The 72,089-nt window shown below is 37.4% G+C and overlaps 1 protein-coding gene across 1 annotated transcript; it reads right to left on the bottom strand.

The window, feature by feature from the left end:
• Positions 1-15,086: 15,086 nt before the first annotated feature.
• On the bottom strand, positions 15,087-66,060 carry TNIP3 (TNFAIP3 interacting protein 3). The gene is made up of 14 exons (XM_062574950.1): positions 65,971-66,060; positions 63,599-63,684; positions 54,287-54,422; positions 44,021-44,107; positions 42,450-42,539; positions 41,245-41,310; positions 40,253-40,384; positions 36,219-36,347; positions 31,088-31,204; positions 27,938-28,063; positions 26,453-26,506; positions 25,037-25,197; positions 21,575-21,638; positions 15,087-15,215 (listed from the first exon to the last, which is right to left on the bottom strand). Exons 1-14 carry the CDS (start codon positions 66,058-66,060, stop codon positions 15,174-15,176), a joined length of 1,380 nt encoding a protein of 459 aa, XP_062430934.1. The 3' UTR covers positions 15,087-15,173.
• Positions 66,061-72,089: the final 6,029 nt, after the last annotated feature.

Raw genomic sequence — 72,089 nt, 5'->3', positions numbered from 1 at the left:
TAAATCCTGAAATCTCATGCTCAAAGGCGGTAGGTCTACTTTATGTTGCCTGATACTAGCAGGCATTCAGTTTGAATGTATTTTTTAGGTTGATTGGTGGAGTTTAAAATAAATCTAACAGCAAATGAGTCAAATTCTGCTTTACATTACCCTGGAACATGCTTAGTCCTGTCAGGATGGTTACATGGTGTTACGGAGAATAGCATTTGGCCATAACAACTTGGCTGTCTCATTAGAAGGTAGAATTGCTCACATCCATTCATTTCGCTTTCCCTGAAGAATGTAGCTTATTACTACATTACACTACAGGGAGCAGGGGCCAAATCTCGTTGTTGCTCGTACCACCCATGTTGAAGATAAGCATAACGTCTTCGTAGGCGGAGTGTTTACGTTGGTCTGTGATATATTAGTGTAGTTGTTTGATTACATGAATAACAAATGTACTTCTAAAAATGTGTTTTTAAAAGGCTTTGAGACACAACTCTGAGAGGTGAAGTGCATACCGAAATATCACATTCACAGTGGCAATGATGTGTAGCCGGACTTCTGAATTCATGGATAATTTCTTTCAAAAAACTTCACAGACCTAGACACACTTAATTCTGTTTTCTTTGCCACACTTGGAAGTTTTAGTAGCTTTCTTTTGAGTAAGTGTAAGTTTAAAGTTGAATACTTTTCCTCCACACACCCCAATTGCACATTTTTTCCTCTAAAACATTAAACAAGTTTTCCAATGCCATGATTTTATATGGGTTTAATAACTAAGGGTTTGTAATTATTATAATTAAATATGGGAAGCATACTAAGGGATGGAAAGACTTGAGAAAGTGAATGCTACAACAGTTCTGCAAAACAAGCCAGTAAGAAGTAAATTAAAACATCAATGAAAGCTTCAAACACTTTGAGCTGCAAAAATACATTTCATTTTTCACATCTTTAATGCTGAACGTTGCCTGTTAAAAGCAAGTTTTTGGGAAGCCAGACTTGCTCAACTCAACTCCGTTATGTGAAAAATCTAATAAAAGCCAGGTCTATGTCCTATTTGCTCAGCTTTTCCAGTAGCCTTTTCCAAGAACTTTATCCCTCAAAACAACAGCTCCATCTAGTGGACTTTCACAAAACGTCAGAGCAGCCATCCAGCTATCTTGGGGGCCAAATTCAGGTTCGCCAATAATGGTAATTTCTGTCGTACTTCAGGGGACCGATTTTGGCTCTAGAAGTCAAATAAAACCCCAATGCCCTCCAAAGAGGACCGCGTTCCCATTTACACACTAGGCTGCAGGACTGCTCCTTCTTTGTTCCACCCTGACTGCACATTCGAAAGATTACTAAAAGCTCACCCTTTCCGGCTGTTTTCTGCTCTTGCAGAAGGAAGCCATGAACAGAGGTATGTCAGAGATATTCTCCCACTTTCTGCACTGTGAAAAATAACATATGTAGTTACCTTAAATGCATTTTCCAATGTCAAGCCTTACAATATCCCCGTATAGTTGGCATCATGTTCGTTACTGCTGGAGAAAACAAGGCACAGGGGACGGAAGGCTAGGTTCAGTCTCCTGAGGACGGGCACCTGCCCCCTCTGAGAGGCCTCCGGGAGGTCTGTCAAGCCAGAGCTGCTGGTTCAGAAGAGCACAAGTCTCTCCGCACCCTGTATGGGTAGATGCTTTGGATATCCAGGGGCATCTCAGATGGCATTAGATATCGTCTTGGACAACTGAATCAAGTTGGGTGTGAATAGTTTCAGGTCACACAGTAAACCCATGACAAGAGTAGAAGGCACAAGTCCCAAACCCTAATCGTCTCCTCCAGCCACTGCATGCGGTCACATCGATGGGAGACAGCATAGCTCACAAATTCCAAACTTTCCAAGTTTGCACCTAGGGATTATAGTTTTGAATCCTATGTTATTGAACACTAGGTCACTATCCCATTAAAGATAATTTTGCTGAGTCTAAGTAGGATATCTGTTTCAAAGATATGTACCTGCTTCCTGTCTCAGGTGAACAAATGATAAAAACCAATGAAGAAGCTGAAAAGTTAACTGTAACAAATTGCATTGGCCAGGAAATCAACAACTTTAACTGAAATGATACAATTATAAAAGTGTTTTAAAATGGTTATTAAATGTATAATTATGCAAAACTTATGCAACAGCAGAAATTTGCCTATGATTAAAGAATACAGCATGTGGGAATTCACATAACTTGTTTGCCTTCAGAAGCACTCACTGTGTTCTTTCTCTTAGAAGCCTCCACAAATTGGGCAGGGTAGCAGGATTCATATGGCTCTGAATGGCTTGCATGCAGTCTGGGATGTGCGTGTATAGTCAGCAAGCTTGCCTAGTTTGTCTGGTTTTTCATGGTATTCATATGTTGTGAAGAGCAAAAGGCACAACAAAGATGCATTCTATTTACTATTTCCTTCTAGCTAAGCACATCAGAGCTATTCAAAAGCAGTTATTTGCAACTCTTGATAAGCCCAAGGATTGCTTGTTAGAAGACGGGCAATTACCAGAAAAATGCAAAAAGAAGACTGAATGCTTGTGTGTGGTCCTAAGGAAAGCCCATGGGAGAGTTTGCCTCAAGACATAAAGAAATCTGTGCAGACGAGCTTACTACCAAAGCCATAAGGGCCAAGGAGGAATTGACTGGATAAATTTATTTAATCTTTCCTCTCCTTTTTACAACACCAGCTGGAGAATCACAGCGAGTCAAATAAACCAGAGATTCAGAATGGAAAGAGCACCCCTGAACTAAGTGACTGGAAATACATTTGGGGTATTACTATTCCAAATGGAACTGTTTGCTTAAAGATAGATTATTGTGCTCAGCATCAGCCTTAAGAGTTTTGTACAACCCAATGAAACACTTTCCAACCCGTTTCTTCTCCCACTCCTCCATAAAGAATCAGTATTTATTGTCTGTAAACACCACTACCTGTTGTGCCAAAGGATTCTGAGGAATGTTACTAAGATTACTTCTTAGAAAACTCCTACTCTAAATACAAGAAACATGCAGGCAAAAATTTCACAAGCCTCCAGCTTCTAACTGGAATCTATAGTCCTCTGGCATTCATGTATAACTGTTTGTTTGTTTGTTTGTTTTTTGCTAAGGTTTCTGGGGATAACTATAATCCAACTTAGAAAAGGAAGTCCTTTTTGGCAAACGTGTACCCTCTAGGAGAGGCAAGCGTTGCACCACACTACATAGAATATTTGCACAGCGTTAACCCCCTGCCAGAGGCAGAGAGAGGGCAGAGTTATAGCTGCCCCCACGGCAGCACTGACTCAGATGACTATGCTGTGGAGCACATCCATAAGAAACGCTCCTCAAACCTGGGATACATGAAACTACATACACGACTTGAAGCACCATTGCTTGAGGGCTACATACCATGCTGAAGCCTGAAGAGTTCCACTGGGAGTGAAACAGTGGCTCTCCTGGTTAACATGCAATGTCTTAGTGGATATCCAGTAATTGATGCGATCAGTTGATAGCTGTCAGTCCTGCAAAAAAACCATCAAACACATAAGCTGCAGCCATTCCCAAGGACAGGTACATGTAAAATAAGGACACCCCTTTTGGCACTATCCTCAGCATTGCTGAGAGAATCCATCTTTCAGGGGCTTAGTGCTGCTTCCTAAGATTTGTGAAAGTTGGTTTACCAAGGAGAAAGGGAAAGATAAAAGCATTTTAAAATAAATCAAAACCCAAATACATAAAGAAAGGGAATGTATGGCTTAGAAGCCACTCATGTTCCCCATCACCATTATAATCCTTGAAAGCAGGAAGAGATGTGACTTTTTTTTTGTTTTTTTGTTTTGTTTTGTTTTCAAATGAGGTGGTATTCCTACTAAGAAAAAGATAGGATGATGGATGACCAGGCAGGGAGACAGCTTTAACATCAGCCGCAGTCTAGCTACAACCACTTATTATCCCTCAGTAAATGTCTAGCACTACACAAATAAGGCAGCAAAGGCAGCATCCTTGGATGCTGCTTATAATGTTCCACTTTTTCAGAGAGGGTATGGTGGTTTCTCTGTGAAGCTATCATGAAGATGATGACCGTGTCATGGAAACAACTTTACAAAAGTCCCCTTGTTAAATCAAAGGAAGACAATTCTCAAAGTACTTCTGTCCTCACCTATGCTAACTTCATTTTTTTCATTTTCAAAGCAAGAATTCTCATTACGTCTGGCATCAATAATCTAGATTTACCTGCCAGAACATCAATGATATCAACTCATTTATAATATTCTTCTGCTTTATTGACAACATTACAGATTTCCTCTGAATTAACCTGAATCTGGATTAGGAATGTCCTATATTTTACATGCACATTCCCTCTGAAGTCCATAAGCTACTTCCCACAAGAAAGTTACATATGTGATTAAATGTCTGAAGAGTTTGACAATGTTTGCAGTAGAGAATAATCTGTAAAGCAGTGATCCTGTTTGGATACTCTCATGGGGGCTAGGTTTAGCTCAGTTAGTTGGAGTGTGGCGCTCATAATGCCAAGGTTGCCGGTTCGATCCCTGTACAGGCCACTCATTTGAGGGTTGGATTAGATGATCTCCAGAGCTCCCTTCCAGCCTTACTGATTCTAAGATTCAGGCAAAGTTTCCACTGATTGAGAGATTAGACTCCATTATTTGAACCTACAATGCATATGGCTATTACATTCTCTGTTCTTATTTTTTATGTATACATACATGAATGCACACATATTATTGACATTTTACATTTCTCGTTTTACTGCTCTGTCAGGATACAATTTCAGAGATGAAATGACTATCAAAAATATAAAATATGAAGTGCTAAACCCTCTAAATATGCATGGACTGGGGTTAATTTTACACATGAGATTATATTGTTTTGGTATAAATTTCCTTTATGATATATATTCAAGGTGCTGAATAAAGATGGAGCTTTCTTTCTTTGAAACACAAGCCAATTGTAAATACTAGAAAACGAAACTCTCATATTACTTGCATGTAACCTTATGTAACACTGTCTTGTGTTATATGACCATAACGGAAAAAAAAATTGGTTATTCTCATCCACATTTCTGTGTTTTATGGCATTATGAGAGAGCCTTCTGCAAGACAACAACTGCTCCTACACAAAGGAGAAAATAAGAAACGTAATATTCTAATGGAAACAATACATTTATCAGAAAAACATCTATACGGTCTGCAGTAGAACGACTCAGGCAGAAGTTGGCCATATGACTAACTTTGCAAGATTTAGATCACACAGACTGTAACATCAAAAAAAACTACATTAACTTCAAAATTATTGGAATGCCCACAATACACAGGATTTATGGCATTTGACAACATAGATGACCTGCATTTACTCCTTACGGCCTGCTGCCCTCCCTCAGAATAATTCCAGCAGTCCTACTAGCTTAGCAACCAGGGACAGAGCTCAAACAAGGCACTACGTGAGCAGCAGGAATGCTGAAGCTTGGTTTCCTACACACTGGTCTCGCCTAAGTGCTTTCATGGATTCTCTAATGTCTAATAAGCATTAAGTTCATACTGAGATTTTCTTGAGCTAATAGGCTCCTCTATCTTTTACCTGTATACCTTTAGGCAACCCTTGAGAACTCCTGGCTTCTAATTTGAGTCACACTGGTAAACACTAAAATTTCATAAATGTTATAAAGTTATTGGGGAAGGCCTGCTAGATGCTCTCGTACATGCACATAGCCAGCTGGGCCCTTTACTGCCCGTGAAAAGGCAAGGCAGGGTTGTGCCTGTTTGGGGGAACTCCTAATAACAATTCACTCCATGGAATGAAGAGCTTGTGCCTCGCACAATGGAAATAAAGTCTGTGAGATGAGGTAATGGCCTAGGAAGCACTTAGAAGAGTAAGTTTTTATACTGTACATTGTTAAGAAAAGGTTGTTTAAATTACCAGGAGTGTTTTTTCAGACTTGTTTGAAATTATGTAATGCTGGTGGTCCAGCCTTCCTCCTCATTGTAAGCACTGCCGTATTATGCCAGCTCTGCTAAAGAGGCATTAACCTTCTCTGGTCTGGTGAAACACCTCACGTTAGCAGGCTGAAAGAGTCTAAGGAAGCAAAGACTTCGATGGCCATGAGCAGTACTCAGAAAGGTACACAACAAGCCTTTCTGCAGGCTTCAAGCAAAGAGGAGACTGTTGTTTAGCTTTGGAGGCCCCTAATCCCAAGAGGAAAAACAGAAATGGAAAAACAGTACACTTCTGTAAGCAGAACAGACTGCTTTGGAGCCCAGTTAAACTGTTTCAGTAAACTCAAAGTAGTCTTACAAAAGAGTAAATAAAATAAATGGCAATGCACTTTTCCCTGACTAGTGTACGAACAGAAAAATAGCACTAAGAAAGCAAGTACGGTGGTAGTTTTCTGAAAAGCTAGGGGGAGGGAATCAGCCCAGAGTATAAAGCATTCTTAACACAGGTAAATCTTCTCAGGCTGTAAAGACTTTAAAAGTAGAGCCTAATGAAGTTTGAAGATCAGGTTAAAAAGAAATCTCCCTTTTCTGTTACTGCAGCACTAGCCCCTGGTACACAGGATACTCACTTCTGTTACATGACTGGGTTAAAAGATTTAGTAATCCTGCTCTGTTCTCGGTTTGGGACTGATAGATAAAGATCAGCCTCTTACTAGTGCTCATGTGTCCTATGCCGTTGGGGCTAGTTGTACTGCAAATATAAGAGGAGGAAAAACATGCTCTTAGAGGAAAGAGCACGCATATTTTGCTGTTCTAATCCAGTCACCATAAGTGAACATTTGTTCTATATGTATATGATATAAATATGCAAGTGTGCATGCAAGCTAGAACTGGGATGTGTTCACACGTGTATCAAGTTCAAAACTTACATGTATAGTCTATAGACTACCTGGAAGAACCTGGAGTAACTACATGCATTTTTTTCAACAGATCAAGGAAAACCTGTGCAATTTAACAAAACTGGAATTGCCACAGCTTTACAGACCTCCACTGGATTTCTATGGATTTTAGAATTAAAAACTCCATAGAATTTCAGAGAATGATCTATAGAGACTTCAAGTAGCCAGAGGAATTTAATGGAGATATATACTTGCAAATGAAATGTAGTATTCTTGAAAAAGGTGACAAAAATGAACAGCATCTATTTAATAGTCATGATACACTGTGTCAGTGATATGCACTATCCAGCACACACAAATCAAGGTAAGGTGCAATATATTTGTATCATTCTTTTTTCAGATGAAGACAGTAGTTTTCATAAAATTAAGCAGTTTGAAAACATAATTAAATGCTGCTCACAAACAATGTTTATATTGGTTTTGTTACCAAAATGATATTTACATTTAAAACTAACCAAAATTGGGCAAACCAGACTGAATGAATCAGAACAAATACGATGGTTTTAAAGGTACGTTTCCTTCTTATTAGTATCCTCCACGTCCCTTTTACTGATCAAAGGTGGTTTCTTTGCCTTTCATCTGTGTTTTCAGATATAGATAACCTAACATGCTATAGCTTGAATGCTGACATTCATCAAGGAAAAAACTCTTATTAATCAGAATTCAATTATTTGGAAAAGTTTCCCGTTGGTACAGCACTAGCTTTACAAGTTCTCTTAAAAGGGATTTTTTCTTTCTACAAGCCTCGCTTGACTCATAAAATGCAAATAGATGATTTGCCGTGACTCAAAAGTAAAGGATTTCAGAGGAATGAGCATGAAAAGTGGAGCCTGTCATAAGCATCTGTGGAACAGCAGGAAGTTATGGTAAGCTTGTGAATAGTAGCACTGTCTAAGGCTCTCCATAGGAACACTATTAAATTAACAGTACATTCAGATTAACTGTTATTGGTTTTTTTCTGGAAATATTTTTTTAATTGCCCAACAGGTATCTTGTAATGCGGAACTGCAGTTCACAGAAGTCACCCTATAATGCACTAGGTTTGATTTTTGTGGTGAGGTTTTCTGTTTTTGTAGCTTTTTCTTAACTGTGTATCACAGACTTGAATTAATAATCTATCAGACTGAAGCACAAAAACAGCTTTAGTGCTCTGATCCAGTCTCACCCTAATCCTCAGAGAAGCCAGATATCTCTTCAGAAATTATGAATAGTGAGATACTAATATCATACCATTTGAATTTTAATTGTTTTTATTAAGGATTAGAAACAATCTCTGTGAGCAACTTCCTCTGCTGGCACGATTGGGCCAGACTCAAGTCTGGTTTAAACTAACTGTAATGCAATATTCATGCCTCAGACTTGAACTTAGCTAGTTCTCTTCCTTTCTACAGTGAGGACATCACTGGATTCTCCAAGTTGCCTTTCTGGTACCTCCTGTCTTCACTAACCCAGCAATCCCGCACTTGCTACTGAAAATAAAATAGAATAGCATCACAGAAGTTCATAAACGACAGGTTTTTTTTTTCTACAGTCATAACATTCATATTTAAACGGAAGTTGAAAATATGGGAAATTAATTGGTCCTCCAAAGGTGTTCTGGTGTCTGAACAGGTCTTTTATGCAGAAAGATCTTATTATGAAATATTCTGCTTTTTGATTGTTGGTGACCATGTTTTTCTGGCAACATTGCTAGGCCTTCAGATCAGCACAACAAGTATTGTTTCTTGTGGTATTTTATTCTTACAGATTCCACGTTGGACCATGACTAGAAAGAATGGACAGTAAACGTGATGCTGTAGAGAAAGAGGAGAAAAAAATAGGAATTCCAACATGACCAGTTCATATTTCAGTCTTTAGAAACATATAGTTCTTGCCCAATTCTTATCACAGGAAATAATCTGGCTGATACTATATACCTAACCTTAAGTAACAGTCCTCAGCTATATTTAGTCAAAGAGCTGGTCTTCTGAATAACTTGCAGAGAACCTGAATTTGTGCCAATTCTACACAGCATAATGTCATTCCCTCAAATAGATTAACTTGGCATTTACATTACAAAGAGCTGAGATTCAGGATGCCTGAATACAAGGAGGCACAAAATGGAAACTTCTTCCAAGACTTTTGATACTTCTTCCTCTCTCTTCCCAACAAAACCAAATTATTGAATGAAATGAACCAAACTGATGAAGAAAATGTCAATAAAGAACCTTTACTCTTCCACCAAAGCTGTAATTTATGCTATATAAGCACTGGTGGCACACGTCCTGCTTTCTAATCCATGAGTTTTCCCTTCTTAAAATCCTTTCCATCAGCTATAGGAAGATTCCTGAAGCTTACTGCTCTGATACCTTTCTTTAGACCAACAAAGTTACAATCTACATTCTTGGCCTTACAAGAATAGCCTTACATCTTAACTCACATATGGATCAACAAACTGCACCAGTAAACACGTTTCATCACAGACCTTATCTGTCTGCCCTCCTTACTCTCACAGCCTTGCTCTCCCCAAGCGCACAACTGTCACCACTAGTGTATTTCACAGGCTGTGGCTAGAGCGAGCCCTTTGCTCTTGCACAAGCAGCCTTTGACAGGAAGCACCTGGGTGTTCCCCATTTATAGGGCAGGTGGAAGAGAAGCTGTTGCTGTTGTAAGCGAAAACACAGAATTAGCCAGCATCCTGGCTCCTGGTGGGAAAGCGTTTTATTAATCAAAAAAATACTTTACACCCTGTGGTGTCTTATAGACCTTTAAACTTACATCTGCAAAAATCAGAGGGAAATTCTGTCATTCTCATAACAAAGTTAAAACACAGAAACTGTTTTTAAATGTTGAGGTTTTTCTTAAAAAAAAAAAAAAAAAAAAAAAAAAAACATGAGAGAGAACTTCAATTTGAGTAGAAATACTCTCTAAGCTCAGTTGCAGGGAGATACAGGCAAGGCAATGCTAGCAGAATTTCCAGCTCACTAGGGTAAGGCTCTGCTCCCTGTCTATTCGGGCAGGGGGGAATACAAGGAGCTGAAGCAACTGAGCTTTGCTTAACCGAAAGTTAGAGTCACACTTCACAAAATGGTTGAGGTTGGAAGGGACCTCTGCAGATCACCTTGTCCAACCCCACTGCTCAAGCAGGGTCACCTAGAGCATGTTGGACAAGATCATGTCCAGGCAGATTTTGAATATCTCCAGAGAAGGAGTCAAAGTCATGCGATAACAGTTCTTTCTAAGTCTATTCTAGAATACCAAAAGGGAAAGGAAGATGAAGAATGGAAATTTTGGGCATCTTGTAATCCTAATTCCCCCAAAACACGGTGTAATGCAAAGTTAGATGCTGACAGAGTAATTACTGGCTACGAAGTTGAAAGTATGACAAGGACCTAATGAATTGCAAGTGTTTGGGTGTGGGGAGCCAAAGGAGAGTGCATTTTTTCATGTGCAGTATTCATGATGCATTTCTAGTTTTACTATTTATATAATTCATTTCATCTCAGAAAAAAAAAGTACTTTTGTTGATGAGGTGTTCTTGCTATAATTCATGAGATTACACAGCACGACATAACACCTTGCATTGCAGGGGTAACACAATAATTTCTCTTATAGGATTTTAGAGTGACATTCCTTGCAAGGAGATCTAGAAGACAAAGTCTTGAATTTCTCCAAGAGATATCAATTTAACAAAGCAAATAAGAATGGTACATCAGGTTATGAAAGGCCACTGCAAACAAAGAAGTGTTTAGAAACCAATCATACAGAGAAAAAGTTTGGAAGTAGGAACAGATTTGAAGGAAGAGGAAAGTATGTCTGACAGATAGAACCTGAAGACCGTGCAATAACAACAACATTTGCAAGATGCAAAAGCCATGCTCAGGAAAGAAAAGGGAAGGATAAGAAACTGGGAGAGACTGAGAGAATTAAATTCTAATTGGGAGATGAAATGAGATATGTAGATTGGTTATTTGGACAAGAACTCTAATACTGATGCAGGAGAAGATCAAAAACTAGTGAATAGATTAAAGGAAGAAGGTAACATGAGCCAAGATTTGACTTGTAATCTTTCAATTCATCTCAAATTGTGTTATCTAGCTTTCCTATTGTAGGATAGGAAAATGCGTGTATTTGAGACACCCCCATGTGCTTTGCCTGCAGTCTTACCATGATTCCACATCTGCTTGTATCCAGAATAGAGACAATTAAAACAGCTCCCAACTTTTACTTACAATTTCAAAGTAGTAATTCTTTCATAAAATGGATGACAGTCTGAGACTATGGAGGGATACTATTTAGTGATTTATAATCACAGACAGCTTAGTGAAACTTTAACATCATACTGCACAGTAAATATGTACAGAAGTAGAATGAAATATGTATAGAAACAGAAGGTAATAAACTATGGCAGTATTGTCACTAATAGCACTTCAGGCCTTCAGAAGATAAACAGTTTTAAAACAACATTTTTTGGGGGGGGGGGAGAAGCACAGAGTTTGAAATATCTAGGAATTTAAACCATGGTGAATCAAAACAAACAAATTCATGTCAGTAAAATACTGGAGTTGCACTGGCTTAGCTCCATAAAAATATTAAAAGACGGGACGAAGATTCCCAGCAGGCCTCAAGCTTTCAACTACTGCATTCGTTTTAATGACTCCGTGAGTTCAAACATATGTTCATATTTTGGATAGATTACTGTTATGGTAATCAAAACACTGTTTAGTGAACCCAGCATATGATATTGAAAATAACATGTAGATAATATCAGAAACAGATAATTTAACCTAGCATATGAATACTTGCTTTTATTTACAGAAATGAATAATTCTCCACAAGATATTTAGTATATAATGCTGCATCCACATGGAAAAAGTTCAATTTAGAAAAACAGTCAACAGAAACCTATGCCAAAATAAGAATTAAATGTTCTCTGAGATTTGTTATATAGTAAAATTTCATGCATCTATTAGGTATCATAACTTGTCACTCAGAATCCATATGAACTTGTATCAATACGTATGCTTTCACTAGAAGTAATAAAGCTTTCCAAGGACAAAAAAACATTGGGGACTCCCTGTCAGTTTAACACTCTGAGTAATCAGTTTTATTATGGGACAGTTCTTCATTATTTATTTAAAAGTGTAACACCTTTCAAGCATTTTTGAAAAGGCAATTGAGTTCTTACAAGAAAGTAGCATTTGGGTATTATTTAAGTTCCTGTTGCATCACACCTGGTAAGAAGATTGGCCAGCACTGACACAGGGTATGTGTACATGTGTGTCACATTAGGAGTTGTGCTAGACAAGGGGAAAACAGTAGCTGATAGGGTAATATGCATTTATCAATTGCTTTGTGGAATAAGGCAGGCCATAAGTCAGAGCTCTATAGAGAAACAGGAAGTTTTAGGGCTAGTATATATCCCTTTAAACTACTGCAAGGTTTTGACACGAGACCACTCTATGCTTGTCCCGTTTCTTCAGTTCCTGCACTAAACACTCAGCACTGGCCACAGTGACAGCCAAGGGCAGCCAGGGGGTACTTGCACACCTCTGGTGTGCACCTCTGGTGTGAGCCATTACTGCCTCATGTATTCAAGTTCCTGGCCCAGTTAAATCGAAGTTTTACCAAGTTTTGCTTCACGAGAAGTCTCTGCGAATTGCTCCACTAGCAATTTGCCCAGTAATCCTAATATTCCCAAACCCTGAATAGTTCCTACAAAAAATAGAAGGGGGGAAAAAAAGCTTTCACAAACATACTCTGTGAGCCCTTACTGTAAAATTCATTCTCTCTGGTGTATCACCACTGATACATCAAAATACTGGAAAAAGCTAAATTGAAAGGCTCATGTGGCCAATTTGGCAGGTGTCTGGAAAATAAAATATAAAACAAAGATTGGGAAATGCCCAGAAGATTCCTTAAAAGGTTACAGGAAGAACTGAGAGTGCTGATGCTCAGTTTCAGCAACGCTAGGGAATGGCAAAATTCTTATTGTGTGTTCTACAGTTGCTTTTAACTAACATAACTCACCCCCTCAGACTTGCCTGGGTCACTGAAGAAACCAAATCCTTTGGCATATTCAACTCTGATAACGCTAATTCAAATAGATGACAGCCCCTGCATTTAGGAAACATACATCATTATAAGAAAATTAAGAGGGAAGTGCTATAAAGACATTTTATATGAATTTAAAACAGAATTTTTCTATCATACTGTACAAGCAATACCTCACAATTAGCACTATTAGTATTCGTGTGAATCCAGGTTTACAGCATTGGGCCCAAGCCAGCTAAACATTAAAAGCCTGTGACTAAATCAAGAAAACAAGGTAGCCCTACAAACTCTGTTTTCTTACTGTGAATGGCTCGTGTTGAATCATCTGCTTGGCTAGATAATGCTTGCACAAATTATAAGACAACGAATTAATCTTCACAAATGGAAGGCAAAATCTTCACTATTAGTTGGGAAGAACAGTTGAAGCGAATGAAATCGGGGTTTGTTGCCTCTCACATCAGCTACACAGAAGCTCATCTGTTTTGAGAATTCACTACGTCTTTGAGTGTGGGGTGCTCTACCAACAACACTGGTCACCTGCTGAGAGCTTGCATTGAATTAGGTTACATTATAATTGGATTTTCCAAAGGCCCTGCATTAGCATTTTCCATGATCTCACCCTTATTAACCAAATCACTAATCAGGAGTAGCACAGTTATATTGTTTGCTAGTTAAACTGTCTGCTGCGATAGTGTCTGCCAGCCAATTCCATATTCATGCAGAGATAAAACTAGTATCTCTAATGGAGACTTGAGAGTTTATTCTGTTTTTAATATTGCTGTCAAATTCCAAAAATTAATTTCTTCCTGGAGACTGGTTCACTTAGTCCTTTGTTCATGTTTTTCTTGATTTCATGTTACAAGTCAGGAGTGCTCTGTTTCTTTGATCAGTGTAGACAAAAGTAGCATTGCTGTGAAGTTTAACAGCACAAAATTCTTTCCCATAGACTGTTCCCCATTGCGTCCAAAATAAAATGTTGAAGACATTTAAACCTTTGAGGTTATTATTTAAAGCAGAGGCCTCTGTATGTTTATGGGAATGGAAATACCTGTTCTAAAGGCAGAAATCACACACAGAGACAATCTCTGATCACTCTGTACAGCTCAGGTGCTTTTATGCAACTTCAAACTCTGATTAACTACTTCTGAGTTATCAGGAAACTTTAGAGGATATTTGATATGGCTTTCTCCTTCTGGTGCAAAAATCTCAGTTCCTTCTTTCAAGTGGGATTCCAGTTGGTTCTGGTACCTACCTTCCAATAACTGTCCTGTTAAAAGCCTGAAGGGAAGAGACAATTCTGCAAGCAGATTATCAGACAACATTTACTGAGCATCCATCACCATGACCTTCTGAAAAGTTTCATAGTCTAAATACAGTTCATTTAGACACCTAGGTTTTATTCTCAGATTTTTTCCTCGGGTTCTCAGATTTTCTCAGGTTTTATTCTCAGATTAAAGGTCACACAACCATGTTCAGATTCACTACAACTGATTTCTTTACTAGAGTCATCTGGAAATATAAAGCCTTTTTCACTGAGAATTTAAACCCATGAGGTATTTCTATTAACATTCTGTTGATACAAATAAGTACAAGAAAAAAATCTGATTATGTTTTTCATATAATTTTGGAGCCAAACCCAAAGCAGAGCCAGCCTTGACTCAAAATGGGAGTAGGCACCTTTTATTTGGCATGGCATTTGCAGTACCCTGATGACAATTATACAAGTATGTTAAGACAGTAAAGAAGATTTCCTTTTTTATCAAACAACCAGGAAAAAAAAATACACTTTCAAATTCAAATGGTATATCAACATTCAACATTTCAATTCAAAATGGTACATCAACAAATCATTCCCAGGAATCAAATAAAAAAGGCTGTAATTATCAAACAAAAATTATCACTACACTATTGGGCTTAAAGCTCTTGAATTCAAAACAGATGGGACAGTCTCTGAACCCCCAGCAATAGCTGCATCTTTTATCATAAGGCATTTTAATAGATTCTCATAGCCAGCACAATCAGCATCTTCAGAACAAAGGGCAGTGACGCTTCCCAGCAGAGTTTAACTGGATCCTGAGGCTCACTAGCCTGAATGATCAGCTTTTCTATTGTCCTGGCAAGGACTTCACCAAGCATAAACAATATGCACTGCAGAGATAAAAAACTAAGGGCAAAAAACAAAACACAGCAGAATAATGAAGTTGCAAAACTAGTTTGCAGCCTTTGGCCTACACTCCTCCAGGTCAGAGGTTGTCAGGGATGGGCTCCTTTCTCCGAGGACGTACCTGCAAGTAAATCAATACAAATTATTTTGGCATGGAGAAGTACTACTCTCTTATGATTAACTTTCCCTTATTTTCTGCTTTCCCCCTCCCCTCCTTTTGCAGTCAGTATTATACATCATTGCAAGCCTGTCATCAGCGCAACACAAATTATAGTAAGTATGAAGAAGGAAAAGAGAATAGGAATATCACACAACGAACCAGCAGTCTCCATCTGTCTCTTTAATGTGATCTATTCCTGAGGATACTTGATACGGAGCAAACAGTGGGGTCTAATAACAAAAAGTTCCCATATAATCCTTCCAGACCTCTACAAAGAATGGCTGACATTCAGGAGTGTTTGTTAAGTATAGATTAACATTAGCTGCACTCAAAAGAGCAGATAAAGAATGACAGAGAGAAGAATTAAGTAGCACTACCTACTGTTAAGTAGGTGTCTGTGGTTCAAACATGTATTTGATAGTAACTCACTAGAGATAGGAAAACAACATATAATTGAAGAAAGGAAAGGTACTATTGCGAATGTAAAGCAGCCTGCCTTCCTTCTTGAAGTTTCAAAGGAAATTCTTGATATGCTGTAACATGTCACTACTAACACACACACCCCACAAATGCAACACAGTACTTTTCTCACAAGATAAACGGTAAGAGTGAAATATTCCCAGCAGTATTCTGAATTTGCCTAAGAGAATTGCTCTGCAGTTACTATACAGTAACCCCATCGTTCACTTCTGAATGCACCGTGATGATGATATCCAAATGTATGATATATGAAAGAAAATTTGATCTAAAATGTCCACATTTGTAGCAAGTCGCAGTACTCCATGGATTACATATTTTGGTGACATCTTTTTCTTTGCAGGTAGTGTCTAGAGTTATAATTCATTATATTTGTCCATGAAAGCCAGGAAGAGCACCAATTAACAGACTTCTTTGTGCATGAGTGAGATAGATAGACAAAGTGATAGAAAGATACAGGTATTTACATACGTGTATATGTATGTATATATATACACACACACACACACACACACATATATCTATATATACACACATACATAAAAAGAAAGATATTCCACAGTTCACATATCCATTGGACTACTATATTCTTACACCATGGCACACATCTCAATCTTGATTTCCACGGAATTATTTAAAAAATAAAGCTTTTCCAAAGCAACCAATGATTTGACGGAAGTATGAATAGGTACACTTAGACCCTGTAACTCCAGTTTTGCATTTACAGAGTTCCAGATAACTCTGATCATTTATTTATGAAAACTTCTGTTTATTCTCAGCTTCCAAGTTACAAAGCCCTATGGTATCACAATGGACAACCATAGAAATGAATATGCAACAAAAATGAACAATGGCTTTCAGGAAGTAAGTATACGCCATTCTAGTCCTGAGTTTCCAGCATCTTCTCTCTTTTCACTTCTTCTGTCTCCATTAAAAGAAAACCTCAGTCCTTCCCCTGCCAGAATGCGGTCAGTAGCATCCCAGTGTAGAAATTTGAATCAACATAACAAATGCAGAGCCAGGCTAATTTCATTTCAAACTAATAGCCCCCTCTAACAGAAGAGAGGGTGAAACAAAACTTAGCTAGCAACGAATCTGCCTCACCTAAACAAACACTAACCATTAAGACAACCTTCTGGATATTTTGCACCAGGAGATGGTTTCAGAACCTGGCACAGAATACTTCTATACTTAAAATATGTAAAATAGGCAAAGGAATTTGAACTGTTTTGTCCAGGATAAGCACAACTCAGCAACTATTTTAACGAACAAATGGGATGAAATTGATTTTTACATTTCTTCCTTAGTTAATCAATGAGGAACTAAAGATATTTCCAGATAGCAGATGCATGCTTCATCAAGCCAGCAGGAATGAGAATGAGCTAATCAAAACAACCACCATGTAACCTATCACTAGAATGTCACAATTAATGTTGCCTTCATAGCAGAGAACTCTAAGTTCCCTTAAACGCCTTGATTCTTCCTTACATTTCATTCTCAAGGGGTGAGTGGGGTCGGGGGGAAGGAAAAAAAAAACTGCCAGTGTGTTTGAAGCAACAACATATAGGTAAATCCTGATACATTGTTTCACAGAAATAAAGTCATACTGTTCTTTAAATTACATATCCTGTTCCTATTTGCCTGGTACTCTGGAAAATTACAAATTTTTCTGTGATCTTTAGCTCAATTTGATTTTTGACTTTCATAATAAAGGCAAGTTCTCATGCTTCTGAAGTTAGAAACTGTGTATGCTGAGTAGCACTTCTGTTGCATTGCAGTGGCAGAAATCAAGTTGGATCAGTAAGAATCCTAAACATTTTCATTCCCATTGGGACAACAAGCTGATAATTAAGTATCTGTCTTAACCAGTATGGATGATTTCCAATGTAATGTATGCAGTGAGGGTAAGCTAATACCACCAATGTTTAGGGTTCATCCCCCATCTCCCCCCTGGAAAATTAAGATGTCAGTTTAAGTTTTTTCTGTCTGGTTTTCATTGAAGACCTCCCAAAACCTTTTTTCTGCAGCTTTGCATTCCTCCTTCTCCTCCTCCCTCCCTGCCCTGACTATCATTATTTTCAGTGGAAAACAACTCTCTTCCCCTTCTTTTTCCTCCAATTAGCTGTAATTATAACAATATTAGCAGTAAAAAAGGTACCTTGAGGGTAAAAATCTGGAAAGCAGCAGAGCGTGGAAGAGAACAAGAGACAATATTATAATGGAAGTAACATTGTGCTTCTTAAAGTGCTCGTGTCAGCATCCCTAGGGCTTTACAGGTTGATTGCTGCTCTTCTTAGCTGTGCCAAGATGAGCTGGCCACCATCTGCCCTCATCGCTCTCTCAGCTCTTCACCAGAGCTACCCCTTGAGCTGAGAGTGAGTTGAAGGGCTAAGTTTTGGCTTCTCCCTGCACCTGGCATAACTGCATTCAAAGTCAAAATGTATAGTTTAGGTCGAAGAAATTTAGTAGTTATATCAAACATTCTGAAGGATAATTGTAGTTCTTGAATACATACATTAAGATCAGTAACTGCTTCTGCCAAGAAAACAAAGACAGTAAGATTAATTTTGGAAGTGAAAGAGGCAATACATGCCAGCACTTATGGCATGCAAAAAAGTTCTTGTTTTCTGTAAGCTTTGAGCAATAAACCTCTTTTCCAGATAATTTTTGATTAAAAGAATGAGTTCAGGGAAAATCTCCAAAACTCAATCTTTTTTAACTGTCTTTTCAATTTCACACAGTTGAATAAGGAAGGAAGTCAACACTGCGTGCCAAATAAAGTGACATTAAGTACACTTGCTGGAATTCTTTATGCTTTACGCCAAAGAAAGAAAGAAAGAGGAAAGAAAAAAAGAAAAACAGGAGAAAGTAATTCCAGTTATGCTGAGTTTTAAGAACACAGAGAACTGAGGAGCTGATTTCCCTCCAAAATATTATACCAGCATAGCTGGTAGAACTTGGTTAAGCTGTAAGAATTTGAGTACATCTTTGGAGTAGGTTTTCTGCACAAAGTATATGGTGAGGGACCAGGCCTACAGGCAGGAAGGAAGAATTATCCTGTTGGAAATACTATGCTAGCACAGTGAGACAGCATCTCGTTTCTTCTTTAAACTGTCTTCTATCTTTTACCTTTATACACTGCCATACTCTCTTTCTTTCTTCTGATATTTTCCACAGTCTTTTGGCATGAAAGGATCTTTCTGATATCAAGGGGGTATTCACACTACATAACTTTAGGCATCTCTAAGAGTCTAAAGATCACTTTGAACACACAGGTCCCTAACCACACATGGACAGATCTGTCCTCCTCAGAGGAGGAAGTCCAACCTTCTGCATGCCACTAAGTAAAATATGTTTGGGTTACAAAGCTGTGGCTTAAGTTTGAACGCCAACTCAAATGCTCTGAATTGCCTCTGGACACTTCCTTCATGCTGGTTATAGGAGAACCTGAAGATCCTAAGTTTGATGCCTAAAGAATTTGGTACAAATACATTCCTCCCATGCAAAGGTGTGGGGAAACCAGGGGAGGTCACCACAAACAAAGCTGCACAAAAAAAAAGCTATGAATCCCTCCTTGGTAACATTGCCTTTGCAGTCGCAATGGCATTTATAGCAAACAAGATACTGAGTCCTTGGCCCACAGCTAACTAGAGTCAGTGTGGAGGCTCTCATAAGATTTCAGTGATCTTTAAAATACGTTTTAAAATTCACTTGTGTTCAATTCTAATGTTACAGTCTGAGACTCATGTTTTGTAATCATCCTTACATAAAATACTCATTGTCAAAGGGAAATTTGTTCAGGTAAGGAAAACTAAAGTGTATATCCTAAAAACAATCTATGGAAATAGCAATTCTAGAAGAGGCTGCCTCATGTCTAGAAGTTACTCCATTTGTGTTTAGTTTGTCATTAACGAAGCCCTAGTTCAGAACAGAGAAGATTTAATGGTCAGTTTATCATCTAATGAGAAAACGAAAGCTGAGAAATGAGACTCAGGAATGCTGCTAAGCACACTAGCTGATTTAAACGCACCATTGTAATTAACACTTGTTCAAAATAGAACAAAGAAATGGAAAGAATATTAAGAATACTTTCATCATGTATTCATGGAGTTTCTATTTTTGAAATCTTGCTCAAAATAAATGTCATAAATATAGATTGAACATAGGTTACTATATATAATACATAACTGAATCCAGTCAAGTACATTTGAATTTGTAGAAGAACTTTTCTGTGATCAATGGCTAACAAAATTGTTGTTTTATTAACAAAGAAACAAAGAATATGAGCCCTGAAGATACTAATGCAGACACAGCACACACCACAGTATTATGGACTACTTGAAAATTCCTCCTAATGGGGACTGAATAAAAAAGTGAAGGGAAAAATCCATGATTTTCCAACACACTGTTAGATTGAGAAGGAAGTATTCACATGTTCTGGATAAGGAATAATAAGATAAAGAGAACATACGGATTTTAAAGATTTTTTTTTTTTAAGGGAGTCAGAAGTAAAGCCATATAATGAAGCAGGGTTAAAAAAATTCTCTTCAGATCCTGTAAGTATACTGCCCTGCATCACATCTGCAATTGGCTGCTGGACTTGTTTCATGCACTGTTATAAACATCCTCTCAGTATTTTCTGGTGCAATAAATCACCCTGCATTTAAGTTGGAGGAACTACAAACTAATCTGTTCACTTCTCCAGTCACAGCATTACTTTCCCTACAACCACATCAGAACCTTCCAAACAGTTCCCATATCATTTTAGGAAGGTTCTGCTCCAAAAAGCTGCATTCCTCCTATGTCCTCTTTTCTGTGTGAATGTGGTGGACAGCAAAGAGCTGCAGAGTTTCTCTGTAGCCCCCACCCCCCCCCCTTTTTTTTTGTGGATGCTACAAGTCTCTCTGTCATGCCCTGTGCTACCTACTCACACTATGAAATGGCATACATATGGAGTGCACACAGTCACTCATGTAGTGCACCTGGTCACAGACTTTGCTGGTCCTCTTGCACAGCACAGGAGAGTGTATTATTCATTTGGGATGGTATTTCTATTAAAAAAAAAAGGTTATGAAACAGAAAAATACAGCAAAATGTGAATCTTTAGAATCCATCGTTCTCAATTCCTTTTGAGAGAAAAGGAGGGGTTTCGGGGAGTTTCTGAAGGAGAAGATCGGGAGGGAAGGATTCCCACCCAGAACAACATCACTTCTCTCTTGTCCTCTCTAGCGTATGTCTTTCAAATGGCCCGAATCAATTACTTCGAAACACCTAAGAAATTTTAAGATTTCAAATCCAGGTGCAAGTATTAAATACTCCTGGTTTTCAACAGATAGTTTGCATTTGTCTATTTAAATGGTTTTGTTTTCAGATCTGGCACCTTGAACTATCAGGGCAGATCAAGGATAGCAATGGACATTTTTTCTTTAAAGTGAAACAACATCTTAAAGTCTGTATTTTGTTACCAAGGTCCTCTCCTAAAATTTGACCCACCTTGGCTCCCAAGTTCAGCACATCATTAAATATAGTCCTAGTTAGTTCCTGTTGCTTAGGAGCAACAGATGCTCTAACATCAACTCTGAGAATATCCTTTCTTTCAGACTCTTACTAGGTGCTTAATGAGGCATTGATTTGATTCTACAATATATAATAGAGATATTTCAAGAACTGTTTTGAAGTTTAAAGCCATAACATAGATGGCATCACATTAGAACCATCACTTATGTTGCATATATTCCAAACTCAGCTCAACTGAGGAGTAGGAAAGTTTAGCATATCTTCCTCAAAGGCACCCATTTAAAAAAAGTACATTTTAAATATGTTCTGTACAATTGTTCTCTTACCATTTGCCTTGTGCTGCACATCTGGCGGAAACTGGTCAGGAACATACCACTGACAGCCTGGCTGCACAGAACAATAAAATATTACAGCAATATGGACTTCATAGACACTTCAAACAAAAGAATAGTGACATGTTAAAATATAATTGTACTGTGAAATTTTTGTTTTAGTTATACAAAAATACTTTACAAAAATCTTACATTTAGCTTAAAATTTCCACTAAGAGAGATTTTCAGCTTTGGGGGTTTTTTTTGTTTTGGGTTTTTTTTTTTGTTGTTGTTGGTATTTTTTTGACATGTGGCTTAGATGCTGCACTCAAATACTGGTGTAAACCTTTCTAGATCCCACAAATCAAAACAAACATTAACAGAAACAAATCAGATTTTAAAAGAGCTTTATAGTGTACTGTGGCTAAGCATGAGGAGTGAATGAGGAGATAAAGAGAAATCAAATGCAGAGATACTATCAGATGTCACATTTTTAACTGGTTCCATCCCACTTAAGAAACCCAGAGAAACCCAGAATGCATTGATCCGATAGGTGAAGCTGTTCCACTATGAATACATGTGTAATACAGTTTTTCTGTATCATAGAAATAGTCCTTTGAACAAAGGTCTCTCTATTCCTCCCTTCCCCACAGATGAGCATTAAAATTACTTTAGCTGATATCAAGCAACTTCTTGAAAACACTGTGAGATGGGAACATTCTCCATCTTCTTTAGAAGAGGAAGTACTGGGAAGGTTATGTCCACATAAATGTAGTTTTGTCCAGCAAAATCCTTCAAGATTAGCAACAGCAAGGAAGAAAATATTGCACTATAACTCATACCAAACATGATGATAAATGAGCAGAAAATTACACTAGAGAAAACAGTTTTAAGATCAATTCAGTTGAAGCTGCATTAAGCTGTCTGTCTGATTTGAAAGGTACATGCAAGCTTACAAAATTTTAAGTAATTATTGCTTTAAATTAGTTAAACTGTGGAGAGAATTCCTGCTTTACAGAAATTACTCTGGCAAAATTGTGAGTAATCCCAAGGAGACTCTTACAGATTTCAACTCATAGGGAAGAAATTTCATTGACTTCTAAAGAAGTTTAGCCTAAATTAAGATGACAGAGTATGACTGTAGAAAGAGAAAATAAATTTAAGCTTCATGCATGCTGTCCTCGGTGGTTACATAACAATAATCAACACTGTACACTTTCAAGAAAAAAGGAACTGTCCCCTTTTCACTGAAATCATACCATTCACAGGAATTAACTGCTTCCGTGCTTGCAAGCAAAACAAAACAGACTTAAGACTGTGCTTTGCTTTAAGCACAAGTAGTTTTTGCACTGATGGTTCAAATATACTTATTTGCATTGTTTTTTTTAACTTTCTATTGAATCTTCTGTTCTCTTCTTCCCTTTCATATATATTTATAAAATGTAAACTTGAAAGAAATTCAAAGAAAGAAGAGATGTATTTCATGTCAGACTAAACAAAACGCTTGTATGGCAACATTAAACCTAAAAGGTGCAAGATATAAAAAGAATGGAAAAACAAAAACACAGACTAAACACATGCAATTACGTATGTTAACTCAGGACAAACATTAAATCCTAACACCTTTCTTCATTGCTGACAAATTGCTCGGGGAATTATCAAAAACTCAGAGCAGCAGTGCTACACTTGCAGAGACAAAGAATTTCAAAGGAAACTGAATAAAACTGGGAGTCACAAAGCAACCAGTCAAACTGACCCCACTGCTCCAGCAAGAATGGCAAAGTTGTAAACCCAGTGATCTCTTGCAGAATTGGAAACCCAGATGATGAAAATTCAGGGAGAAGAGCCAAAATAATCTGGGACACTGTCCAAACTGGAGTGAAAAACATTCTGCAATACTTCTAACTCTGATAAATAGATAGATAAGCAAACTTCTGAAGTACAGAAATGACTTTTGACCACAACTTCTCCACTGAATACCTGCAGTCTGAAAGCCTAATACATTTTGCAAAAGCTAAACTATTTACAAATAATGAACATCTTTTGATATGTGACGGCTTTATAAATATAAACAGATAACACGTATTTAAAAATGAGATTCACCATGCTTAAATTTGTTCCACCTATATTTTAACAAATGCAGCCGTTCTCTTCAGTACTTTGAATATAACATAATCCACAGCATTTCAAAAATATTATTTCTTGGAACAGTTTGAAATAGACAACCCTCACCCTCACATAACATGCCCAAGGGCAAAGGATTTTGCTGCATGCTGAGGGAGAAGTAGAAAGGCAGGACCCTGTTGTGTGCCAGAAAAAAAGGGCAAATTTCCCATTTTGTGAGTCACATTCAGATGTATCTTGTACTTCTGCTGATTTTTATTTTTGGTTTTTGCTATATATTGGCCTACCTGGGAAAATTATTGTGCTAAAGCACGTACAACCAGAGTGCACCACCCTCATTCAGTAGAACCTTATTCCTCAAGTTACCCCTTTTCAAATCATAGTAGTAGAAGGAAGATACTGCGACAGTGGTATTGCTTGAGAACAGACAGTTATATTATTATCCATGAATACAGAAACTGTAAGCAAATCAGGACAGTCATTCCCAAAGATAGGGCCAGAGAAAGAAATATTCAGTGTAAGACATGGAAATAGGACATATTAGTCGACAAATTTTCCTAGACCAAATAGAAGAAAGAGAACAGAATAATTTTGACTGCAACTAGATCCTCATTTTTGTGACTGTTGTTTATTTTGAACACCGAGAAATGGGCTTCACGGACCAGATCCACAACTATGAATTTGAGCTGACGATACAGCTAGAAAGCTGGAAATGTGTGACATGGATGTAAATTAATCTAAAAAACCAGCAAGAGTCAAATCAAAAATCCTTATTTTTTTTTAAATTAAAGAATGATCACCAATATCATTGAAAAGCAATATACAGTAATTCGTTTTTTCTTCTTAGTAGTATTATAGATAAATTTATTTTGGCAATTACTGCTTACAACATACAAGAATATATACTTTAAGGATAATTTATCAACCATATGTTTAAATTATTGTTATTTTTCCTCTCTATGTCTAGAAGAATAGGTTGTAGAAGCATTACAAGAGGAAATGTTAATGTTAATATTCACTTCATTATGCTTCGATTGAGACATGGCAGCATTCTGCGCAACTTAGTACCAAAGTCATTGGAACAGCAGAGAAGAAAAGAACATGCTTATTGAAAGAAATTTGGCATCTTTGGCCAAACAGACAGGGAAGAAAGTCTAGAGAGATCAAGAAGGCTATTCTAGATCTAGAGTAATTCTGAAACCAGCACACAGTTTTGATCTGGAACCCCCAAAAAACTGGGAGACTGTAGTTATTGGTGAGGATAGCAGTGTGATAGCACCACACTAGTCTTCCGGAGTTACCATGTTGTGAGAAAATCAGTGGCCTTGTGAACTGGGAATCAGTGGGAATCTTACTGAGTGCTGTTGGTGTTCATGTGTCCCATGAGACACTGGATGTACTCGAGGATCCTGATAATGAAGAAGCAATCCACAGTTTCCATAATTAACACGTGGTGAGAGAAAAAGTGGAGGTGGGAATCTGGACTGCTCATTCTTTACTGGGAGGTCTTTTGTCTGTCAAAATAGAATAAAAACAAGAAGAAATGCATTAATAACAGGATATATTGACCAACAGAACAGCCACATAAAAATTCACCAGTAAAAAAAAGGAGAAGAAGCATCTCTCCCTCAGCATAGGCCTCCATGCTTCTAATTTGGCTCCTTCAGAGTACTTATGATTAAAAAAATTATTTAAGAAATCTGACTTTTACCATACCAGAATCTTGACACTGTTTATGTGATATTTATACATATATATATACACACATACACACACAAACACACATATAAAATGTTTTCTATAATTAATAGACATTATCATTACACACAGTAGAATTCAACAGTTTCAAACAGAACTACATGGATAGGCACCTGCATAACAAGAAGAATAAATAATATTGGTAAAGAAACAAATTCTATGGTCTCAAGCTTTGATTATGTCTTTTCTTAGGCCTTCTGAGTCCCAGTACAGTCACTTGAAATTTGCCAAATACATAGTAAGGAGGAATAAAAGTTGAGTCAGAATTAAATAATTTGACTTAAGAAAATAAACTAATAAATACACTATATGTCTTTTCTCATGTTCAAGTCCTTCACAAGCTCTATTTAATCAAACCACAAGGTAGGAATAGACAAACAAGATGAGCTATTTAAGTGTACATTTCCAGTGCCCCAACTACTCAGCACTGGTTGTCTGCAGGTATGTGTGTACCTCAAAATTTCCTGTGGTAAAGGCAAGGCACTGCCCAGCATAAGAGAAAAAAATGCACAGAGGAGCTGACTCTGCAAAATTGCACCTGATGCACTGAAAAATCATACCCTATCTAGTCTCTCTCATCTGCCACAGACGTGACAGATACTTTATGGAGTAAATTCGGGTCAGCAATTGCAGTTGAACAGATACACAGCTTAAAACCTTGTACTGAGCCTCTTTACATGGATGAACCTCAGTCACAAGCTCCTACATCCTTGATCTCCATTAGAATACACTGGTGAGTCACAGTATGTGTCCTGCAGCTTACTTCCAGTCATATAAAGACTTGCTCTTCTGGTGGTAGAGAAGAGAGGTAGAAGAAAGGAGGGAGCTACTTCTTAAAACATAAAGAGCTTGAATCCTTTAGCACCATGTCTAATGCCATGTCTAATCCCTCTGATGGCTGAGGTACAGAAGAAGAGAATGAGAATTTAAAAAATGTAGATTTTACTTTACTTCAATGTATCTGTGGGCCAGTACTTCAATACAATAAGGCACAGGAAAATAAAAATATACCTGCTGCTGTAACTGCGTCTCTAGTTGTTCCTTTTCTTTGAGACAGGTCTTAATCTGTGAAGAAATGAAATATTCATCCTGAAAAATGAACAGCTTGAAAGCAACATCCAAAGCTGTTGACAAATTGCAGGGACAGTCAAGTTCAACACACACATCATGCAGCACTTGTACTGATTGCAGATGACATTTCTCCTGGTCCAGAGGAGAAGAGGGAAGGAGTGGGAAAGGCTTCTTCCTCATTTGTACCCCTGCTATTTATCATCACTGCTGTGAGAGGTTCTCACAGCTTACATAGGCAGCTGGTGCTGGGCAAGAAATTATTTAGTCCTTCATGGTTGCTGGGCAAAGCAAAAATATAAAGGAAGAGAGGCGCCTGTGTGCTCTGCTTCCTGCAAAAAATAATTTCTTTAACATACTAAAACATCCAGGACATGGCTGGGGAGTAGGGGAAAAATGCCTAAAAGTTATTGCATGTAATACTAATAGATTTCTCTTAGATACTTCTATGCACCTAGGATGCCCTGAATGGTAAATCTTATTCCCTCCAGCACTGCTATTTTTACATTGGCATGCAATACTTCTATAAAAACATTGACTGATCTGGGGCCTTACTGCAGCAGTGCCCAGCGCTGGTCACCATGTCCAACCTTCTCTCCACTCCAGCTGATGGATTGAGAGGCACTTGACAGCATTTGCAGGGCTCTCCTGCAGCTTGCTCCTGATCCTATTGCAAGACCTTATTCATACTGATGCGTTGGTTTGTTAAGAGCAACCCAATACTACAGTCTGTTTCACAACAGAAAGTTGAGGAGTACAATAAATCATCATAGAACATTTTGGTAATCTGCCATTTCTTTAAAACATTGCACAATTTTGTCAAGACAGGAAACTGAAATTTCCTCATTTTTAAAGAGGGTTGAGAAAGCTCAGATTTTTGCATGCCATGATTTTGCTTTGGCTTCCTGAATGTCTGTGAACACAATACTGACACTACTCTGAAGAGATAAAAAGGATATTGCAACAAAAAGTTATCACAGAGGCTGCTCAACTTGCTTGGATAGAGACTTTTTTTTTCCTGTCAGTGATATTAATATTAATCTGTAATTCCACTGCAAAGGTCAGGATTCATTACAGAAACTTTTTATGTCAAGCACTGGTTTGATGTCACAATTCTTTTATCAAGCGCCAGTGAAAAAAACTACAGTCCTCTGGATTTGTTTTTTTGTTTTTTCCTCCCATTTTAAGATATATTTGAAGAGTCTTTGCAATAAGCACTCCCTTCATCTACTTCATTTGGAAGAAGTCTCTAATCATTTCTGATCTTTTGCCTGCATTACTTCAGAATGATTTCATTCCAGGTGGTGACCTCACATAAAGTCCAATGTCAGTTAATGGAAGTCAGAAAGCCTTAGGTTGTGTGAAAAGTGAGAAAATAAAAATAAAATACACATGTGCTCGCAATAGTAGTTTTCTTTTGACTCATACCTGAGAATTCAGTTTGCTCAGTTGAGACTGTAAGCCCTTGTTAATTTTCTGCAGTGCTTCTTTCTCTTCATTAAGTCTTTCTCTGTCAGATCTCTCCTTCCTGAAGTCTTCTTCATATATTTGTACCTGCAATCGTTATCATGGAGTAGTTAAATTTTGGTAAAGCCAGAACAGCAATTGTCATCTACTTTTTTTGTTTGGTTGCTTCTTAACCATTTGCTGAGCAATGTAATGCATTTTAAAAGGATCCCCTTTTAAAATTCTGCACCCAAAGGGTTTCTTTTGTCTCTATTTTATAAAGATTACAAAGTGACAAGCAATGGCTATTTTCTAACAGTACACATCAATCAAAAGAGTCCACAGCTTCAGTATTTACAAGCCCTTTAAAAGAGTGACTAAGGAATATCCATTTTCAAAGATTAAAAAGTGTATAGCAAATACTAAAGACATGGATCTTTCTAAGGGATGAACAGTGGTAGACAAAACTTTTGCCAGTAATTTTTCCAGCTTTCCCTTCAATTATGAGCACTTTTAACTCCCACTCTGCATCTCAGAAGCGAGCAGTTAGTACCCTGTAGCAGATGGGAGGTACTGGCAAAGCATGGAAAATTGACTTCTGTCAGGCAGTCTGACAGAATATTATCACTTCATCCAAACTATTGATGAGCCAATATGATAAAATACCATTCTGCTCTTTTCGCAACCCACTGAATGCCATGTGACAAGCTTGGCCTTGATGTTACTTTGCCTTATGCCTTTTTGCAGTTGTACCTTTTCCACAGCTTTAGCTGTCCAGTGAAGGTGTGGCCCAAAGGATTAAGCTGTGCAGAATAAGTGATACTATTCAGAGTTATTACTAGGGATTTCTTTCTGATCACTGGTATGGCCTCAGAAGTACAGACAGGATGGTCAGAAGACTTGGACTGGTCAAGACAGTCATGCAACTTAGACATCTATTGGAGCATAGTAGAAAAAAAGAAAAATCTGCAGGAGGCTATCTTGCCCCAGATATTAGAAACTGTGTGTGGAAAAAGTAACTGCCCCATGTATCTTTTGTCTGCAGTTTGGGAGTTTTGATTCACTCTCTCAAACTGCAACACAAAGAATCTACTGCCTCAGTTTGGAGGGAAGATACTTACACAGTGCAAAACAAAAGCAGGGAGGTTTGATCCTGTCACTAGATGATAAGCTGCCTTTTTTCACTGAAGGATGCAATGGTTTGTCTCTTGGTATGTCACCTAGTGCTGCAGTCATAGCACTGCATTCCATTTTAAAAAATTTGACCACCTGACACACAGACAGTACAGAGTTTCAGAAGCAAATTACAAACCTAGAAGTTAACTGGTGGTTGGCTAAAGAACTAAGCCAGGCAGCTTATGGGTAGGCATCTACCTGATAAGAAGTTCAAAATTGGTGGCACTTCTACTGACAGATATAGCAAAACCCACAATGCGGTGGAGGCTACCATCAGAACTGCTCCTTTCAGTTGGTCACTAAAGCCTATTGATGGGCTATTTTAAAGACTTTGCTTGCTGCTGCTCATGTGTTGCCCATAGTATAGATCTAGTTTTCCTTTTGCAGGCATCAGTACTTCACAGAAAGCCTAAAGAAATGTTAATACCTCAGGAAAAGAGAATAGCAAATGCAGTATTATTTCATCACTTGCCTGTTGCAGCTAATTTTTGCAAGGTATTTTGGACTCAGCTAGATATAATTCCCTTCCTGAATAACACTGCATAAGAACAAAACAAAGGCTTTCTGCGCGGCTGCTTGGAGACTCAGCTCCATAGCCTGTGCCTGAAGGATGCATAAGTTGTGCTGACCCTCAGAAGCAGAGGTATAGATGTCACCTTGCAGAAATCTAGGTCTCTTGTATTCCCGTTCTTCTATACCCTTCTCTCCTATGTATTTCTTCATTTCTTTTCCTCTGATTCACTCTCTGCTGTCTTACCTCCCTCCTCCTCCCCAGCTGCATGATCTCTTGAGACTGCAAGGGAACAAACTATCACATTTGAGCAGTATATTTTCTTGCCCTAAGAAAGAGGAGACACTTCCCAAGGAGTGAATGCCTTCATCTCTTGCTTAGTGGCCAGGGACGGGCTGATGACAGCCAAGCTATGATGGGATTCTGTCACGTTCATGTTTTTCCCAAGGGTTCCTCTTCCATACAGTTATAGCCTTCTGCTCCATTTCATGCAGAGAGAAGTCTGGACTAACTGCATTGATGTATACAACCAGAAAAATATATTCATAAAATGGTTTCCCCATGAGAATTATGAAAAAAAATTGGTTTACTCTATTTTATTGTGTAGAATGAAATAACTCATTACTGTAGAATCAAGTGCAGGATTTTATTCTCAAGCATGTGGCAAGCATTACATTAGAGAGCAAAATCTGGCTTTGCTGGCAAACGTGACAGAAACAAGTATTTTATTCCCACTGAACAAAATTCCCATTCTGATCACATCCATTTGTGTATCACTAGCATTAACTCTAACACTGTCCAGAATGACAGATCTAAAACCTAAAATTAACTGAAAAGTATCATGTTTTTAAACAGATTCTTTCATATGGAGAGAGAGAGAAAGAAAGCATGCACAAAGAACTTACATTGCACAAAACGAAAGAAAAAAGAAAAGCTTCACTATACTGACCAGTATGCAGGTAACAGATGCAAATGTTTTGCCTCACACTTTGAACTGCAATATCAAGAAACAGTTTGGTTTTCCAAGAGTAGGATTCTTACATAATTCACTAAACTTTCAACTTCTAAGAAATAAAGAGCAGAAGACACAAGTAATGGATTCATCAGTAACTCATGAAGTTTAGCATTCTCCCTGGATGAAACTTAGTCCCTAACAGAGAGCTAGCTACCAGTACATACTTGAGAGTCATAAGACTTCTGCATTTTGGTGTTTCAAGCTGGACATAAGGCTTTGTTCCAGTTTTTTGCAAGGACTAAATTTCACTTTATGATGTGATGACTGCTTTTTTTAAAAAGAAAAAAAAAAACATTTGAATGAACTACAGTTAAGTTGTTTCTTCTTTTCAAAAGCAGTATATAGCAATTGTACCAGACACAGTTTTTAGGAAAAAGGGCAAAATTACACTGCCTTAAATTCAAACAAGCTTATTTCTAGTTGTTCTCACCTGCTGTTTGAGAACTTCAAGTTGGGTTTCCAGGTCCTCAAGGCTGTTTCTGTCCAACTTCACTGAAGGAGCCTCAAGAACAGAGGAATGTTGCTTTTTCAATATATCCAGAAGGGCCTGCAACATAACCGGCAAATTGATTATATTGGGATTCACCACATCAAACAAATTCCTTTTAAATCATAAAAATGTTTGCTCTCACAGATTAAAGTGAGCCAAGGACTTTTCTTCCTTCACTTGCAATTGTTTCAATTATAAAAATTGGATATAAACACTGTGAAATACAAACATACATGTCTATGTCCAAATTTTTAAAGTGCTTGCACTGCATCCATGAGCTTGAGACCGTGTAGTTTAGGAGACTGTGTTTTTATTTACAGATGTTTACATATGAAAATCAGAGTGGTAAGTCTCATTCAGAAATATCATTTCCCTCTGCACATCAAAATTTGGGGGAAAACAGGCATCTAAACTCAGAAGAGGCCAAAATAACAAAACAAAAAAACCCAAACAAACAAACAAAAAAAAAACTAAAGCAATATTCAGCCATGGTTGAAAAATGTGACTAGAATAAAGCTTGAATCAAGAACTTTTTGTACTGAGAATATAAATTTCCACAACAGGAAGCAAAGTCAAAACCCTGGCTGAAAGGAAGTTATGTAGTCTTTGTAACTTGTCACTAGAGGGAGTCATATATACACACTACATTAATATACTACAGCTACTCTTCTTTAGTCAAATACTGCCATAGTTCTTCACAGACTTTATTTATTTTTAATTATATCTCACAGCTCTCCCTTGGAATGATTTTTAAACAATTCTTACTTCTCTCTGCCTATAAACACACATTACACTCACACATTTCTCACATTAGCACAAACACCCACCATTTGGTTTTGATACCTTTTAATGTCTCTCAAGGAAGATATAGACTCAGTTCACTTTGTCCACTTAAACTTATCCATTTTAAAAGGTCGATTCCTGCTAACTCTCCCCAGTGCCTCCTGGCTGGCCATGCTCTCTTCATCTCATAAAAGAATGGGGGAAAATAACTTTCTCAGGCTGGGGGGACTGGCAGAGCAGGAATCTGCCAGCTTTTGAGAGAACCAGTACCTACAGTAACCAAAGCATTAGTATTACGTATTTAATCTTCCATGAAGTGTTAAAAGAAAAACAAACTAAAAAAAAAACAGCAAAAACACCTACGTGGGGATCACAGAAGAGAAAAGGGAGGCATTTTATCTGATGAGCTGCTGCCTGTGAAAACGGTGCAGAAGATAGATTGGTAAAATACTGGAAGAGATATGTACCGTGTCAACACTTGAAGAAAGCTGAACATAAAAATGACAGGATGAAACTTTGTTCGGATAGCTTGCTGAGTAAGCCTGCTTTTGCCCCTTTGAGCCAGCTAATCACTTTTAAGAAACGACATTTCAGTGCTCTGCACAAATAGCAAAATAAATAGCAAAAACAAGTTACAAGGTGTTGTTTAGAATTGGAATGGATTGCCAACAGTGGCAAGAGTTGGTAAAGTTTAGCAGGACCACAGCACATCTGAAAGTAAAATGTTCCCTGGTTGATTCCAACTGAAATGCTTTCCACAGCGTGTAGCCTGTAAGTGTACTGCTTGGCACAAACAGGAGTGTATTCTGATTTTATTCTTCTCCCTGTCTACGTGGGATACATCTTAATCTTGCTGACAGTCACAGGATCACAAGAGTAATGTAGGTTATAGGGGAATTCTGGAAGCCATTTAGTCTAAATGCTCAAAGCAGGGCCAGTTGTATCAGGCTGCTCAGGGCCCATCAAGTGGAGTTTTCAGCATCTCCAAGGAGGGGAAATTCACAGCATCTGCTGAAAGGTAACAATGTTGTGGTTCGTTTGCAACACACAATTTTTGCAGTCTTCTGCCCCATCCAATTTTTTATATACCTCTCTCTCTATTTAAGCTTCGCAAATAGGACATGTATATTTTACTGATCATAGCAACCCTGATGTTACTAATTGGAATTCACATTTAAAAATGAAAGTATGTATGTGTACTTTATGAGTGCTGTCAATTCAAACAAAGTTTTCTTTATTAGATCAATAGTGACTTATTGGGAATTATGTCATTAAATGAGATTTGTAGTCCCAAATATAAAATGGAAAGTAAGCACTATTAAAGCTAATGCTTTAAGAGGTAACTGGAATATTTTTTCTTAAAATTCCATTCATCTCTGAAATAACAAAAAGTGAGACTATTTTAGTCATTTATGTAAGAAATGAAGATATTGCAGATCTACTGCTTATAAAAACAACTGTGAACAAAGTAAGCATAGGATCCTAAAGGAAAAGTAAGCTATTTTAAATCTGTAACTAAGATGCTTAATTTCAAATAAGCAATTTTTAAAAAATGACAAAAATTCTAGACATCACATAATCACATAATCAGTTCCAGATGAAATTTTCACGGATCATTTAGCTATTCCAACTTTATTAAAGGCCAAAATGCAAAAAAAAAATCAGAAAAATTGTATCTCAGCAAAACTCAAAAAAATACATAAAAAAGGCTTCAGAGACAGATGAATAATCTCAAGAAGAAATAAAATGCCTTTAGGGGCTACACAAAGGATTTGATCCCCAGAAAAAGCCACCCTTTGGAAATAAAAGTGTAGGCTAAGATAGACAGTTAACTGAGCTGTACATCTTAAAAAAGGTTAAACTATAAAAAGTTCTTTCATTATAAAAATAAAAACAAGTACAAGGAAGGCACTATGCAGTGAGAGGCTGTAGACAAGATTAAAGATGGTAGTTTCCAATAAGGATGATGTTGTAGAGCACTGTGGCAGTGGCAGAGTATACATACATACAAATACATACATACAATACATACAAATACAATACATACAAATGAGAAAGAACTCGCAGCTTATTGAGTTAAACTCAGCTTAACCTAACATAGTGTTAAAAAATACTCATTCAGAAATATTGAAAATTGGAACCTGAAATTACAAGACTGGCAGCATAAGAGTTTTCTGAGATTTTCGACACCAAAATGTAAGTGTTTGACTGAAAAATAATTAATGTGGTTCCCAAAGCTAAAAATGAGAAAATTGGTCCATGCAACTACACATCTCTTAATCTAACATCTAGAGCATGCAAAAGCTTGAGAAGGAATTTTGAAGAGAAGAGCTTTAGACATGAGAAGAGGAATGAAATGAAGCACCAGGCCTATTTGTTTTACCTGGTATCCTTCATAAAAGAACCATAAAAGAAGAGGGGAAATACACTAGAGCTAATCAGCCTATGTTTTAACAACACATTAGAGATGGTGCCAAAGGAAAGTTATCAGTTACACCAGAGTGTAATATGGCTAGAACTTGAACTATATAGTGAACAAGGAAACAGCTACAGGGAAGTCAACAAACTCGGCTCATGGCACTGTAAAATGTTCTGGCACTGCAATACCACTTCAATGTTGCAAACACCTAAGCAGGATCAGATCAAACACGATACTTTGGGTTCTCTGGATGCATGTTGAATGAAGATGAAAGTAAAAAGTGTAATGTCCTTAAAACCATCCATAAACCAGGAGCTAATCAGTTTAAAAAGACAGATGAAAATCCATGCATATTATCAGGCATATCTGTATTTTAGAAGATCGAAAGAGCTCAGCTGAAGTATACCCTAGGGAAAATAGGACTGCTCTGTACACCTATAGGAAAAGAGCAAGGGTAATGCAAGAAACAGAACAGATCTGTGTGAGAACAAATGAATATAACCCAGCCAGACAAACCAAAACCAAAACAAATCCAGAGAGACCAAAACTGATGAAAGCGTCTTTTCCAAGAAAGGTTTACACTTCTAGAATAGCATTCCAGTAGAAGAAACTTAACTATTTTTAAGGTAAAAGTTTTTGATTTATGAAAATTTACAAGAACTTCAAGTCACTGAACCTGCAATAGCAGGGGACTAAACTTAAAAGGGCAAAGAGGGTCCCTTCTGGTCTTACATGTACTCATGACACTAGATTTGAAGACTGCAAATACATCAAAAATAGTAATGCATTACGCCATTATGTGGGGAACTGTGCTACATAAAATCAATATTTCCTTTACAAGTGTGGTTTATTTGCCCATCTATCCTAATCTCAACTGCATTATAAGATTATAATGATGCAAAATAAAACATTGAAGTAATGTGTTTTACAAACAAGACCTTGAACGAAAGTCACATTAAGTTTTTGAGCAAGTCCTACTAATGCATTTTAAAAAGAGCTATAGACCACAAATTCAGTCAGATTTTTGTATATGGCAACATTATGGCTTTTTGTCTCAGCTTTCATGTCACGGTCCTCTAGCTTGTTCACTTAAAGTTATACAGCAATGGTTACTGCAGTGCATTTCCTCAGGAAGCGTTTGTGGTTCACCATGAAATACAAAATTGTTAGAAAACACCTACTGCTTTATGTGATCTTCTGATTAAACCAAGTTATGCTTATTACTTTCCCTCTGCTCAAAAAAAGAAAAAAGTCTCCTTAAGCTATTTTACAGCAATTCTCTTAATTTATATATATATATATATATATGTGTGTGTGTGTGTGTGTATATATATATATATATATATATACACATATATATATACACACACACACACATATATATAAGAGACTGGAGTAGATTTCCTATGTAGAGGAGCTATTATTCTCAAACACAGAATATATGTAGAAGAGTTTTAAAACTGTCTGAAATTTTTTTAATCACAGAGTTTCACTGGATGCATATGAAAGCATCTTTGTGCCATTTCTCATTTTAAGGAGAGGGAACCTAAAGAGAGCTTAGATATGACAAACAGACAAGTTTTACAGGAGAAGCCAAAACTTTTCTCCACTTTCCTCTTCCCAGTGCAAACTCCATTACCTGTAAAGAGCAGCATGCAAACATATCAGCTAAATTAAGCTCTTGCTTTTTTCCCCCAAGCTCTCTGAATCTGTGACCTGTGGATTAACGATGACTGCAAGTTTGCTACCACGAGCAGGATGTTCATCCAGCTTTAAAAAAGGAAAGCATTGCGCACTGTCAGTGCCTGACAACAGAGACTCTATAGTAAAAGGGAGAGTTCCTAGTCAGCAGCTTACCCTTGTACATACCTTATTGAGACGACTTATTTCACATTCATAGTGTTCTTTCCTTCTTATCATCGAGGCATTTTTTTCCTTCAGGACCTTATTCTCTTCCTTCATGTCATGGAGGGCTCCAGTGAGGATTTTAATTTCTTTCTGGAATGCAAAAACATACAGAGAAGTTGTTGGAATGCAGATGGAAGCATTTTTCAAGGACAATTTTCAGAGTATCTGCTGTCTGGCAGATGTGCTGCATTTTTGTTGTCCCAAAAACCGTTGGTAAGGGAGACAACAGGAAGGCAGATGGTTAATCAAAGCCTGATACAATAAAATTTGTTGAGCTTGTTCTGACTGCTCACTATATGACAAGATAGAGAAAACATACTAGACTAAATCCTCACTCTCTGCAGTTGCAGAAAGGCATGATAAAGCTAGCAGGCCAAGGAGATTAGTAGCATACAGATGATCATCCCAACTCTGTATTATTCTCATGTACTCATAGCATAAAAAGAGTCAGAAGCCAGGGCAAGAGCCCAGAAAAGACCTAGCCACTCCCAGTGTCATACAACATTGAAAACAACACCAGATGTCAGCATCGTGTAGTCTGAGGGCTTTCTCTACTATGTGAACACCTGAGGCAGGTGTCAAGTAATGTTCAAGTATTAGAAAGCTACAAATGCAGGCTTAAAAATCCCCTTTCCTTGACTCCATCACAGTCAGTTATTGCTGACTTGAGCTTGACATTACCTAGCGTGTGTGTCTACCCTGTTTTCACCTCAGCAACCTACCAGAAAGTTGTCCTTGCTTGCAACAGTATTTACACTAGTCTTTTAAGATGGTATTTTAGGAATCAGTAGGACAGATTTGCCAAAGTTTAAATTTGATTCTCTTCTCCTATTGCTTTCAGCGCAGCTATTTTCAATTTACTATGCAGGGAGCTAAGATCTGAACTAGATCCTGAAGTAACTGTCATTGTGCAAGATGCTCCTCCTTTCTCTTGCACAGTAATGCATTATTCACTAGTCTGCTTTTGTCAGACTGTCTTAGACCAAAGCTGTTCAGATATACGTAACAGAACAGCCTGTTAAAAGAAGAGAAGAGAAGAGAAGAGAAGAGAAGAGAAGAGAAGAGAAGAGAAGAGAAAAAGTATTTCAAATATTGCTCTGCAGCTGTGATAAAGAAATAAGATCCAACAATTACATGCACAGGAGAACATATGAATGCTTCTTCTGTGCAACAGGCTTACCTCTGTGCAGCAAGATACATAGGATTTACTGTCCATGCTCATGCAAAGTGAATTGCAGTGTGCACACCGAACCACTGAAAAAACACACACCCTGGAGAAACTGTCACTTCCACATAGGGTAGCTTTATTTTCTTTTGCTCTAGGTTACTTGTTGCATTTCCTCAAAAAAATAGGCAAGACTAGCAGGGCATCTCTGCATTACTTAAGTACCGGATCTCACCTAGGAGCCAACAAGCTGATACGTATGTGTGTGTTTTCAGATACTATAAAACACACACAACCATTCTCTCTCCCTGCGCCACAAACCTAAAAACCTGATAGATGTTCAACCGTGTTCTTCCCTAATCATTTGCTAACCTCTTTTCCTAGCTTCTAGCACATGTTCTCCTTCTCAGATGGTGTCACCTTGGGGAACCTGGTCATTTTGAACTAAAGAATTCCAGTTTGTCCAGGTTTTTGAACCATCTGAATTGTTATGCCTTATAGCCTCCTATCTGACATTCAGTCTTAGCTGTTATGACATAGACATTCCAGCGAGTAATTAGGTCTTTCCTTACAGGCTAAGGGTACGTGCTTATACCTAGAGAGAACAAGAAATGTTCGAGTCTCCAAAACAGCCAGCTTTCCACTGTGGGATACAGAATACATGGGAATAGATAGTCAAATTTACATCATGACTCTGGGAGAGCGATACCTCCAGGCTCACCGAAAAGGAAAAAAAAACAGTCCTGTAAGCAGCAGCATGTAATCTATCTCAGGGTTGTTCATTGCTGTTGGTTTACCCAAGTGGCTCAGCTAATCATCTGTGGAAAAGCTGGTCTGACTAAACACAGTCAAAAGGTTCTGTCAGGCTGCTGGTCTAGATGAGCAATTAGGGAAGAAATTTATTATTACTCTATTCTGAAAATAGCCCTGTGCAACCTATCCCAGCTCTGTGGCTACAGGGAGGCAAGTGAAATATTTAAAGGAAAAAGGATTTTTATCATCCAGGAAAGAAAAATAAACAAAGAAAAAAACATAAATGCAGATATGAAGGATGTTAGTTGCTGCAGAAGTCCTAAAAATTTAACCTGGGTAGATCTGTCAGTCTGAGCCCCTTCAGCACCTACTGAACCTTAAAGCAATAAGCCTGCTCATATGTTTTCAAGCTGAACACATTTTTAAGCGTCTTGATGAATAAGCACCGGGAACTGCTTTTTTTTTCAGCTAACTCCATGGATGGCATAGCCTAACATGAGTTTGCACAACTGCTGACATGGTTGTTGCATCCATGTTGCTCATTCAAAAATTCCCACTTTCAGCAACTACAGCTGCAAAGGAATAGGTCTCCTTCATCCCTGAGGGATACTCACAAATCAAAGAAATTCAGAGTAAATAGAAACACTTGCTGTCTGAGTATATAATGTGTGAATTCCTGATCCAAGGCTGAAGTTGCAAGCAGATTATCCCATCCTCCTAAGAGATTTTGGATTATACTGTTATTTTATTCATCATTCAGAAACATAATAAAAAAATTGAAAAGAGTACTGCTCATCCTGATCTTTCAAAAAGCAGCTGCTGGTATTTTTCACAGTTCTCATATATTAAAGGGTTGGTAGTAAAAATCTTAGTAGTAGAAAGAAAGATTTTTTTGCACTGGACTCCACACTCAGAAAGGGCAAGCACAGGCAATTATTCAAAAAGCTCAAAATGATATGGTTTGCTTTAAAGCATGTAAGCAGTTCTATTGGTTTGAAATTCAGCATACGCTTAACTAAGACCACACTATAATAGATAAGCAAATAAGATGAATGTTCAGTGTTTCGCTTATGAAGATAAAAGTTTAGGGCTTTGCACTTTTTCTCCTGCAGCAGCTAACACACATCTTATCTGAGCATGGAAGTGATACATTTGCCACATTGTTTCAGGTTTGTTTCCTGCCATCAAGTTTCCTATGAGAATAGAGAAGCCTGACTTCAGCCCTTAAAACTCAATCCAGAAAATCTCAAGAGGGGTTATAAAGTGCGAGGTACCATGAGATCATATTAAATTAGAAAGCACTAAACTCTGTAGTGCTTGTAAGATATGGCAAACAAACTTCTGTGTATACATTCAACATATATTTGCTGATTGTTTAGGTTGATCGGTTACTTGGATGGGAACTTAGCTTCAAGGATCTACCTTTAGACGCAAATGTCTATACAACGGCTGGTGCCTAAAGTCTTGAGACAGATGCCTAAGCAACCTCAGGATGAGTTGAACAGCTCTCTAGAATAGAAAACTACAGCTGATCTGCTGAATTGCTTTCCACACTAATGACTGTCCTGACTGCATCTCTAATCTCTAAGGGGAGCTTGGAGAGCAGCTCAAATGTAAAATGTTACACTGTCAATACCAAAATTCAGGTGTTTGGAGCTGAAATTCATTCCTTGGGTATGTATCTTCACACATTTTGTATAACACCTACAACATCCCTATCTCATTTGAAATCACTAAAGTGTTTTCTTTCATTCAGTACAAAGAAGTTCACCCACAAACTGAACAGCTAGGAAGGAAACCTCTACAGAATTCATGTCAGTCTGCTCTTTACTCCCCCACACATACTATGTTCTTGGCCTATTTCTATGTAAATGACTGTCTCTCTATACATAGCCCTCTGATCAAAACCAAGATCATCCACTGCTTTGGATATAATATTGAAGAGCACTCAACACTACAAGCTCATCTAATTGCCATGCTACACCCTATGCTATGCCGCTCGCTAGAAAAGAAAGAGAAGAGACAAGACAGCATTCAACACTGAGCACAAACAGGGTAATGGAGTGCACCCTCCTACCGTTTCCTGCAACGGCCCTTCTCTGCCCAGGACTCGCAACCTCTCAATTTCTGGATGATTTCGATGCCTCTCTTCCTCCAGCTCACTGACTCTCCTCTGTGACATGTCCAGTTTTGCTTTCACTTCTGTCAGCTGAAAAGCAAATAACATACCTGGTGGGCTGACTGGGAATCCTGAATGGCACAGCATCACTAAGGTGCTTCCAACTCCTCCCAGCTATCAGCAGATTAGGGTAAAGAAATGGATCTAGTTGGACATAAAGTTTCCAAGGGCTTATTTCTGTCTCCCCGTCTCCAAGCCCTGCTACTCTGTGTGAAGTGAAGGTTCTTAATGATTCTGGGCGATTTCTCTGATAGTATTAACCCAGCTGGCTCCAGTACAGATTTTACTGCCAAAGGTCATCTATCATGGGTCTAAATAAAAAGTACCAACTTACAATTAAGATTTTTATATAGGGTGGTTTCTAAAGGATAAAAACCCTCTGTATATACAGAGGGTGGCATTCATTGAGGAGTTCCCTGAGAGCTCCCCCATCACAGAGGGCCTCAGTGAGCTTCCAGGCTTCACAGGCCACAGTGAAAGGTAACAGGAATTGGAAGAGACAGGGTGAAAACTAACAGATGTGTGACAATGAAGAGCAGCGCCTGGGCACACTAGCCACTGCAGGCTAATTTTTAGGGAACTGTCCTTTCTAGTGCGAGGAATTTCAATTACCTTGTGAAGGGCAGGAAGATTTCTGCTGTTATGTCCACCACCCTAGTCCCTAATATTTTAGAGATGATTTGCTTTCCTGGTCATTTTGACCTACTGAAGAGTGTATACACATTAGCCTTACTTTTATTAGGAAGCTTTTCTCGTTATGTGAGCTAAAGACAAAATAAATGTGATACTGTTTTTGCAGATACTGACTAGAGCTTTGACTTGTTGGTATTTACACATAGACTAAGAGCAGGTGGCATTCATACTCAAATAGAAGGAGTCAACATTTTTACCTTTTTTTCGTAGTGCTGTTTCATGCTTCTAAATTGATGATCCCATTGCTTGTTCACCTCCAGAAGCTGTAATTGCCATCAGGAATTCACAGTAAACAATGCTTGTTTCAGCATTCTCAATAAATTAAGACTAGACTGGCTTTCTAATCCTCTAGCTATGAATGTTCACAATCTCCTCATCATCTGGCCAGTTCATACCAGAAAAAAACAAGTCTATAGTTCGGCAAGCTTTATGGCTCATCTGCCAGTTCTTTGCTATTTCGCTTAAGGCGCATGAATGTTCAGGAAGTAACATTCAGGAAACATGCAACTACACAATCAACTACAGCTGAATCATTTGTAACACTGTACAATACCCAGCTGTAATTCCTGTATGGCCAAGGACTTTCTTGTCAGTTTGCTTTAAGTTACATGTATATATTTATAATCGAAAGGTCATTAACTTCAAACAAGTGAATGAAGACTCTGATTAAACGGAATTTTTACTTTGTGCAAACCCTGCTTGCCTTTTTCAATACTACTAAGCAATCGAGCAAGCCTCAGTTGGGGAAGATTGGCCAGTACCATGCAGGTAAATGGCTGGAGCAGAGTTAGTGTGCGTGTGCACTTTTATAGTTTGCATTTCGAGAAAGCCAAACAGCTCTCTCAGAAGCATGCTGCTTTGTGGGATACAGGGTCACTTTTTAGGATGTTCAGCAAGAAAATAACTTCCATTTTTCTGCTACATGTGACTAAGGTTCCATTTGTTACTACTCACCTGGTTCTTTGGCATTTACAGTAGAGATTAATAAGAAAGTTTGCCCTCTGTGTCATACAAATTTCTGCTCTTCTAGATTCAAAGCTGTTTTACAATAGGGCATCATTTATTTTTAGTAACAGCTCTCCAAATATTACCCTGCCTAGCTTGGTAGATATAAGTAGTACTATAGGAATTAATTTAAACCAAAGTTTAAGTGTTTACAGGCTTGGGGCTGTTAAGAAATGCAATGCATAAAATCTCCAGATAGAAAATTTCTCTGAACAGTGCAGGACAAGATTTTCATAGATAAATTATAGGTCTTATTGGACTTGCTGGTGAAACCAATTGCAGCATATGCACAGTGTCAGTAATGGTGATAATACATTCATTGATCTTCTGCCCTGGAATTACTAACATTGTAAAGTCAATCTAAGAAGTTACAGTTGTGAAGGATACTTAAAATTACCTCTCGTCTCTGTCTTTCCAGTGTGAGGATCTGTTGTTCCTCAGAATCAGCTGATGTAGTCTTCTTTTTGGTCAGTAATATGTGCTTTGACTGGAGAAAAAGTGCTTAAAAATGAATACTTTCAGCATCCTTTACCCAAGTCAAGATCATCATAAGAAAATCCCATCCACCCAGCCATGTGCCCATAAAGAAATACTAAAATAGCAATATTTTTTTACATGGCATTTATGTTTCAGTTCCTTTACATCTGTTAATGGCAGATGCTGAAGTGTACACCTGCTTTAAGTTCTGCTTCCTCTGTGCTTTAATGCAGCCATTATGCAAACAGAAACTGAAATAAGCAGAATTATGTCTATTTGCACCATCTGAGATGTAGAAAACAAAACAGGAATTCAATTATCTCAAAGATAGTAATATAAACAACTAGCACAAGTCACAAAAGTTTAGCAGAAATTAAAGTGGGTGTAAGTAATTAGCATTAAAATAATTAGTCCTGTTGCCCCTGTAAGGGTTTGAAGGGCCAAGGCCATAATTTTTAGCACAATGGGTTCAAAACAAGCAATAAATAAAACGAATGGGCCATTTGGAGCTATTAGGAAATCTGTTCAACTTGAAATTCTTTCACCTTTAAAAGTTTCGTCTTTTAAACATGGAGGTTAGTCCATACAGGACAAAAGCAGCCTCAAATTTATAATGGTAATGAAGTAGATCATAATTTTCATGAAGTTTCTATGGATTCTCATAAAAGTAAACCTGATCTATTAGATATAATAGATCTATACATACATACACCCAGATGCATACAAACACACGGAGTAAGAGAACTGTACTTGGAAAAAGAGTACATGTTCAGGAAAACTCACTGTGTCATCGGATACCTGATAATTTGAGGAAAGGCTTGTGTTTTTTTTTCCCCCCTCTCTAGTCTAAATTCTCAATCAATAACATGAGAAACTGAAAGATAAAAGTCCTCCATTTCTGAGTTCTTAAACCTCCCAAAATCATTTTTTTCTTCAACTAGAGAACTTAATGTCAGCCACCAAAGAAGAAGAACACAGAAGAACACAAAACTGTTCTCTATACAAAATTAACTTTGTTGGCACAAGATGCTTAACTTAAAAGCAATTGAATAGCTTCACAGACTACAATGCATGCTTTGAATTGCTTTGAACAATCAGAGCTTTAGTCATATATTTAAGGGTCTAAAGAGTCTTGTTATGGTCAATACGATAACTCACAAATATAATAGCTGGCCCAACTGGCCCAAATACTACTCTCTGAAATTGCTAGGCCACTGAAACGAACCACTTTCTACCCTTTGTAGAACAACAAATTAAAATGATCTGATACTTTTATGGAAAAGAAATACCAAGCAAGATTTTCTTTCTAAGAATGTCACATCTAAAAATATTTCTGACATTTTCTTCTACTTTTAAACAGCATAAATCATTCAGATAAATCTACTACAACTCATGTCAATCTACAATGCGACACACATGATATATGCAGTACTTTAACCCATTCCTGTTAATCAGACAGCATTTCAGAGGACCGGTGAAACATTCACTTACTTCTAACTGCTCTGGTGGAACTTCCATTTCATTCACATCTGCCCATGCACATCCAAAATGTCTTAGAACATTTGTTTCACTACAGGTCTTTGAAAGAGAGAAGCAACAAAACAGCTACGTTAAGTTGCCTGAAGGAGCGGGAAAGAATACATGAAGACACAGAACATACACAAGGGCTGTCTGTGCAAGCAGCCAAGGCTAAAAAAAAAGGTGATGGAATTTTGATTTTAAGCTTTTCCTCCTTCCTAGCTGGGGTTTCCCAGAATGTTTAAAGCACACTGCCTATGACTAATATCCAAGGCACAACAGTACTTTGTTTCATGTATATGTAAATTACAATAGACCAGACAATTCACCCCTGGGAGAGGAAGTTGCATGTATAAGGGAAGGAAGGGTAAATTTTTCAGTAAATAAGAGGATAGAGTTTTCTTTCCTCAGAACCAGAGAGATTTACTTCCAGCTGAAACAAAGCATTTATGCAAGTATGACAAGTATTAGCTGACAGTAAGGGAGTGTGAATTATCATGATAGAAAAGTGAGTGAGTCATGCTTCCAAAGGAGTAACAGTAAAGTTTGTTAACAGCTGTAGGGAAGAACACACCCATACAAAGCCCAAGATGTTTTGGGGAACCCCAAAATTGGAAAATTGACTTACTTTCCCCTGAAGCGAAATTGGAAGAAGTTTCAGAACAACAAATTTTGTTATTCTTCTCTTAGGGACCTAATATTTGCAGTAGTAGTCACTTACTCCATCTAAGCACGCTCCAATCTCAAGATACTCCAGTCTGTTCTGAACACTTCAAACTTATGCCTTAGTTTTCCACTTGGAAAAAGAGGCTAATACTACCAAATCAAACTCATAGAAAAGACTAACAAATAGAAGGCTTCCACTAAATTTTCAGATACAAGATCAGAAGGAAATAAAAAAAACACAAAGTATTGCCCTCTTCAGTCTTAGAATTCTGAATAGTAATGGTTTTGAGAAGGAAATCTAAAATAAATAAATAAATAAATAAATAAATAAAAATAATTAAAAAAATCCTTTTCCTTATTGTGGAAAGATCCAAGGGTCCGAGGTTTTTTTCAGCAGAAGTATATCTGCTTTCCAAGGAAAGAAATAAAAACTAATCTGTACAATTTAACAAAAAAGAATATAAAACCTTTAGATTAAAATAAAGAAATAAATAAAGAATTATACAAACTACAGTAATTCTTTCAAATGATGGAATTTAATAATCATGTTCCAAAATTCTGGTTGGTAATGTGTGGCTAAGCATATCCTTTTTTGTAGGCTATAAAACCCAGTTTGGAAGAAAGCTACTATTTAAAAATATTCCCACATCAAATATATCCTGTCTACCTTGATGTTCCTTTTAAATTTTTCAGTTTTATGGAGCAGCTGGAAAACTTGTGAAATATAGTGAAAAAAATTAAAAGATAGCTTTAATTTTAGACAGATTTACATTTTAGATTCTAAAAAAGTTATTCTATCCATCAAAAATAAAAGATTTCATTTATGTCTATACTAAAACTAGTCTTTGAGCAAATATCCCCTTCCAGATACAGCACTGGTTTAAAGAAAGACAGACTATCCCATTATGACTGGTAACAACAGCAATTTCTGCTGTTGTTTTTTTGCCATTCCTGTACTGATTTCTGTATTGTAAAAAAAAATACATGCCAGTAACTATCAGACAACGAAACAAAGTTTACTGTTTCAACCACCTAAGTAAAGTTAACTGAAACAGGAAAGCTATCCTCCGGAAAACAGAAATGCAATAAGGCCAACTTTTAAAACGAACACACCACATTACATGAGAGAAAGTAGTAATAATTAAACTGTAAAATCCCCCGGGGCGGGGGGGAGAGGAAGGATCACACATTTTAAAAACAAGATAAAGTATTGTACTACCTTTATTAAAGGTTTATGTTAAATTAAAGCTTTCACCTAATGACTTCAAAGCCCTTTACAAAAGTAGGTAATAATCCTATTTCACACACAGGGAAACAGATGAATTGAATGCTAAAAGTCATCCAGATGCTAATGTCAGATCAGAGAGTGAATGACATTGCTTTCTTACCCACAGTTTGTCTGTGGCTGTCACAGGTACTTCGCAATGTCCATTAGCAGGATATCACTGCATAATGTGTTTTCTCATCCCCAAGAAGAGGAAAAAAAATATTTTTTCAACTAAAGTTACTGCACACGAAGAATCAAAAATTAGATCACCTGCTAAAGGAGAGAATAAAGTCACTAGACATAAATAGCTGGAACAGCAACTATTTATCATCTGATTACAGTGTCCTGGTACCTTGTGTAGCATCTGCTACAGTCCTACAAATAACTATATTAATCACTATTAAAAAAGAATGATCATCTCTTGGAGCAGCAGAGCTGAAGGTTTTTGGAGACTGCCATTTAACTTGCAGCATAGGGTTGTGATCTCATCAATGCTACAGTAAATCTCAGCTAATTCCCCTTCTCTCCAGTTCCTCTTCTGATGCGATTAATTAAAATCCAAAAAATGTTAGTGTTTTCATGATACTGTTGTGTGAAAAATATGGATTTCTGCTGAACAATAAATATCTCAATAAAAAGTGAAAATTATAGGGATTCATTAGTTGTGACACTGTTCCTTTTTAAAATAGTTTCAGGGAGTTTAATGAAAGGATTGCTGAAAAAAATCTCACAGTATTTTGGAAGAGAAGATGGGGCAGGCATTAGGTCAGAGAACCTTGGGCAGTTTTATCTTCTTGTCCTGACCAAAATCTCAGTCTTAGGGAGGGGAGCTAGTGGACTATTCAGTAGTGAGGCCAGAGCACAGAACAACTGGTGTAAAATCCAGAATGACACTATGTCTACTCAGGAAGATCCTTGGAGAAGGAGACCCAAATAGCCTCTAAAGAGAGCCTGCTACTGGAAAGAGAGCATCTTATAAGCCCTGTTGCCAAGAGCTGCCTGAGCTTTTCTCCAATTTTATATTGCTATTCTACAGGAAAACAGGCCTACTCATATGAACTTGTTTGTGCAGGGTTTTGGGATACTCACACCAGTGCATACTGAACACCTAGGTCAAGAGGCAGCAGGGCTACTGTGAAAGAGAGCTGGGAGAGAGATGAAAATCTTGGAGAGGTTGAAATAGCAGCAGTGTCTCCATGTCTCTGCCTTTCAGTGACAAACTCATGTGCCCGTTAGTCCACTTTCGGTCTATATACAGCTAAGACTATCACAGTGACTGAACAGTAAAAGTCATCATCTTTTCCCACACTAGAGTTACATGTAGCAAACAGCAAAACTTGAAGAAAAGCCTCAAAGCAGCTATTCAGTGCTGCAGTTCTTAGCATTGTCAGTGAATAAAATTAACACCAGCCTATTTATAGGCCAAATATTTCAAATAACATTATTATTTTATTTGAAAAATATATTCTTCCCTGCTAACAATCAATAAGCTTTAAACAAGGGATGTCTGTATGGAAACTTCCGCTTGGTTACTGGTATTCCACCCTACATATACATGTTAAAAACAGTGCCAAAGTTTCCTTGCACCATCTTCCCCTAAGACACTGCTCTTCACACAGGGATTTTAAACAAAATATGACAGAACAGAAACAACATTAAGTACTCTTCAGTATCTTACTAGGCAAAGCTGGCATTCTTGTGGATAATTCTGACACACCTTTGCACAATGCCTAAGGTCAGCTGTTTTCTAAAAACACCTAAAAACAGCACCAGCTATTAGAAAGAGAAGAGTATGTCTGAAACTAAAAGAACAGAATAAAAGCTGAAGAGCTGAGAGAGTGACAAAAAGCTCAGGCTCTTCAAAAGTGCTGGAGTTCTTCTAGTGAAAACTTAAAAATGTTCAAACAAAATTGTTTTCTCTCTCTGAAATCAACTGATGACAATGAATAGAAAGATGAGAAGGTATTTATTTTCTTTAGAGTTGCAGAGCCAAAGACACTTGTTTAACAATATACTGCTATGCAAAAGAAGAACAACTTAGTTTTAAGAGTGTGCTACTGAGATCTAAAGTATATAAAAATCCTTGAAAGAAGAACTGTTTTGACAGCAATCATCTTTCAAAAGTCAAAAAAGAAGAATATGCTAAAGTATTTATAATTGGTTTGAAGCTGTTGAATCAAACATGCACTTTTAAATTACTGGTAGAACTCTAGCTCAAGAACAGACTGTAAAGGTGGTCGCAAACAGAAACGAGAATTACTTACAGATCCAAACTAACTTTTAAAAAGCTAATAAAATTTGCCAGTCTGCAAAACATAACCAGACCAACTACAGATTTTGCTGGAAATTTTTACCTACTGTGGACCAAACTAGCAAGCTACAGAGTCACAGGAAGCCCAGAGATGGCCAAAAAAAAAAAAAAAAAAAAATTTTAGATAGGGTGTCTACAAAGTGGAAGTGGGTTTTCACAAAACATCATGAAAGCAAGCCCTGGCTTCTTGTCTCACCTTTGGACAATACTGCTATGTTTGTTAGAAGTAATACTATTTAGCAAACGTCTAAAGAAAAGGATAGGATATAGCTGAGGAGAATTAAAGTATGCCTATTCTGCACTGTGAAAAGGAGCTCAGGAGCGTTCTGTGCAGACAGGACATCAGCACTAGCAAAGGTCAATGAACTCCAGAAACTGAGCAACTGTGAACAGCTTTTGACTGAAATCACACTTCAAACATGGACAGGACCCCAACTACATACATGCTGGACACGCAACGCAAATTAGCACCATAACTAGCTTTACTGCACCTAACACTGCAGTAAATGAGTTTGCAGGTGAAAGCTAGTCACTTTGACAACAGACAGTCAAAAAATATAAGTTACTGTGATGAAATCATTCCTATTTCAGCTGCTAACACGCAAAAGTCAAGATTTGCTAAATGTGGCTTTACAGCAGTAACCAGCTGGACAGCAAGGGCTATAAATTCCAATCTAATGCTTACATGAACCTTATTTTCCCTAGTTATTTCATCTCTTCCTCTTAAAATGAAAAAATAAGTTTATATCGTGGCATTTACTGGTAAGACAGAAAGACAGACAGAAAGACAGACAGACAGACACCAGAAAACACACCGCAGGGAACAGTCTTAGTGGGAAAAAACAAACACAAACTTGATAACCTAATACAGTATTTCCACCTCTGACTTCTCCATGAACACATGTCAAGCCACACAGAAGTCTGCAGTGGACTTGGGTTTCTTTTTCTAGTGTTTCCAAAACAAAGACTTTCATCCAGCTTGGATCTCCTCCACATCTTTTAAGACAAGTAGTACCTTCTCTTTTGTCTGCTTTTAGTCCCTTATTTCTGCTTCCATTGTCTTGTAAGAAAATCACTTCCTCCACGTGCTCCTCCTATCCCAAACAAGGAGATTAAATGTTACTACTCCTACTACTGGGCTGTGACAGGCAATTGTGGCATCAGCTTCCACTGAAAATAACTTAACTTCTTTTTATATTTGAGCATAATTCAAGTAAAAATGGAAAATAAAGTAGAGAAACTTGGAGTAGATTCTACTCTCCAGAAGAGTAAGTGAAGTTCTGTAACTTAAGAAAATGAAATTCATACAAGAGTACTTACTTACTTTCTTTAGAGAGTTGATCAGATCTGGTTTCTCCTAGAATACCAACTGATTGCTTTTCTGTTTCAATGTGTTATAAAAATGCTTCCTTAATGTCCACCCGAGTCATTTTGTTCCTCTACTTCCACTGTAACATCACTATTACAAAGACCGATCAAAGTGTGATGAAACGTATGAAAAAATACTGTAGCAAACAAGCTTCCACCCGCCAAGAGTTCAAGTAATAGTCAGAAACCTTCTGTAATGTCTATGAATCATAATTAATATTTAAATTTCCTGAATCAGTATGAATTCTTAGTATGACCTTTACTCTTTTTCCCTCCTATTCTTGACACTTTTCCCCCTGCCTTCCATACCCACATTTTCAGAATACAAAGCACTATCTTTGGTATTTAGGACTTCTGTGCATGCTACAGATGATGGTGACAGAGCAGAACTGATGACACATATTTTGAAAATCGGACTTGCAGTTCTGATCACTTTGGCAGACAACACTTGTTTTATCTTTCATTTTTGCTGTCTTATATGAAAGACTGAAATGAAGGGAGAAACATCTTCTATGGCAAGCTCTTTGAGCGCACTTGGGGAAGAAAGTTTCAGATACCTCTGAGTGTGGCAACCAGGAATGTCCAGCAGCAAGCTGGGAACAGGAAGCTCATGCAGAGGAATTGTTGCGAGGAGCAGAAATAAGCTAGCCTCTCAGGTATGATGGAAAAAATTTCCTGGGGAGCAAATGGGATTAGGCAGGATTTGCTGCCTCTCAAAAACTCACTGATTTAACTCACAAGTGGCAGCACAAAACTGCCTGCAAGGGCAGAGTGGGCAGAACTGCTTAGAAGTGTTTTATTAATTTCAATTATATTCTATAATTTCCCAAAGTAATGGCTTCAAAAATTCTTTTTCTTTTGTCCTGTTTAAAAAAATCCTCTCTCATATTCCAGGAAAACCTGACTTTTCTGAGCATAAAAGCCTTTTGATCTTCTTTGGAAAGCTCACTACTGGGGGGAAAAATTACATCAGAGCTCCGGCCAAGTCAGAATCCTCTCCCAAACACTAATATGACAAGAAGCTAAAAGTTTTCATTTTTAGAGTGCTGGATCTTCATTCTGGGAAAGGTATCGGTTACATTATTACAGAACAGGCACACCCAAATTAAGATAATGAAAGTCACCTGTCACTTCTGAAAAATCTTGGCTGTTCCTTAATTCCAGTGAAACCGAGATCCGTTAAAGTGCTTGATTAGAAGTAAAAGAGAATCCTTCCTCAATGATGAGAAAATGCTAAAATTGCTTAAGTTAAAATTTAGTAGTTTCTGGGGAGCTTTCTGCTGGCTTATAATTTTGCTAAGCTTTTGTTTTGGCTTTGAACCATTCTCAAAACCGCTCTGAAATCTTTTAATCTATTTTGAGCAGAATAATTTAAAAGGAATGTTTTATTCCTGAAACTGTTATTGTGCCAGCAGTTCTTGCCACAATATCCATATACACAGCTTAAAAATGTGCTAGATTGCTAAGAAGCAGGTACTAAAGATTCAGAATGGGAGTCAGCCTGTCTTCCCATCCTGGCATACATTTTGAAATGGTAAAAACCAAAACATTTTAGTTACAGAGTAAAATCAACCTTTAAAACAGAAAAATCTAACTCTTCCTGTCTGTACTTTGGTCTATGTGCTTCACTCAGTCACAGAAATGTGTTATAAAGGGATTTCCCCTTGGTTAAGTATGTCAAACAACCTCTTGCATATTGCTCAGTTAGGGGCTTGAAATTCTCTAACAGAAAAATAAGTGCAGATATGAAAGCATACCTTAATATGTGGGAATCACAAAACTAGAGCAAGGTGCGGCTTCAGTGTCAGCAAAGCATTGAACAGTTTTCTCTTTCAGAATTTCTTTTATCCATCGTTTTCCATCATTGGCAATGGAACTAACCATAAGTGCATAGCTGCTCAAACACCTAAGAGTTTGCAAACTCTAGCTCAGCAGATGAAAACTCCAATTTCATGATACAATTGCATGAAATTTTGTAATTCAAAGTAGCTTGTTTGATCCAGTTAGACAACATGGTTGTTGCAAGCGCAGATAGGCCTCACAAAATATTTTCTCTTATTTTGTACTAAAAAAAGTTTACATGGTTGAATGCTTATTCATTTTCTCAAGCTATAAATGATCCAACAAAACGCGATAACTCTTCCACTAATCCTTGCTTTAACTTATGTTGACACACAACTAATTGTTTTAATTGTTACTATTCTTTTCTAGTAGATATTTTTATCTCCCTGCCCACCTCTCCCAGAAAATATTTTCCTGGTATATAAAATCTTGATGAAGCTGTAAGTACTGAAAATACTCTGCATGCAGTACAGATTAGTACATTTTAGTAGTATTTTTGATCCCTTTGGCCTTCAACTTCTCCATCTAAAATAAAGAATAACGAACCATCTTCCTGAGGAATGCTTTGAGGACTGGCAGTTTAAACATATTACAACCTCTGCAGAACTAGACCTTAGAATTCTTTTCATTCATCTATACTTGCAGCAATACCTAAGTGATGCTACAAAAAAAAGAGGGAACAGGTAAGTAGATGTGAATTAGAAATTACATAGAACAGCACCCTGACAACCAGAATTAAACTACTACAGATACAGAAACTACAGAGTGAAGGAAGTGCTGCAAGTTAGTTCTGCTTATCCTGCACACCTAAATTTTCTCTCTCAGATATTATCATAGCCTTTAAAGCAGTAACAATATATATTTTTATGAAAAAACATTAGAGAAAAGAGAAGGCAGTAAAAGGGAATTTGTTTAAAGATACTTCCAGTCCTGAAAGTGCCTGAAGCTCAGAAGAATATGCCATTTTGCAGCATGCAATTTATACTCTTCATCTCAGGATAAAAGTTACAGAATAAAACAAACTTGCTGGCTCTGCCAAATAACTTCCTGATAGAATACTCAGTACTGTGGTGAAAGATACACATTTGTTTCATTACATCTTTATCCTAATTCCTAAATACTGGCTTTTCCCTCATTTCAAATCTAAATCAGCATCTCATTTCACAAACTATGACCTTCTGATTTTCTTAAATTGGTATTTCATATCCTTCATAATAGGAAGTATTTTAGTTTTGTTAAAAATATTACTCCTTTTCCCCAAAACATATAATCCAAAACGTGTGCTTCTAGCTTCTTATACTGAGATTGTTGGACTGTATCACAACTGTGAACTTGTCACTAACTTAAAGTCCAGGTCAATAACCAGCTAAGGAAAAAGATATTTGCCTTAAAAGTATAAACAAAAAATAACTAACATATTTCTACTGTGGAAACATCATAAACCTTCTTCCACCTTTCAGCTATGAAACACATGTCCACACGTGCACACACACATCTTTCAAGGGCAAACAAATGCTACAGATGGAAAAAAAAATGCTACAGATGAAATACTGCCACAGCATTTTATGGGAAATACAAAAAGGGTTAAGGTAAGCACACCCTTTTTCCTTTCTTCCCCTCAGATCCTTTTCTATATCTCTTTCTGTTGGAGAGAGACTAATGGGTAGGGCATCGAGAGTTTCCACAGAATTTTCGCACACTGTTCTGCACAGTAACTGCATATTTCAGTGCTGCTCGATTCTGCTCTCTGTGCTGACTTCTGTTTCACTATTCTTATTTCTCCTGTGGAGCTGGGAATCCCCTTTCCTCAGCGTGGGTTCTCTTTCATTATGTTTCTAATCCCACTGGTCTGACCTGGGGATGTCTCTTTAGGCTTAGCTCTGTTCATGCCTCAGGGTCATGAGTCATTTTAGAAATGGTGGTTTATGTGTGAAGAGAGCTATGTGTAATTTCATTCATCATAGTCATATCTTCTTTACCTTCTCATTAATTTCCTGCACTACACTTAGGGCTACTGCCTTCAGAGATTTCCTTTCCCTTTATTAGAGTCATGTAGGCAGGTGTGTCATCCCTCTCAGGTGGCTGTAATTCAGAGTTTAAGCGTTTCTCTCCTGCACACCTTTCACTCCTCCCTTTCCAGTTTGCATAAAACAAGAATTTCCTTTTGTCCTCATATTGCATGATAAAAAGCAATTTGCTATATAAAGGAAAAGAAAAACCTAGAATTTTTTTTTATCATACTTGTTAACCTTTGCATCACTTCAGACAATAAAGCTCACCTTAGCAGGTGGATTATAATTTTCTGTTTATAATACCACAGAGATGTGGGGTTAAAATCATAGCTTTCCTCTTCAAAGTCTTGTTCCTGTTTTTCTAAGTGCCTCCCTTTCCCTCCCAAAGATCTCTGTCCCCCATTTCTCTTCTCATCCTCATTTACTTCTGAACTATTGAACACAACAACTTAGAGAAATGTTTGTGTTCTCAGTGTATGCAGTTTTGTGGATTATCATTATCCAAAAGCCAGAGCTAGCTACACAGGTTGGCACTCTGGACAAATTGCTCTTTTTAACTGGCCTTTTTAAGTATTATAAAAAGCATCTTCTTATTCAGTCTTCCTCATAATAGAAAGTAGCTGTATCAGAAAAGGAAAAAAAAAAAAAGCGCGAGTTCAGTGAATCATTTCAGAAATCAAAAAGTTTCCTATATAACTGTTTAAGTGACAGGGAATGTCCCCTTGATGTTCTTCCTTCACAGATAAACTACTGCAAAAGAAAACTACATTTACCTTAAGGGAATGTGAAGTTCTTTGACTGTTCAGACATTCTTGGGCAATAGATTCAGGGTTCTCATACAACTGGGAAGTGTTGTTCTTCTCTATCAGATTCCTTATTTCAACATCAAGCTCTTTGCTTTCACATCTGCTTAGAAAGAAATAACAACATTATATGTTGCAGTTAATGCACAAAAACTTGACCTGCAGAAAAGGTAAATATCAGCTGTCTTCATAATGTGATAAAATACACAGCAGAACCAGGTTTTTACAAAGCTTCCCTGCTACACAATCAGAGGAGACTTGAGCAGAGTCATACATAAGGAATCCTTAAGTGCTTTGTGATAGCAAAAGAGCAAATGAAAAAAAATTTTTTGAACTCAAAAATTAAGTGTCTAGATGACAAAGTTTTCTGATATTTTTATGGAATATTTCATAATATAGCTAAAATGCATTTTCAATTTTTTCCTGAAAATTCCTTTTAAGAACATCCATATTTTGCAACAATGGATCTGTTCTCTACTCTAGAATACTTGTTTTGTGGGGAAACTGTGGGTATTTTTCAGTCTCTCTGCAGACTCTCTCTGAGTCTTTCCTCTCTATGTCTGAGGAAACCCAGTCCACTTACGGGCCTGCTCCAAGTCTGCAGAACAAGCAATTAGGGACAATTCACTTGATATACTTTAATGTGACAGTGTGACTTTCAGAGAAAGGGCAGGGTATAAACAAACTCCCCCAAAAGTTTGTTACCCCTAGACTAAGGTAAGCTTTCAAAAAGTACTACTTTATTTTGCAAACTCAAACCTTCATTTCCTAATTAGCCTAAACCAAAACTTAAAGTAGTGCATCACCAGACCATGAAAGCAAACTGTAAAATTCAAAGGCATTAGCAACCTGTTATAGTAATATCACATCTTGGTTTAGGCAGAAAATGTTAAATTCTTCATTTGAATTACCAGAAACACTGAACGTAGTTAGAGTTTATCAGTTATATTTATTTCAGTTCAGACAAGCAATTCCTAGGGATCTCACTGCATATTCCAAGGAAAATGTAAAGGGACTAATGATAAAATTATCCAATAAGCAAACTCATCTATCCAAATCATAAAAGCAAGCAACTGTGGTGAATTTCAAGCTGATGGCATAAAATGATTCACTTTATTCCCAATATTTACACACAAAGACCATAACAAAACTAAATTTTTATTAAGTATGAATGCAAAACTGTTTGCAGAGGTAGACACTATCAAACACTATCAAATAAGGATAAGTAAAACCTCAAGAGCTTTGATTTGACTTACTTTCTAGTAGTTAATCTGAAATTCCAGTCTCTGACCTGCCATGAGCCTTGTCCATGTTATCAAGCACAGAAATCAATACAGTCTTAGAGTGGGCAAACACGTAGCAAGTCGTTCTCAGCTATGTTGCCTGTCAAATACTCTTTCTCTTCAAACTGTCTTGCCTATGTAGGGTGTGTTTCTAGAGGTAGACTTGTTCCATAGGAAAAGGTATTTTTACACAAGGAATGAAGAACAAATTTTTTAGCCTGAGAAAGACCTCTAATACCAGAGCAAATTGACATGATTTTCTTCTATGCAGAAGCATATTCCCTTATACCAATCCTGGCTATTTTTTGCCAAAACCAGAGTGAGTTCGAAGAAAGAGAGTACCCAACAGAAGACTACTGGACTTTTTTAGACCACTTTAATAGGTCATAGTTCTCTTTCAAAGTCGTGATAAACAGGAGAAGTATTTTGTTGATGTTCATTCTCATAAGCCTCATGGAGATGCAGTTGCCTGCAGCAGCTTAAATTTCTGTAGCAGTTTCTAAAGCACCAGCTATGTGCGCGGTGGCAGGTGAGCCTTGGCTCCACCAGCTCTCTGTGGCACCTTGCAGGGCTGGGCTTACAAGCAAGGTCATTTCAGCCCAAGGTCCACACCCAACCTACATGCTTCCTAACTTCCCTTTCAGTTCAACTCTGAGGAAATAAGGAAGACCTGAGGCATGCACAGAACCAAGAAGGAGCCACAAGCCTCATCAACACAAATGCGTGTTATAAAGAAAACTATAGGAGGAAAACAAAGAAATTTGAGAAAGAAATCAGGCTTTTTCTGTCTTGTTATAAAGTTGCAAGACACTGGAGACCAGTGAAAGCAGCACTTTTTTTTTTTTTTTTTTAAGGCAATTTTGTGCTAAGGTTCTTGGACAATAACTTCTCAGGCAGCATCATGACCAATAGCTAGGCTTAGAGGCTTCATTTTTAATCAGCTACTCAATAAGAACTTTGCAGCATCTGTAATGCACCTTTCTCCTCCTGCTTCCCCCAACCAAGTGCACTTCCCTAGAAAACAGTAGCTTTAGCTTATTTGGACTTGTGCCCCTGCACCTGGTGAGAGAGACTTGAGTTGTATAACTGAATTGGGTGTGTTCTGTGCAGAGAATTCAGTGTGTTTGAGGATGTTTGGAAGAACTGAGAAGTTACAGCATGGGAGCAGTCACTGTGATGCAGTTTGGGGAAAGTGAAATGATATTTACACAGCCGGGGAGAAAATATTGCAAGAACCTACTTAGAACCCCTAAAATATGGCAAAAGGAGGGGAGAGATTAAGTAGAGCATATGAAGTGTTACTGAGCAGTATGAAGGGATTTAGCTGTTAAAACCACAGGCCAGTATTTTCAGAGTAAGCTTTCAGAACTTCAGATTCTTTACCTATGCTTCGACTCCTGAACAAAGGTAGGCTAGCTGCTTTCCTTTTTCCCTGCTTCACACACAGAGATGTACTGATCCTGCAGGATCTCTGCAAGATGAGTACAGCAGGCAGCTTACTGCCTCGTGGGCAGGGAACACTGGCCTGCAAGTGGCTTCTCATAAAGGGTGTTTTGCTCGCTGCTCAGAGTTGCAGTCGCTGTCCTGCTCCACCTTTGGCGACAAAGCCAGCCAAAGAGTTTGCAGGCTCCAGTACTATCCTGGCCACTTTTCATCTTCACTACTTCTCGACTGCAAATTACAACCCTTAACTCATAATACAGCCATCTCACCTGACTTAGTCAAAGTAGTCATGATTTTTTTAAAACCCTTTAAATCAAAATAAATTAGCTTAGAATAAAACAATTGTTAAGAGAAATAAAGTAGCAATTTTGAGATGCAGTCCTGAGGACAGAAAAAGACCAGCAGTAGCATATGGCAGGAGTGCAGTAGTAAGTACTTAGGCAGGCTGCACTGATCTCCCCTGGTGGTTCAGTCACAGTGAAAAGAAATGTGTGACCACAGCCTTCGAGATCTGAGCAGGAACCAAGCTGGGAAATGCCCCATAAAGACGGTGAGTTGGCTTTGAATATTTCCTTTCAGTCAGGAAATGTTCATTTCTCTGCTCTGTTACTTGCAGTTTGTCTCCCACTGTAGCTGTACATAGTTTTTACCTTTGTTTGCCACCTTTTAGTCTTCTCTTCTTTCTCCCTCTGGGCAAGAAAAGGAACAAGAACCCGCTGTGCCAATACAAAAGGAAAGGAACCACAAAAGACTTGAATGCTTGCAATCACGTTTCTGACATTATCGTGCAAGTCAGCAAATTATTTCTTCATCTGGATTTCTGAGTACCTTTTTTTCCCCCCTCTGTTTTCACATGAAGCTCTTTCGACCAGAAACTATCCCTTATTTTATTTATATTTTACAAGAGTGTTAGCCAGTTTGAGAATTGAAAGGATACATTTACCATGAAACATGTGAAATGTTAAGTATTCAAATCTGGCACACAAATCCATTTTACAGTCCAGACTTTCACAGTACACAGACGGAGCGTTTGAGTACTTCAAGTTAATGGTTATTAGGAGCATGACAGAACAAGAAGGTTCTTAATGAATATTTGAATTACCCCTGTTGAGCTGTAGAGGGCACTCAATGAGGCTGTCACAAAAAGCAATTTTTCCCAAACTACTTTTGGTTTTGTAAAGCTCGAAGATACATTTCTATATCATTAACATCCTTACTACATTGCCCCTTTTCCAACATTTTCTAAAATAAAGCACTTCATTTTCACTAATGAAATGACATTTCTCAACAGCACAGCAAACAGCAGACAATCTGTTTGTTAGAAGTAAATAATAAATATGAAATCCACTAAAATTTTGGAGACATTATATTTTCTTTCCTTTTGTAAAATCAACCATCAGAGAATACTAGAGGCATTTGTATCTGATCATAAGGGGCAAAGTAGATTCCCTCTATATGCAAAAGTTTTTTGAATATAAGTAGGAAGATGTGTGAAATACACAACTCACCTTACTTACATAGCAAGTTACTATTAAAGCAAAGACTGTAAGAGATTATAAACTTAACTCCTTTAAATTTTGAGTTACTTAATTATTTTTGCTGGGAAAATTAAGACTTTTCACATGGAAGCAAAACATACAGATCTAACAGGCAAAAGCAGCTGGTTGTTCAGCACAAATTTTAGCAGATTGCAAGAGAAGGAGAGAGCTCACTTTCGTCTCTTATTTAAGAAGTAGCCACCAATATGGTTCTAGTCATGTTCTACAAATGTAAGACATTCCTAAGCTCTCTTCTCTTCCTTCCACAAGTTGCCATATCCTTCAAGGATTTCATCACTGCTAGAGAACAACTTGTGCACCATGTATTCACCTTGCTGCCTTTAAAATCATTTTCACTTTTTGCTCTACCTTCATGCCACTTCAATTTCTAGGGTTTAATGGGTTTTTTATGGTTAATTATTTATACATTGTTACATTTTCTTTACTAAATTAATTTCTCAGCTGTGAGCCAGAAGAAAATGGTGCCCAGTCCATGCTTTGTATATGAACAGTACTGAAATTCCTAGGCAAGTCAGTGCCATGCAATTAAAAAACCCCTGACTTTATAGGGTTATGCTATGAATTATTAGTTGTATATACACACAGAATTTTATTAAATTATGCACATAATGGAGCCAGAGCAAAGCCTATCACTAAAATCAAAATTTGGCAGCACCATAAAGGAAATGTGAGGTGTGGAAATCAACAGCTTCTAATAGAGTTAAGTGCACTTACAGTCAAGTATCTCCTGGATCGAGAGAAGAAACAGGAGACAGAATGACTCCCACTAATAAAAGCTTTCATAATGAAGTAGTAACCACTTAGGGACTGATGGCCTGCTCCCATGGTCTTTTGATGAGCCTAGTGCTTTGAGCTTTTGGCAGCATAGACTCAGAACCAGAAAAATACATGTTTACTGAATAGGCAGGTACCAGCTCTACAGCCTTCTCCTGGGGTACCACTTGTGAGCTCTTGGGTCTCCCTGGTTCTCAGTGGGAATCGGCATTATTGGTTATTAATAACAGTTATGTGCTGTGCCAACAGTGGACATGTCTACAGATTGCATTTATTGCAAAACATAAATTTAATATTCAATGGATATAACTCATTTGAAATCATTTCAGGGCTTATGTGCTGGGGTTACTCTCATGTGATGGGTGAAAGCACAAATACACACCATAAACAATTGTGAAAGAGCTCTTAAGCCAGGATTTACAGCCAGGCTCCAACACTACAGAGCCATATTTTGACAGGAAATTAATTCCAGAGTCTAGGGGTTGAACATATGCTTCATCCCCCTGGGTGGGCATTGTGGGCATGGGATTATTTTTTCACTAAGCCTGCTGCAAAGAAGAGATCCATAGAAAGAAATGTATTTTCTGCATTTGAATTACAGAGAATGAACTGAATCAGATAGAATTTTTTAAAAAAGGCAAATTTCAAGGCAAAGCATTTTAGCTAATGTTTCCTCTATTACTCATCAGTGTACATGGTAAAGTACTGGCTTCCTCTCTGGAAAAGGCCTAGTGTAAACATTAGGACATTTACATTAAAAAATTCTTCTGTTAAGTCTAAATGACAAGGAATTTCCAGTCTAATAACAATGGGAAGAACAAGTTCTTGCCAAGGAAATAAATCGACTTTTCTTCTGGGAAAGTTTTGGAGCCTCAAGAGCTCTTGTTACTTTAATAACAATTAGTAACCAGATCCTGAGCTGATAGACAATAGTTACAAAATTAGGCAGCCCCTTAAGAATCAATGGGGCTATCCTAGTATTCAACATCTACAGGTTCTGACTTCAGTCACATTTTAGGCTGGGAATTCAAGACAGATCTCTTGAAATTGAGCTTTGCTAATTCTACATTCTGCCTCACACGTAAGAGAGAGTTTACTCAGCATAAAGTATACTGCATTCGTGCAAACATACAAAAAGAGCAATTGTCTTAGTCAACTCTGAGGATATATATGCATATGCGTATACATATACACACACATTATTTTCTTTTTAAGAGAGGCTGAAACTTAAACAATTTCATATTATTTCCAACGTAATTCATCTTCTAATTCAAACTTCACTAAAATATATAATTTATCCAATATCTCTAAAACATAACTGGAAAGGCAGCCACTAGCTGAGATCTACCTCACAGAAGAATGTCATTCTCTTTAGAGTGTAATGGCTCAGACTATGAAAAAAGCGCTGGCACTGTACTTGGGAGATGTGTGTGAGATCAAAAATAATCCTGCTCCACCTTCAAGAAGAGAGCTCCATAATGCAAGGTATATGATAGGAGTTAAACATATACATACTGGGCTGTAGCAGAGAAACCACTTCAACTTTCGCTCAAATCTAATCCAGCCAAAACATCTGCCTATCACCTCATAAACGTTCCAACACTTCTGTTCCCTTTATGACAAAGGAATGGAGCTTTTAAGGAACATTTAATAGCCAGCAGCTGTTTGGTTGTCAAATGCTACATCTGGAGAAGCTGTGCACTGTTAATGTGAACAGAAACAATTATTCTTTAATAGTTTTGCCTAATTTTAAGAATTACACAAATCACAAGAGGTGCATGTTATTAATGGAAACACATCTGCTTTCTTTGAGAATAAACTAAAAAAAGTCCCAGTAATTAACTGAAGCTGAACCTACAATTTGTTCTATCTCACTGAACAACTTAGTATATAGCTGCTTAGTATTTTCCAGAATTAAATATTTCCCTGAACTAATATGCTTCATACAAGAAAAAGATTAGCTAGTTCACATTATTTAATGTGGTATCTATCTCACAGTTCTGCTCTCCTGTGGGCCTGAAGGTTCTAGTACTTTGAACAGTGTTTCAATATTACTGCTTCACTTCTCTATCTTACAGCTTCTCTATCATATGTAAAGACAATAAGATCATTCCCCTTTACTTAGATCTTTTGCTTCATAACAGCAAAATTAAATATTAAATTTATTCCTGATGGACAGAATTTGGGCTGAATCCAAACTCCAGGAAAGCCAGTGATATGACTTTCACAAACTTCGTAAGGCTTTAAACGGCACGTAAGTGAATTATGGGCAACTATCTCTCTGGAAAAAGTAAACGGAGCACATTCACCCAGATTTATCACCCAGCACTCATTTAGCTGCATGGGGATCACTGGGGGAAAGGGAATTGAAGTTTTGACATGAAAAATCAATCAAATAGAAAATTCTGCCAAGTAAAGCCATCAGATAGCATGCATTTTCTGAGAAGGTGAATTCTTGCACTGAAATACACACATGAAGAAAGCTGGTGGGAGATGGCAGTAAAGTCTTGAAAGATCTGAAAACTAAGAGTTATTAAGCAAATACAGGGAGACAAATCTAAAGCAGATTAAAAATTGCTAGTATTTTTTTTCAAGTACCTGCTCTTTTTCTATGAAGAGCAGTAGTTAGAAAAACTTGAACCCCGTTCTAGGGCATTCTCCTAGCCTCACTACGCCCCTTTCTGAAACACATGCTTCTGCAGACTGTTCTAGACTGGCTGTTCCATCATTGCAGCCTGAGCTCAAGGTGTCTATTTAGATCTTATACGTACTCATTCCTGCGGAGAACTGCAATTCTGACATACTTGCCTGGTTTACATTTTTATCTAGCACTTCACATCACTGTTCGTTCTCTTCCTGTACCAAGCATAACAAACAGTAAGACCTACGTGCGGCCCATCTTGCATTCTAGTTCACCCTTGGGCAGGAGTGTGAATGCCTGACTGACCTCTTACTGATATGGCATCATAGCTGTGCTGCCTCCTGAAAGAAAACAAGTCTATGACTGATTTAGGTCAGTCTCTCCCATGCAGACCTGAGAGATTTTCAGTTATCTATCAACAATGCAAACAGAATAAACAGAAAAATAGCACCTGGAAATTCAGCCAAGAAATTTAACACACAGTAGCTGATAGAGGACAATCAACTTTGTTAAGTCAAGTCAACTTCTTGTCTATGGTAAATGTTAACCAGCCAAAATAAACACAGAGGAAGCTTGCTGCATAAGTGTCTGCTTCACAGTTTGGGTGCTTGAACTGCCAGGGACTGGCATATACTTTCACCAGGGATCCTATTATCAGAAGGGAACCTAACCATTCCCTCCTTTCATGGAGACAGCTTGTGATGAAGCTACACTGGCAACAGCACACACAAAGCCTTGAATGAATGGGAAATCCCAACATGTAAGGGATTTCAAACCAAGATATTTCACAATAAACTAAACTGAGAAAAACTCCTTCTTTTAGGAAGTAGTAATGTAGAATATTGCTACCCAAAACAATCTACAGCAACCTTAAAATAACAATTTTTCCTTTTATATCTCTCTCAAATCTGCATGCTATACCTAATGCTTTTTAAAGCTACCTTTTACTCATCCCTGAGCTAGCCAGAGGGTTTTCTGCATCTGAACTTAGCTTATTGAGTATGGCAGTATCCCCCAAAATGCTCAGCACTGTTCATTTTCTCAGAACTCCTGATGGGTCACTGGCAATCTTAGAAATGGATTGCCATTGTCACAGCATCATTGGAGGCTGTAGCAGTTCTTGTAACCTCTATAGATATATAGAGTAAGTCTCTATCCTATACTACAACCTCTTTTTACTGCTAAAATCAGTAGAACTAGTAGTTCATGAACAGGCAGATGCCCAGAGATATTCTAAAATCTCCATCCTTGGAGATATTCAAAACTCATCTAGACAGCCCTGAGCAACCTAACCTAACTAGCCCTATTTTGAGCAGGGACTGGACCAGATAACCTCCAGAGGTCCCTTCCAGCCCACACTATTCTCTGATTCTGCTCTCAGCACAGAAAACACCCATGTTTCATTTATTTAAAAAGAACTAATAAATTATCCTGAGGATATGTTAAAGCGGAAATAAGTATTAACTTGGTTTTCTGGAAGAAAGCAAATCGATTACCAAATACAGGAAATGCTGTATTACATATTTTCAATAATACAATGTAAATGGACTTAAAAAAAAGACAGAAAATAATAGTTTCATACCTTTCCATCTCAACACACTGATGAGGGCACAATTCTAGAAGATTCTCTGCACCTTTATTCATGCTTTTGAGCTGCTCACAATGGATCTATTTGAAATGGAGAGGGAAAAAAGTATACTTAGAGGGGAAATGAAGTTTAAAAAACTAAGTAGATTTTAGTGCGTGAACACAATGAGAACAGACACTCATGTCTTGCCTATATTCTTGTTTTCCTTTGTTTACCATATATAGCTGACAAGTAAACCAATAATCTACTTTCTCTTTCCCACCATCATACTCTCAAAAGTCAACCCCTCTAACAATACACTAGTCTAATAGTTACAACTTTGCAAAGCTAGAAGCAGTAAGAGCCTCTGAGCTGTCAAGAGTTCCAGAAACATTGATAATATTGCATAAATAAATAAGTAAATACTATTAAAGAAAAAAGAAAAAAATGTAGCACCATTATAGCTAAGGTTGAGAACTAATTGCTATTTAAAAATAAAAAGCAATTATTTTAGGTAGAGTTTGCACTTACACTCAAACTGACCAGAAATTTTGCATGTTTCATGGAAGTATCCAGTAGAACTACTACTGCAAATTAAAGATCATTTGACCACAGAGTCTAATATAGATCACTTGGAGAGAGAAGAAAAGGAGCCTTAAGTAAGTTATCATCCACAATTGCACTGTTCAAGAACCATACAGTCTCCTAATAAGCTTCCCTCTAGTAAGGAGCAGCTACTGTCAAGCCTTGCATTTCCAAATAGAAAGGTGATATGAAAGAGTCATGTTGACCACTTCTTGGACAACAAGCATAGGATCACTGTTGCTACAGCACTGAAGCAACCTCTGTCTTTTGTGAATTGGCATGTATCCAGACACTTACTGGGGATCTGAACGGGGGTGGGGGAGCAGGGTGGGGAGAGAATCTTCCTAAAGAAAAAGACACACATCACGGGTAATAGTAAGTAGGTCACATTTAGATATCCCCTTTCAGAAGAAAATTTAAAAGAGGACAAAAGCAAGCTTCTGGAGTTTTATGAAATACCATCATCTCTACATCACAAGCTGGAGAACAGATTGTACAAAGACTGAGGCAGTGCTGCCTCAACCATGAGAGCCATTCTACTGACTGTGCTGTAGGCTGATTACAGCCCTAAACAAATTTCTTCAGGATCAATAGGGTATCTCTAGGTCATCAGAAAAAGAGCCTAGAAGACTTTTTAGATCAAAATAACAAAATAATAGTATTATTATAGCTGCTGGGTTTAGAAAATTGAAAGGTTATAGCTTGTCTTGACCTAACTGATACGCACTGTAAGGATAACAACGTGACCATTGAAATACCGTGGGAAGTCATCAGGACTGAAATCTGCTATTTATAACCAAATGAATTTTCAATTACAAGTCACTCTCTATTGGCAATATTGACTTATTTGGAAACCATAGCTGAACATTTTACAGAAATTATGGTGTTTCATCAAAATGCACAACAGAAACTTAAAATAAGCAGTTGCCAGGAAAAGATCCAAGGTGTTTTGCTTCCCTGCCCATTCTTAGCTTCCATTCCTGCAGGTATTTCACATCTTTTAAATGCATCTGCTAATCACCAATTACAAGGATCCTTTTAAGAAAAAAAGGTCAATTCAGTTTCACCTTGCTTTCAGTTTCTCAAAGTTTTATGAGTATCTGTTTAATCATTACAAAAACATGTTGAAGTATGGAATGTTGTATTTAATTGATTTCAAACTGATGAGAGTTACGCCTTTGGGGGTACCTATGCTTAGCTTCAGAGGTCTAACTTAAAATTATCAATTTTGAGAAATGTCAGCATAGATTGAAAACTGTCAACTCTCACCAAAACAACAAAAAATAAAATGAAACAACAAAACTAAATCTGACCATAGTTGTCTGAAGAAAAAGAAATAGAATTCAGACCGTTATTCCATCTCTAATTCATCCCAGTGGGCTTAGACATTTTCAGTAGCCTCAGATCAATGTGCCAAGTTATGCACAGTAATAAAGCCCACATGCTGAAAAACAGGCCATGTTAAAGTGTTAGACATTACATAGTAAAAAGGATTCTTTGTCGGTAAAATTCATGCAGCAAGAAACAAAAGAGGTTTGAAAAACTAAGAAGAAAAAAAAAAAAGGAGTGAAGAATGCAGAAGACGACATTTACGCATTAGTTGTTTCACTTCCTGATTCTGCAGTCACAGAACAGTGACCCGTACAGAAGAGGAGTTGCAGGCTGCACGTTGGGGAGTGCCCTGCGATCCAGCAGTGGGTACTTTGGAGCTCCTCGTCCCCAGCTCAGGGAAGCTAAGGAAGTGAGTCAGGAGGAGCTGCTTTAGCCAGCAACTCCCAAAACACTGTTGGGCCACTGCCCACCAAACTAGCATAAACAAACAGTTCTGGAGAAGTCTTGCTGCTGTCCTCTGCTGGGGGGACAGGGCTGTCCCCTCCCATTGGGCCTGACATGGTCCATGGTATGCATCTCCTGACTCTTAGTCACACACAGATTTTGCTACGAGTGTTACAGTGCTGGGCATGAATTTAATACAGATTGCAGTGTAGCACAGAGGCAGCTAAACTAGTCCAGTAGTCAAAACACGTCATTATCATAGCATGGGAGCTCATCCACCCTCTTCTATCTAGCCCAAAATACAGGGACAAGAAGCAAACAATTCCCTGCTGTGATAGCTGGCATGGCTCTCACCACTGAGATGGTTAGATGATTACCTCCAACTAAGCAGCACTGCAGCGCAACCATGTGCTTTGATTTGCCTCTGCTGCTTTCTGAACATGCATAAATGACTGTGTTGAAGCAAGTCATGGCTTTGCTTTTTATTTTTTATTTTTATTTTTTGGTAAAGCATTTCATTTCTGAAAGACTTTAAATCTTTTTAAAATCATTTTTGATTCTTCATAACAAAAAATTTACTGCAATAAGTTTGACCTACACTGGCAACCTAAATTGGGCTAAATCTACAGTTATGAATCTGAACAAAGATGATACATTTAGGTCATCGCAAAAGATTCATATGTTTGTTATGAAAATAGCTATAATCTTTTACAACTATAATATGAAATGTAATGCTGTGAATTTTTATTAGCTTAGATAAATCAAAGCCAAGATGGATAAAAATCAGCTACTTCAAAAATTAACATTCTGTAGAAAACAGGAGCTAATAATAGTCATGTAAAATTGACAAATTTTCCGCTTTCTACCAAGGCTTTTAAGAGCAGAAACACCCTGAAGTAAAACAGGATCAGTTTTGCTCACAGATTTACATGTTTTAGCAATAATTAAAAATCTTTGGCAAAAAACACAAGAAATTTCTGTGGTTTTCCCTTCCCTTCCAGAATTTATCAGTGCTTCAGTAAAAATCTAAGCTCTAAATATTTCCTAAATACATTTGAATAGGCCCAGAAAGCTCTTTTTGGTCAAAGTATTATTTTGCATTAGAAATAATGGATGTTTTCCATGTTAAAATAAAAGAAAGGGAAAAAAAATGGTATTTGGGGAGAAATCCTCCTCCTCACCCTCCCCCAAGAATGTCAAGACTGACTAATTCTCTTAAAATGTTAACTATAATAATGATCACCACCAGCCAGACACTCATCAAGTTATAGTTTCAAAATATTCTCCTACACTCCCTTTCACAAACATCTGCACTGTGATTGTTAAATCCTGTGCTGCTCTTGCTTTGTTTCCTCTCCCATTCTGTAACTTTCTACAAGTCTGCTTCCAGCTGAAGCACATCTTATTTTCCTGAACTTTTCTCATTTTTCCCAACCTTGCTCTATAATTCACTTATTTCTCAGTTGTGCCAACATAGTATTTTGTAGGGATAGAAGGCAAAATGGATTTCAGAAACAAGCCACCTAAAGGAGGTTTTGTTTTGTTTAGTTTCTTTGTCCAGCTAGATCAGCTTAATAATTCAGTTTTGCAAAACAACACCATTGGCAGATGCGCAGTCAAAATGCATAAACGGATTCATTGTCACAGTGGAGGGAGCAGTAAACCATTGCACAAGGAAACAGGGAGATGTGGGAACCTCTTAGATCAGTTTTGCCACTAGATAAAACATAATATTGAACTACATCCTCTATCACTAAAGTAAGATACTTCAAGTGAAATTATGTTTATGCTTGTCCAACAGAACTAAGCAAAACGCAACCTAGTGAAAGCAGCATGGAATAACGAAAAATGATAGTACAAGTTAGGAGGTTATACGTAAGAGACAAACCCATGAACAAGATACCTTCTCAATGATACCCATTTCTGCACTGCTGAAGATCCAGGGCCTAACCATCACAGATGGAATGAGTAAACTTACCTCATTTCAGTAATATCCATGTTGCAAAACTGCTCAAAACAAAATGGAACACATATAATCATAAATGCTTTTGATAAACAAAGTGGCAGGTTACATTATCTGTGTGTTGTGTGGGAGGAGGAAATCAATTATTTACTGTAAATGTGATCAAAATAGAAGACCAATTGAAGAAATAAAAAAACATTTGATGAAAGAGATCTTAAGCAACGCATACTAAAACTAATCTGAAATGGAAAAAAGTCTTCAAGATTGTTTTTGTCCTCCATTTCTGAAGGAGTCAATCATAAAATAAAGTATTTTGATGATCTCCTCTTATCTAGGTAGACCCAGGTTTGGTACTTATAGTAGTACTAGTATTTTGTGCATCTAGCCTTGAACCAGCCATTACCTGCCTTGCTGTTTTTGCATCCAAATCTCTTTGCTGAAAAAACAACTTCAGCCTTGTAAATGCAGTCTGAAAATGCACAAAGACAGCAGAACTGTCACTGCTCTCCTCCCTCCAGCTTGCCTCCTCCCAGTTATTTCCTCATAAAGCACTGAAACTCCAGTATTAGACAGCTGCTGATGAAAATTTAAAATCTGAAGAAAGAATTTTGTCAAAAACAGAGATTTTAAGTTTCTCAATCCTGGCTTTCCCAACTTGAATTAGATAAAATGAAACTGCTTTGCGTGATGCACGAAGATTTAATGTCAATTCCTTAGAACTGTTCTTGCTATTATGTACAATTTTCCTTGGTTAGGATAACAACAGATTCAGAAGAGTAAATGCACCCCTTTTTAAAAAAACTTAACTCAGATTCCCCTGTCACAAAGCTATGAGATCTAAAACTTTTTTTTTTTTAATCTCTCTTGAAATAATTTCAAACTATGCAATGATGGAAGTAAATTAAACCCAAAGCAACAGACACCCACTGAAGATGTCCAGATTGAAGAATGAGACAGTCAATTAAAAGCTGAGCATACTTATTCCTACCCACAACTAGAAGCCCAGTTTTTAGCAATGAGTGACTTTTAGAGAGGCTTGTACTGTAAATTGTTTGGCTCCAGTCAAGGAAAGGAAAATGCACACCGTAATCCCTGCATTTGCTTTATTCTACTGGATGTAGTAGGGTGACCTTGCACAGATAGAGAATGTCTGTTATAAAGCTCTCTTTGGAGGATCAGTGCTTTTAGGACCACAACAATGTCTGAAAATACATTAGTGTATTAAACTAGTGTACCTGGTAGGTATAACATGCTGTTTTAAACTAAGTGTTCTTGTTGAGAAACAAAATATCATCTTTTTTCTTTACAAATTAAAACAGTTTTCAGACATATCTCTGTTTCTTTGGAAATCAGTTCACTTAACTTCTAAACGTCTTCAAATCAAAGATCTTGAACTACATGAGAAAGTGAGAAAAATACTCCTAGGTGAATATATAAATATTGTCTTCTAAACAAGTAGAAACTAGTAGCATCAGCATTACTAATATAGCCATGGTTATGCTTAGGATTCTTGTGACACAGACTTCTGTACTTGTGCAGAGTCCCATTTAAGTCAATCCACACGGACATCTGCAAAAATAAGTTAATAAGTATGCAAACTAATTTGAAAGGCTACAAAACATAAGGTCAGTGCCAAGAATATCATGACTATGTTTCTAATGTGTAAAAAAGTCACATTAGAAGTGATTAGGGGAAGTCATAAATATCATCAAGCTGTCAAAGCTACATGCAGTATACTTCAGAATGTTCTTAGTAGTTTTCTGGAATATTATAGAGTCACCCTATCTTCTTCCTTTTTCCATGAACTGAAGACTTAAAAAATTAAAAATATTAATCTGTAATTACTCTAAAGTTATGAGTTGAGGGAGAGGAGTTAAAAGATGTATTATGACATGTTTGCAGCCAGAGATACCTAAAGAAAATTGTCTATGTATTGAAACAAATTTTATTTTTTCTAGTTATTTGAGTCTCTCTGATATTTAAATACAGCCTATTAATGATTTTCATATATGGCACATGGGATCCTCCTTTTTAATACTTTTAGAAAAAAAAAATCATGTCTTTACTGGAAAATGTTAAGTTTTAAAAACGAAGCCAATCGTATACAGATCTGGGGGTAAAGTCAGTTATATTTTGAATATACATCAGATGCATTTTTTATGAAGGCAAAGCAATGTTAATATATCATAATTCAGTTCAAAAAAGTATAAAAAACATCAATAAAAATAAAAACTTTGACAATAAATACCTTTGACAGATTTCCGATTGCTTAGTAAATGATTTGAAATAGATCAAACAGCCTAGAACTTCTGAGGCACACTTGGAATACTAACTGTATTCCATCCAATAGTACTGCATGAGGCCTTTCCAATGGTATTTTTCTCATGATCTGTATCTAGCTTTAATTAGCATATCAAATTATTTGGGGGTTGGCAAGACGGGAAGGAAGTACTGAGCTGTTTGTTAAATGTCTGCTTTAAATTATGCAGGGAACAAACTGTTTCATTAATATTATTCAGTGATAAGAGGATGGACAGGAAACATTCCAAGAAACAAAATACAGAAAATGGAAAGGAAACAAGCTGCAGGATAAAAGTGAAATTAATCTAAGTATTACGTTCATTGATAGTGCCTGAGGTGTTCTTTCCAAACAATTTTAAATGTAGAACTCAATACAGTGTAACTGGGACATTGCGATAGGAAAGAGAAAAGGTGAGGCCTTCTTATGTAATCCAAGATAAGAGAGAAAAGGTATAGGATCTCTTAACTCTAACAACTTGGAAACTGAGTTTCTGGAATATAAAGCGGTGTCTTGGTATGTTAACAGAAAGGGGATCGCTCCAAGTAGGGGACTCATGCAGCTGGGAAGGAAGGGAGTTTGTGAGAAAAGAATTAAAGATACAGGCAGACCTACCTGCAAAAGTAGTACAACTGCAAGAACAGAACTTTAAGAGTGAGAAAGGAAGAAAATTTTGATGTAGATGAGGGGCACAACTCTGCAAAATCTTAGGACAAAAATGAGAAAGAAAAGCCCACAGAAAGGTAGGAATGATCTGATAAGTTGTAAAAAGCCTGGCATTGCTTTACTGTCAGGAACACTAATCTTAAGCAGTTCTCAGAGACCTGTAAAATGTATGCTGCTTCCCATACATTTTAGTGTGTGCACACTTCTGAAATGTTTTAATGTTGCTGCTAGAAATTAGGATTCTGCTAGCAGTATATCACATTCTAATAAGGATCCAGAAGCAAGTAAAGCAAAGACAGCCTCTAAAGTTTTCTTTCCCTACCTTCTAATTGATTTGCTGTGAGCATTTTGTAATCCTTAGGTATACTTTTACTTCATTTTGAGAAAGGGGAACTAGGATGGTCTGAAGTTCCTATAGTTATATCCTAGTACCATGTGCATTTGTGACCCCTGACAGGAAACAACACTGGTTCTGAAAACAGAAGGGTTAATTCTAACTATAATAGTTGTATAACTGACAGTGGGATATTCTAACTGTACATTTTAATCAAGTTACTAAAAGGATTAAAAAGGCACCTTATCTCAAAAGTGCTCACAGCTCACCATGTTTTTACTTATTATCCCTTAAGCACACCACTTCAAATTTGCAGTGCTGTGGCTCCAAACATTCCTTATTCATGACTTTTTTTTTTTTTTTTTTGAGAAACAGTGTAAATACCAATTTACAGCAACAAGGCAAGCAAGACTCACCTAGCCAAGAGTTCTGGATCACCCACAAATGCTACCTGGATTATGGAAAAAAAATGCAGCAGATATGGATAAAGAGCCCTCCTGCCTGGTAATCACACAGGCCCAGTTAAGGAAATCCTATGCCTGCTCCAGTTAGGGTCTGCAGCACCAGGAACATCCTAAACCCTACACAACAGGCAAAACTTTCCAAAGACTTCAATAAAAGCATTATCCAAGCAAAGAACGTGGGTCAAACAAAAGTATAATATGTGGTATCTTTGTATCATTTAATTTAATTTAAAATAACCATGTAACATAGTGTAAATGCTCCGCCTGGAAATAATCCTTACATCTTTCATTGTATAGCTCTATGAAAGAAAAGAGAGTAAAGGGACTCTGCTACAGCTATTCTATCCATAAATTAATTTTAAAAGCTATTTAAAAAAACTTCTAAAAGTTCAAGCATCAGCTTTTAGATTTGAGGTCTT

The sequence above is a fragment of the Rhea pennata genome, chromosome 4, assembly GCF_028389875.1.
Source record: "Rhea pennata isolate bPtePen1 chromosome 4, bPtePen1.pri, whole genome shotgun sequence".
NCBI classification, from domain to species: Eukaryota; Metazoa; Chordata; class Aves; order Rheiformes; family Rheidae; genus Rhea; species Rhea pennata.
This window is presented reverse-complemented; position numbering and strand designations above follow the sequence as displayed.

Bases quoted from the DNA above. Each gene is read 5' to 3' on its own strand.
- TNIP3 (XM_062574950.1), bottom strand. From the start codon at position 66,060: ATGTCAGGCCCAATGGGAGGGGACAGCCCTGTCCCCCCAGCAGAGGAC. The intron at 40,385-41,244 runs GTAAAAATGTTG...TTTGCTTTTCAG, and splicing joins AACAGCACTACGAAAAAAAG to CTGACAGAAGTGAAAGCAAA. The intron at 28,064-31,087 runs GTGAGAACAACT...TAACGATTGCAG, and splicing joins TTGAAGTTCTCAAACAGCAG to GTACAAATATATGAAGAAGA.